The 71,502-nt window shown below is 34.0% G+C and overlaps 7 protein-coding genes, 2 long non-coding RNA genes, 1 other non-coding gene and 2 pseudogenes across 12 annotated transcripts in view; 10 read left to right on the top strand and 2 right to left on the bottom strand.

Annotated features, from left to right (window-relative positions):
• The window catches only part of PDLP6 (plasmodesmata-located protein 6), a 2,722-nt gene extending 1,085 nt beyond the window's left edge, over nt 1–1,637 (top strand). The window contains exons 2-3 of the mRNA XM_048120374.2: nt 1,162–1,272; nt 1,375–1,637. Coding sequence (XP_047976331.1) covers nt 1,162–1,272; nt 1,375–1,388 — 125 coding nt within the window. The 3' untranslated portion in view covers nt 1,389–1,637. The remainder of the gene's footprint in view (nt 1–1,161; nt 1,273–1,374) is intronic.
• Nucleotides 1,638–9,581: 7,944 nt separating this feature from the next.
• Nucleotides 9,582–13,147, top strand: LOC125219686 (uncharacterized). 3 transcript variants are annotated; one of them, XR_016130283.1, is made up of 8 exons: nt 9,582–9,858; nt 11,026–11,100; nt 11,415–11,601; nt 11,686–11,864; nt 12,116–12,205; nt 12,408–12,513; nt 12,685–12,993; nt 13,118–13,147. It is a non-coding gene; the product is annotated as an uncharacterized LOC125219686 (long non-coding RNA). The 3 variants fall into 3 exon arrangements; XR_016130284.1 differs by having other exon boundaries at nt 9,582–9,843; nt 12,685–13,147; XR_007176184.2 differs by having other exon boundaries at nt 12,685–13,147.
• Nucleotides 13,148–14,598: 1,451 nt separating this feature from the next.
• LOC125185735 (U6 spliceosomal RNA) lies at nt 14,599–14,704 on the top strand. The gene has a single exon (XR_007170237.1). It is a non-coding gene; the product is annotated as a U6 spliceosomal RNA (small nuclear RNA).
• Nucleotides 14,705–22,252: 7,548 nt separating this feature from the next.
• LOC148934343 (uncharacterized) lies at nt 22,253–23,077 on the top strand (annotated as a pseudogene).
• Nucleotides 23,078–23,248: 171 nt separating this feature from the next.
• On the top strand, nt 23,249–24,345 carry LOC148934342 (uncharacterized; annotated as a pseudogene).
• Nucleotides 24,346–24,484: 139 nt separating this feature from the next.
• Nucleotides 24,485–26,820, top strand: LOC125222979 (uncharacterized). Its single transcript, XR_016137301.1, has 2 exons — nt 24,485–26,482; nt 26,606–26,820. It is a non-coding gene; the product is annotated as an uncharacterized LOC125222979 (long non-coding RNA).
• A 3,891-nt stretch (nt 26,821–30,711) lies between these two features.
• On the top strand, nt 30,712–36,568 carry PUX2 (plant UBX domain-containing protein 2). The gene is made up of 3 exons (XM_048126328.2): nt 30,712–31,942; nt 34,575–34,853; nt 36,062–36,568. Exons 1-3 carry the CDS (start codon nt 31,082–31,084, stop codon nt 36,317–36,319), a joined length of 1,398 nt encoding a protein of 465 aa, XP_047982285.1. The 5' UTR covers nt 30,712–31,081; the 3' UTR covers nt 36,320–36,568.
• Nucleotides 36,569–45,791: 9,223 nt separating this feature from the next.
• Nucleotides 45,792–48,788, top strand: LOC125222559 (protein TIFY 7). Its single transcript, XM_048125239.2, has 7 exons — nt 45,792–45,992; nt 46,665–46,726; nt 47,081–47,169; nt 47,332–47,422; nt 47,515–47,839; nt 48,000–48,057; nt 48,436–48,788. Exons 1-7 carry the CDS (start codon nt 45,908–45,910, stop codon nt 48,566–48,568), a joined length of 843 nt encoding a protein of 280 aa, XP_047981196.1. The 5' UTR covers nt 45,792–45,907; the 3' UTR covers nt 48,569–48,788.
• Nucleotides 48,789–61,590: 12,802 nt separating this feature from the next.
• On the top strand, nt 61,591–64,900 carry LOC125222936 (O-Glycosyl hydrolases family 17 protein). Its single transcript, XM_048125837.2, has 4 exons — nt 61,591–61,877; nt 63,017–64,270; nt 64,412–64,439; nt 64,515–64,900. Exons 1-4 carry the CDS (start codon nt 61,814–61,816, stop codon nt 64,675–64,677), a joined length of 1,509 nt encoding a protein of 502 aa, XP_047981794.1. The 5' UTR covers nt 61,591–61,813; the 3' UTR covers nt 64,678–64,900.
• On the bottom strand, nt 64,808–65,989 carry MEE11 (RNI-like superfamily protein). The gene is made up of 2 exons (XM_048125838.2): nt 65,643–65,989; nt 64,808–65,464 (listed from the first exon to the last, which is right to left on the bottom strand). The coding sequence occupies exons 1-2, from the start codon at nt 65,955–65,957 to the stop codon at nt 64,892–64,894; spliced, it is 888 nt and encodes a 295-aa protein (XP_047981795.1). The 5' UTR covers nt 65,958–65,989; the 3' UTR covers nt 64,808–64,891.
• Nucleotides 65,990–66,111: 122 nt separating this feature from the next.
• LOC125222939 (uncharacterized) lies at nt 66,112–67,685 on the bottom strand. Its single transcript, XM_048125839.2, has 2 exons — nt 67,276–67,685; nt 66,112–66,437 (listed from the first exon to the last, which is right to left on the bottom strand). The coding sequence occupies exons 1-2, from the start codon at nt 67,672–67,674 to the stop codon at nt 66,282–66,284; spliced, it is 555 nt and encodes a 184-aa protein (XP_047981796.2). The 5' UTR covers nt 67,675–67,685; the 3' UTR covers nt 66,112–66,281.
• A 3,071-nt stretch (nt 67,686–70,756) lies between these two features.
• The window catches only part of LOC125220252 (21 kDa protein-like), a 3,430-nt gene continuing 2,684 nt past the window's right edge, over nt 70,757–71,502 (top strand). The window contains exon 1 of the mRNA XM_048122410.1: nt 70,757–70,769. Within this exon, the coding sequence (XP_047978367.1) occupies nt 70,757–70,769 (13 nt within the window). The remainder of the gene's footprint in view (nt 70,770–71,502) is intronic.

Raw genomic sequence — 71,502 nt, 5'->3', positions numbered from 1 at the left:
TAGACCAATATTTTTGATCAAAAAGCTTAAATATAATTTCTTATGATCATGCCGTGAGCAACACATAATTAAATAACAAGAAAAGGAAAAAGTTGAAGCAAAGGTTCAATTTCTTCTTCTTCTTTTTTTTTTTGCTTTGGGGTGCGGTGATATGTTGAATAAGGCCGGGAATTCTAAAGAATCTCTCCCACACCATGCTTATTCTAGAAAAAAGTAAACTTTAAACTTTTTTGATGAGGAATACATATGATTTTAGTACTATAGTTTAGTTTTATAGTGTTCGCTAATACATGCACGCAAAACACAGAGTATATTGGATAGCAAGGAAGTTCCTAATTCTTAATCCTATGTATACCTTTATTTTGGCTAATTTGTGAAGTATTATTTTTATTACTATTTGTGAAGGATGACATATAGGAGCTTTGACTTGTTTATTTGTAGTTATATAGATTAGATTAATAGATATTGATGGATAGGGAGAGATATGCATACATAGGCTTAGAGTATAACCACCAATTAATTAACACTACGGATTAAAAAGTAGGGCTATTAATATGTTATTTAAAGGGGCCGGGTGATAAAGTCTGCCCACGTAGTACTTCTACAATACACACAATAATTCTTAAATTATGTCTCACACACACCAAAAAAAAAAAGGTAGCAAATCATTATCATTATAAACAAATCCCTGAATATGTGCGTGAATAGACAATTAGAATATAATTTTTACACATTACTTTAGTATCTAGATGCCCAACAGTACTGCCTTTTTTGTGTATAAAAATTCAAAAAAGGCCAGTATGAAGCAAATAATTATTTCTTTAATTCTTTTCTAATGGTTAATTGATGTCCTACTTCTTATAATTCCTTTTGAAAAAAATATTTGACTGAATTAAAATAGTGGGCATGGGATACTTATTTATGTAGGTACGCACATTAATGTATCGATATGAAAGCATTGATAATATTAAAAAAATTTCATGATCTTTTAATCATATCCCACGAACTAAGAGAATCCATTGGGTATTCTTAATCATTATTTGAGATTCTAAAATTTGTTTATTATGTTCATTTGGCACTTTGAATCCCTTTGAGGATATGACATTATTTTGATGAATTACTTTTCATGAAAAACTTAGAATTTATTGTCTATTATTCTAGAAAATGACGATGAAGTGGAGAAAACACTAGCCATTTTCATTGGACTTGTAGCTGGTGTAGCAATCCTCGTGGTTTTCCTCTCTTTCTTGAGTAAAGCTTTAGATAACAAAGGTAACTAATCTCCCTCAAAAATTTAATTAATCGTAATTAATTGCATTTGTAGATAGTGAATTAAATAATGCAAATATTTGACATTAATTTCTTCAATTGCAGGTGGTGGCAAATAAGCAAATTGCGTTGAGAAAGTGAAGGAAGTATCTAACTATCCCTTTTGATACATGCCTCTATCTTCTTGTAGTTTCATGAATAAAATTCGTTACACTTTTGTAAAAAAAAGGTGTTGATTCTGCAACGACGATCGAGATCATTTCATTCGATACCTTAGGCTAGCCATTTTGATTTAATTGTTACCGTATAGAATGTATTTTTGTTTTTATGGTCAATTATTCAATTCCATTTCTGGATTATCTTTTCAATCATTCTAACGAGGAACAATTCACCTATTTTAATTTCTCCAATTCTATTTCTAAATTAATGTAAATGACAATATATACTATTAACCTAGAAATTTTATCTTTAAATGTTTTGTCAATAGAAGTACTTGGTGTGTTTGATTATTGGTTGGAACCCACCTTAATTTTCTAGTCAAAATGACAATATAGTTTATTTAGGAGTATTTCACAAGTGAAGTGACCATAAAACAACTTAAGTTTAACTGTTAGTTAAAGTTTGTATACGAACTTATACACATATCAATATCGACTAGTAGATATAAAGAGATCAGAACAAATAATTAAATACCAAATCTCATTATGCTGTTACATAATTTGACTAGAACAGAAGATAAAATGTCACGAAAAAAGACTAGTGTCAATGTCACAAAGCACTAACAACAATGATGGAGACAATATTCCCTAAACTTTATGTATCAAATTGAAATGCAAGACTAGTTTAATATAACGTAAAAGCTAGAAACAAATAAAATTTGGATGTTAATAAGTGGAGGGAAAGATTCTCTTTCATCAATTATATGACTCTCATTTTATATTGGTTTGTTGGTTTGATTAGGTAGAATATTATAATCACTATTAAGCCCTTTATGTCATTTCATTAGTACACCATTAATCCTTATCCTAGTTTGGTTCTGGATTCATTACTTACGTTTGGTGCTATTAACATCAGGCTGTTCAACTTTAATCTTACAATTTAACAATGGGAAACGAGGAAATCTCAACTATATATGTACTTGTATGAATGGAAATATAGTTTATGAAAGTGATGCATATTATTTAGTCTTCCTTTTACTTATTGTTTTTGGTCTTTCAAATATTCATAACATGTATCATTTGTTAAACATCTCTTTTATGCAAAGTGATTGATTTATATATACAGAAATACAAATTTAACCAAAAACATTCACTTTTTGAAAAACGGGTCCATAATAAAGTTATGATTACATTATTTCTTAACAAAATCAAGCAAATTCCTAAACAAAACCCACACAAAATGTCAAAAGTTAGCAGTCGATTACCTTGTGACTGGTCGGCCTTGTTCTTCTTGAATGGTCTTCCTAACTTCAGCATTGTGTTGAATGTGACGTAGAAATGAAAGCTACCAGCACACACAAATTCAATCACGGATATTTTGGTACGTTTTATAGTAGTGGAGTCATTTTCCTTTTTAGTAAAAGTCTACACATTTCTTCTCACATACTTTATTTCCTAAGTTATTCTTCTTCTACTTAACTCACTTAACACAATTTTTCTTAAATTGTATGTCGAAAAGAAACGCCTCCACTATTGTGGAATGAAGGGAGTACAAAGCAACCAACTATATTCCATTTTTTATGCAAACTTTAATTGCATTTTCTTTTTTAATCCTTTTCCTTTACTCCTACCTATATTAAATAACACATGTTGGGGATGTAATCAAATGCAAACTCGAAATAATATACAAATTCTGAACTATGATCAGGACCATTAGAAAATGTCAACAAATGATAAAATCATAACAACAGAAAATGTCAACACAATGTCAACGGTTGACATTGTGTTCATATTTTTTGTTGCTATTATTGTTATCTGTTGACATACTCTACGTTCGATCCAGATCGTAGTTTGAAGATTGTACAATATTTAGCGTTTGCATTTTATCACTATCCCCATATTATGCGACATTTGAATTATTATTCGGACTAGTGATTATTATGTCAATTTAAAGTATAAATTTTAAATAAATTAAAATTTAGAAATCAAATTATTCAAATGCCAGTAATAAGAAATTCGCGAAATTAAGCCGAGTCCAACTGGGAACTACGATGACGGAAAATTATTTTAAGGCCCAAAATGTCGGCCCATTTAAAATCGAATCAGGCTCTAGGTTTTGCACTTGTAATAACTGTATATAAGTCCCAAGTCACAACCCTCGTCTCCTTCTTTCAACCAACCATCTTATTTATTCTTCAAATGCTTTTTTTTTGGTTTCCTTTGTAAACACATTTTATGATAAATTTATGTGTTAGATACTAAATCTCTGAAGAGTTCTATCCAGTCTTTGTACTTGAGTTCTATCCATGTACTGCTTTTTTCAAAAAAATTCATTTTTATTTCATCTAAGGGATCCATTTACCGTTTATTTCGAAATCTTTTTATTTTTATTTCATCTAAGGGTTTACCTTGTTGTTCTTTTATTTTCGAAATCATTTCATTTTTAATTTATACATTTGTTGTTCTATCTAATTTTATTACTTCACTGTTTATTCCAGATAAAACATCATCTTTTAATTTTTCTATACTGTTCTTTTTAAATTATTTTTTTGCGAAAGATAATATGGAGACAAGATTTATGTTGACCTAACCTAATTTTCGATTTTGTTTGTCTTATTTATATTTTTAATAGCTTTATTGCATTTGATTTTTTAGAATTGTTTTTCTAAGTTTACCGCCAATAGTAATCAGGCCCAAATTCGGCCCAATTAATATTGATGATATTTCCTTCCCTTTTTTCGTTCTTGCGTTGATCCTATATTTCTATAGTTTTCGTACTCTGGTAGTATCTCCATATTTTTTGTCTATATTTCCTATTATTATTACTATTACTATTACTATTATTATATATTATTATTATTATTATTATTATTATTATTGTTATTATTATCATTATTATTATTATCATTATTATTTATTTTATAATTATTTGCACCTTTTCTCTCTCCCGCGGTTTTCAAATGTAGCGTGAACTTTTTGCTGAAGTCCGGTTGAACAGAGAATTTGGGTATAAATACAATCTCATTCATAATGGTAACTTTATCCGAATTTCAATTTTTTCTCTTCAATGGAAATCGAAAAAAATTTCGAAGATCCAATCGATTTTGACATGAATGAGATGGAGCTTCTCACCGGCTTTCCTAAGCCGTTCGTTATCAAGAGCTCTGTAACAGGAATTGAATACACAGCTGAATTTGATCCTCGCCGCGCCGAAAGAAAGGATGCGAAGACTACAATACTGTCTTCAGCGTTGGTTTTCCAACTCGATTGTGACGAGTTCATGCGCGATCATGCTAATTTTGTAAACAATCGAGTAATTTTCGAGGTCGCCGCTGCTGGAATTCTCAATGCTCGGTTTCTGCCTCTCGATCCGCCGCCTTCTCCACAGAATGCCGTGCCTCCGCCGCCTCCGAAGAATGCCGCGCTTTCTCCGCCGCCGCCGCGCTGATCAGCTACTTCGGTTAGTTAGACTATCTTCTTCGTCTCTAATCATTCGAACTAATTCTGCTCATTTTCAATCTGATTCCATTGTTGAAATGTAAAAAATCGGTTATAAACTGTTTAGAATCTTATTAGGCTATTTTGAACTGCCTCAGCTCTTCTATATTGCTCTGATATTTCTACTCTTCATACTTATCTACTATTGTGGCTTTGAATTGTTAATATTTTGTCTAAAACGCATTGGATCTATCTTGTCTGTATATTTTGATTTACAATATTTGGAGATCCCCTGTTTTATGTGCATCTCACACCTCTGCTATTTAGTCTGCTGTGGTAGCATTGAATCGAGTGTAGTTAAAGTTTGCTTAATTAGTATCAATTGTTAATATTTTGTATCAATTGTTGTTTTACGTATTGGATCTATCTTGTCTGTATGTTTTGATTTACAATATTTGGAGATCCCCTGTTTTATGTTCATCTCACACCTCTTCTAGTCTGCTGTGGTTGCATTGAATCGAGTGTAGTTAAAGGTTTGCTTAATTAGTCACATACTAATATGTTTTGTGCTAATTTTTTATGTTGTTGGTAAGATTTCACCATACTCAGTATTAGACCTCTATATATTGTGCTTAATTTTTGTTTCTTATCCATCTTATAATTTTATTGTAATGTATGCTCAGTATAGTTTGGTTATATAGTTGAGCTTAATTTAGTCTAAATTTTTGTTATTATTCACAAAACTCCTTTTTTAAATTGTATTTTTGGTATTGGTAAATTAAGGATTTTAAGTAGAACTAAAATGCTATGTAGTAGGATTTTTGAAGCTTGCTTACTTAGTGTGTCCAGATAATTAGTTGCATTTTGTATAATGGGGGATTTCTACTTACATTCATTTTCTTTCATTCATGAATTTTACTTATACTATATAATTCTTTCTAACATTATTGAAAAATTATAAATTTTACTTCGATCAAATTATGACTTCATTAGCTTTATCCCTCAATAAGTGAATTTATTTAAGAATATTCTTCTCTCTGTGTGTGTTTTGTATGTCATTTATGAATTCATTAGCTTAATTATATTTGCCCACCAATAAGAGAATTTAGTACCTGAGCAATTTGTGTTTTTTGTATGTCAATATAATTATCAATTTTTATGTTTTGTAAATATATTATCCTATTAACAGTGAAATGATATTTTTATTATTGCATGAATGATTTTATCATAATAATTGATATGTTTATTTTTTAATTAAAATTAGTTAATTATTTTTATAATTATTTTAAGAATATTCTTCCGTAGTTAGATGTGCTTAATTTTTTTCTTATCTATCTTGTATTAGGTAAAAAAAAATTGTTTACATACAATCAATTTCTGTTGTTTTTATTGCAAAACTCACCTTATAGTGTACTATTATATAGATGTATTGCAGACTTGCAGTGGGTATAAATAACGTATAAAACCGGCCAATCGTCATTTCGCAATTTTATGGAGTATTATATTACAAATATGATGTAATTTTTTCCACATACTGTGTAATGTTTTTCTTTGTATAGATTCTCAATATAATTGATAATTTAGACTTGAATTAAAAGTTAGATAATTTCCACCCATATAAACAATTTTTTTTTGAAAAGGAGAATCATAGAATAATGACATTAGTCCATATTAGATACAGTTAGCTAGATACAACTTCAATTTCTTATTAATAGTAATATATTTTCCCTCTTTATAATTATAGATGCTCATATGTTTAAGTAACTTAATGTCTTCATTCGTAATAAAACGATGAATGTTCATATTACATTAAAATTAGTTTAAGTATTTAATTTTGGTATACAATCTATTCTTTAAATAAATTTTAGTAAGTTATAATTTGTTTTATAATTATGTAATTTTGGAATATGTCATCTTAGTAAGTTTAACTTATGGTAATATGACTTTAACGTTTTAATATTATATACAATTATTATATTTAAAGTTTGTGATATGGTAATTGATAAACTGAAAGACTAGTGGCAATAACTAAAGAATGAATATTGGAGAAATAAACCATTTAAACAAGATTGAATCACACCTTAACAGAGAAAATCTCCCCTAGGGAGTAGCAAGTAGCAAGTTTCTACGATAACAAAATCTCTTCGAAAAAATGTCTCTCAAACCAAAACAGAGATATTGTTGACACTTGTAGTGCAGATCGGCTCTTGTATTGTAAGATTGTATCACTCCATATTTCGGTTCAATTGTAATAACTGAATTTTGAAATATATCTATAATGAATTACTAATATTATGAATAACTGAAATATAAATTATATAATAAAAGTGAAATTTCTAAGTTAAAATATTCATTAAAAAATCTAAGACTGATAACATACAATTTAAAATCTAAAATATTTATCTAAAATGCAATAACTATATAAGTCATATTTAATATTTTTATGTATTTTATCTAAAGTGCAGTTAAAAAAACATTAAAATTATCTATTTATAAGTTAATAAGCATAATCAGAGTCAGTAAACAAACTAAAATTCGAGTTTCTAACTTAAATTCCTTATAATTAGTAAGAACGTGATGGAATTGAATTTTCTTCTAATGAGAATGCAGCTTAATAGTAATTTTACAACTGAGTTTGTTGGCAAATTTCTAATATTTTACTATCCATTAAATAAGTAATATATAAATATTCTTTCCTCCTCTAATGAATTAGTTTAAACTAATTAATGACGGAGAGCTATCCTTCTTTAATTAATGACGGAAATAGTGACACTATGAGTTTCCCAATATAATAACATTTTATTTTTACAACAGTGATGGATTCCGTCAGTAAATTATTTATTTTATTTTATTTTAGTTTATTTTTTGAAAATTTTGTTTTAGTGGGTATTTATTTCGTCAATAATATATTTGGAATTTATTTTTATTTCAATTTAGAGACAGATCTATGTCCGACACTAAACTTGTTGTATTTTTAGTTTTTGTGACAGATTATTTGGTCGTTAAAAATATTTGGAATTTATTTTAATTTCAATTTAGAGACTGATATAAGTCTGACACTAAGTTTATAGGCTTTATTAATTGAGTGATGATAAACAACCAAATTTTGTACAACCAAAATAAGGTTATATTAATAATTTGATATATTTATTATATATTAAAATAATAAATATAGTAAGTGGACAAGTTAAAAAGATTTATTAGCCTTTAACCTTATTTTTTATTTTTTACATTTGAATTTTCTTATGTTGGTTTTAAAATTTGAATTAAAGTGTGTCCTAAACTACTAATTACATTTATGGTTCCAAAAAAGTAAAAAAATTATATACAAATCATAAATATATGACCACAATATTATGCACTTTCCATGTACTCCTACTATATATGCATTCATATATTTTAATTAAATATATAAATAAATTAGTTTTTGGTCGTACACAATTTGGTCACTTAGATTTGTTGTTATTAATATTAAAAACTAATGTTTTTAATAATTGTATGTTATTAATATTAAAAATCTAAGACTGATAACATACAATTCAAGTTCGTAACACATGACCTTTTGTTATTCATGATTTACTTTGTACATGTAATATTATTTTTATAATGGTCAGTTTCATTTTTATTCTAGGGAGTCATATATTTTTTGGGTTTTGAATGTAGCCAATTTATTTAACATATTTTCTCACTATGTACAAATAAAATAAATAAGAAGGGGGCATCCCCCGATCCAGTGGTTGTTCTCCAGGCCAATGGCAACATACCTTGACCATGTTAGAAGTTATTCATTCACAAAAAAGTTAACTTTCATTCACAACTTTTGTTCAAAAAAATAACATTGATTAAGGCCTCTTCCTTAACGGGCTATTATGTACCTTGATTTAACTCCCTCACATGACGTCGACCGGAGTGTGATGGCCGCCAATGCAACGGACTCGCCTTTTTTTCTTCAACAATAACTTTTGTGTTTTAAATTGTACTTTAGTTTTGCATAAACAATAATTTAGTACTCCCTCCGTTTTGCTATAGTTGAGGCGGAACTTTTGAGCACGAAGTTTTAGACATGAATGTTGGGTGTGTAAAATAAATAGATAAAAAAGTAAGAGAGAGTAAAAGGTAGAGAGAATAAAGTATAAAGTGAAAAAAGTAGATAGAATAAAGTAAGAGAGAGAAAAGTAAGAAAGAGAAAAAAGTTACCAAATATGGAAATGACTCAACTATGAAGAAACTTCCCGAAATTGTAAAATGACTCAACTATGGTGAAACGGAGGGAGTACCAACTTTTATTCTCATGAATAATACTCCCTCCGTTTCACTATAGTTGAGTTATTTTACCATTTCGGAAAGTTTCTTCATAGTTGAGTCATTTCCTTATATGGTAACTTTTTTTATCTTTTTTACTTTATTCACTTTATATTTTATTCTCTCTACCTTCTCATCCCTCTTACTTTTTCATCTATTTATTTAACATACTCAATATTCATTTCTAAAACTTCGTGTCGAAAAGTTTCATCTCAACTATGGCAAAACGGAGGGAGTACTAACTTATATTTAAAAAAATTAGAGTAATAAATTTTATTCAAAAGAAAAATAATTCTATATAATAATATTATTCTTAATTTTGTTTAATTGATTTCAATTAAAAATATTCTAATCTGTGCATCCACATGTGTAAAACTAGTTAATATTATAAACCGACTTCAAAATTGAGAACTCCCTTCTTCCTCCATCGTCAAAAATGTTAAACCCTAGTTTTCAAAAATGATTTCCACTCAGCAATGCTGCGTCGGAGACGCCACCACCTCCACTTCTTTCTCCCTCCAGCACGGCAGCGCCTCGTGCTCGACCAACGCTGAGCTCCCCGCCGACAAGCATCTCGTGGTGAGGCGAAGCTTGTGTCGGAACGTCGCGAAGAAGCCTCGATTACTCTCTCTCTCTCTCTCTCTATTATTTTCTCACTCGCCGCTTTCTCTTATTGGTGATTCCAACTCAGGTGCTTAGTATATACATTTTCATTTTTCAATTTAATGCTTACTAGTTTGTTTCTGTGTGCTCTGGATTTTATTTTGGATTAGGGCTTTTACTGTTTGTGCGTCTGTGATATTCTGGGAAGCTTTGGGTATTCTCAATGGGGTAATTAAACAATTATGATATGAGAGAGTGCTTGTACTCACCATTTTCATTATTCTGTTTTGTTGTTGTGCAATGGTGTTATAAAAAATTAGAAAATCCCTCATACAACTTTGTTTCTTCTAAGTCCATTTCATTTAGGCACTGCCAAATTGTTGTTTTCTGTGTTCAATTAAACAAAACTCAGGAGATTAGGGATGCTGTCATGTGGTTTATAGTAAGTCCATTTCATTTACACACTCCTTTTTGCCGGTATAGTTAGAACTTAGAATTCTGATTTCCTGTTACCAGACACTGTTACCATATTTTCCTGCTACAGTTTGAACTTAGTAAACTAACCTACGGCTCCAAACAGCGAAGCCATCAACTCCACTGCTCCTATCAGTGTAGAACCCTTCGGCCCATCTCTCCGACCTGTTTAGCGAGTCACCCACACTTGATATTGTGTAAGCAACCCTTCTCTGCGGGAAGTCTTCATCAGCCAACAACGACATTGCCGCATTCCCACTTATTAGCCTGTAGCTCACCTGGTTCCTGATCTTCGTCTTGATGTTGGGATTCGTGATGTAAATGTCCACCGGCTTCAATCCTACTCCAAACCTGCCTTTTCCTTCTCTTTTCACAGTTTCCTTAACAGCTACCAAGTAACTCTTCCTAGGCGATTTCTCCGCTGCCTTTGTTCGTTTTCTTTGTAGCTCCGACTTAACTAGTGAGTTAGCTTCACCATCAACGTGTATGACTAGATAATATGTTATGAATTGATCATGGGTTGTTTCCTACCAAGTTTTCTGCTACCAAGTTGCCGTACATATCCCTGCTTATTTCCTCACTATTTCTGTATTTTGTAGCCTCACATTCCTGCAGTGAAGTTTCATCTCCAGTAAATGGCATTATGCTAGAATGTTGCAACACTTTCTCTTATGTTATCAATCCTTCTTTATGTTAAATCATTTTTTGATTTGTTTTCAAAAACTTAAATTGCAAAACAGTCTAGGAATACTAAATGATCTTGTATTGAAATACCTTGCAGGCACTATCTAATGCTTGTAGATCTGGCCATCCTGGTATTTGCGAAATTCTCCAGAAAATTGGTGGAACTGTACAGGTACATTATTTCAGTAGCTCCTTGCCAGGATTTGGTGCTAATAGAGAAATTCAAATTGACCTTTACTTAATTGTACTTCTTTGATTTTCCAGCAGTTCTTGTGAACATAGTGAGCTGTTATCTTAATAGTCCTTCCCACGTTATGAGATGAAAATCTAGGTAGTCGTTGTGTTAATTGACCCCACTAAAATTTGCATAGTAAATAAAACAGTCTCACTCTGGTTCAACAGTAGATAGAAAGACTTGCTGTGTGAGAACACAACTTAGTGCATTGTAGTTCCATGAAGTATCTGACTTCAACTTGCTTGTTACAGAATTTGATTGATTCTCAAAGTCCATGTTTGGAGATTGATTCAGCTACGTTTGACTTGAATGGAAATACTCTTATTGGTGAAGTAATTTCTCTTACCTTATAGTCGATTCAACCTCCTGAGCTACGAAGAGCTGCGAGAGCTCTAGCACCAGATCAAGCTCTAGCTAAATAAAGTCTGAGCTCGAAAAGTAAAACTGAATACTATTTCTCTTCCACATCACTTATAATTATAAATATCCATCTTATTGACCAATTATTTGTTCTTATTTTAGTTTCAGCTTATTCAAGGGAAAGTGGAGAATCTCAAGAGGATAGTACATACATTATTATATATTATATATATATATAAACACACACACACACACACACATCTTAGAGATAACTATTGTTGGAAATGTTATGATTATAGGAAGTGCTGATGGAGAAGGAGAATCAAGAAATGTACTGCTGGGTAAATGATATAATAAAAATACTAAATCACCGATTCAATTTCTTTTGATTTCATATAAATGTCTAATTTTAAGGATTGCTAGGTTGCTACTTTATAGTTAGGTACACATAGTCAGCAAGCATCCTTAATACACTGAAAGAGAAATGTCAGATGCATTTTTTGCTAGTTATGATCAAATTCTTTCATCTAAAATGCGAAAAGAATACCATGACGATAGACTGACTAAGTTTGTTTCTTAATTTTTGAAACAGTTTTAGTTGTTGTGCGCTGCAACTGCAAGAGATCAATCACAAGCTCGTTGTTCCGTCGACTTAATTGCTTATATGGTATTTATTCATAAGGTAAACTGTTGGGTTGATGTTACTTGTGTTAATTGCATTTGTGAAATTAGGAGTTGATACCTAGAATTCCCAGAACTTCTTCTTGGTTATATTTGTGTTTCATTGATCATGTAATGACTAATGATTGTAAATTGTTCCAGTGGCTATATTTGCTATAGAAATTTCAGTCAACATCTTCCAGTTTTCATTTCTTTTGTTCCAGTGAACAATTCCTATAATCTTATGAACGAGGACTTTGGGATCCATCATCGTTCAGCACACCTATGATCTCCTACATGCTGATCATCTTTTTCTCAAGACTTGAAGAGGTACTTCTAATCCATCCTCTCAGTTTGTACTTTTTATAACATGCATTTTTACATAACTATAAATGTTAAAACCTCACTTTCTTCTTGTGTTTAACTGAGAAGAGTTGTTATTGAGGAAATTTCGTATATGTACTTGTTAACTGATACTATAAATTGCTCTAATGGTATCAGGTGGCTCGGAAAAATTAAATTGGAAACTTGCTTCTAGTTTCATACTCCCTCCGTTCCATAGTAATAGAGTCATTTTGCCATTTTGGTACGGTCCATAGTAATAGAGTCGTTTCCATTTTTAGTAAAAGTCAACACATTTTTCCACACCTACTTTACTCTCTCTTACTTTTTTCTCTCTTCATCTCTCTACCTTTTTCATTTTCCACTTTACTCTTCCTTTACTTAACTCACCTAACACAATTTTTCTTAATCTCCGTGCCGAAAAGAAACGCCTCCATTACTATGGAACGGAGGGAGTATATGGCTGAGGTACGTGTCAAACTTATTGTTCACCTCGTACATGTATATATTTCAATAGCTACTGTACCTCGTCAAGCATATGTATCATGTCAATCACTTTTGATTGCTAAGTTTCTTAAATTTGGCCTTTCAGTTAGCAATTATAATATGATTTTTTCTCAAAGATGGAAAATGATTTGCAATGATGCAAGAGATGGTGAAGCAACTCATGATGCCCTCAAGTCAAGCCACACCTTTAGATTAATGTTTTTATTTTGTAGATTTTATGTTTATTAGTTATATGTTTGAGGTTTATTTCAATATTAAGATCAGATAAAATAATAAATAAAATAAAATAAAATCCAAAAGCTAAATTAGTGACGGAAAATGACGTAACCAGTGAGTAAAAGGCAGCACAGAATTAGTGACGGATAAGCCGTCAGTAATTAATGATGGCCTAATCAGTCACTGATGCGGGCTTATGACCACAACCACCAGTAGGTTTTGTGACATCATATTTCGTCTGTATTGATGTTGGTAAATTTAACGACGCCCAAATCTGTCACTAAAATTTTTTATCGTCAAGCTTTTTAATTACAGCTTGTATCTGTGTGTATTGTCACTAACACTGTTTAGTGTCAGAAATTTGATGATTAGCGACGGATTATTCTGTCGTTAAATGGCGAAGTTTTTGTAGTGATTTAGTTGCTCAATAATTTTTATAAAAAACACTATATTACCTAATCTGGTAATCGAAGGACTATATTTAACTTCATTGAAATAAAATGAGCAATGACACAAGTTCGTGGGATTGGGTGGTTCGTTTGCGGGATTGGCCTGTCAAGCAACCAAGTTCCGCCCAAACTAGGGTTTGGGAGAAGAAAGTGAACTAACAATATGAATAAAAGTTCGTGGGATTGGGTGATTCGTTTGCGAGATTGGCCCGTCGAGCAACCAAGTTCTGCCCAAACTAGGGGTTGGGAGAAGAAAGTGAACTTGCGATAAAATAAAGAGCAATATGCGTAAAAGTAAAGAAGATAAAAGACAAATAATTGTTATTCCATTGATTGATTTCAAAAGATAACAATGACTCATATTAGAGTTTTCAATTGGGCTAGCTCGGCCCATGCCCACCAATATTGAGGCCCAGCCTAGTCCATTGGGCCTGGGCTTGGCTGAGCTTTGTTAAAAATTTTTGTTTATATATTCTAAAGAGATGCTAAATATATTTTATGCAAAAATTGTAATTAAATATCATTCAAACTAAATCTTAACTTAAATAATGTGTTTAAGTTCATTTACTCACTTTGTATTAACATCAATTTTCATGTTCTTTGTTCTATTAAAAAATAAGTGCATAACCATAAGAGGAACCAGTATAGTTTGTTTTATTAGTAGATAATGACATATAAGTTAATGTTGCATTTTTAAAACTACAATTATATGAACTAACTAATAAATTGAAATAATTCAATAATTATTCATGAAATATTAAGGTTTGAATATGTAATATTCTTAAAGACAAACTTCAGAACCGTCTTTTATACATATTGGATAAAAATTTAGATATAATCAAGATTTAATGTTGCATTCATGATTTGGTTGGAAACTTGTGTAGATATTAAACTATCATTGTTCTGAGTCCATTCAGAGACATCCAACAATTGGAACAATATAGAAAAGATTAACATGTCTCATGCACAAGACGAAATGCATATAAATTGAGAAATATACTATGATTAGTGATTAATCGCCTAATTACATTAAAAAAAACCAATTATATCAGGTTGATCTTTGATGGGCTCGGGCTTGGGATGGGCTTCAGATTGTCCTGGGCCTAGGCCGGACTGAGTTTACAAAATGGCCCAATTGGAGCCCATGTCAACTAATGAGCCCAGCCCAGGCGCGCTTCGTTTCACTAGTGGGCCAGACTTGGGCCAAGCCAATCGGGCCTAGTTGACAACTCTAGCTCATATTTATATTTATAATACTAATAACTAACTTAATGATAATAAAACTAATATATTGAAAAGATATACAAATCCCTAATTTATCCAACTAAATAGTGCTCGTATCAAGCAATATCATATTCACTCTAGAAATATAGTGTCATAGGGATTGGAATTGAAAGTGTGAACATGAAGATGTGGAGGCATTATCGTGTGCGCAAATTGAAATTGGGAGACATAGGATTTTAGGCATTTTTCTCACAACGATTAGCGTTATGTTAACATTTTCCGTTGACGTTATTTGTCAACATCAAATCTTGAAATCTAACGATCCACATTATGTTGACATTTTCTGTTGACGTTATTTGTTAACATCTAATCTTGAAATCTAACGGTACATAGAAATGCTTACGGAGCAATCACACAAAAACCAAGTGCCTATCTAACCACTTTCGTAAGAATTTTAATTTCATAGTACAACCCAAAGTCCCATGCTTAAGGATGCAAAACTTCTACTAATTTTTATGGAATCGGTACGTTTAGAATCAAAATTGTAAAGAATTCCTAATTGAGCGTGCAATATATAATGCCCAGATATTATGAATTTATGATTTATTTTTTAATAGGAGGTTATCTTACTATCAAATTTCAAAAGTAGAATATGACGTAGAAATCGTTTGAATAGCATAAATTAATCATTCTACATATAAATATCCAATGGAATAGAAATTTAAAATAACTAAGATTTATTAAAATAAACAACAAACATTACACAAATATATGAAAGTAGAGGAATCTACGCCTAATAAAAATTTAAGGACTTAACATTGAAAAACTTCCTGCTTTTGAGCGTAACAAAGCTTGAAGTATAACTAGCAACATTCGGCAAATTAGGATAGAACAATAGTTGTTTAAAAGGGCTATATGTCACATAAGTTCCCGTGGTTTTGGAATAGATGAATAGTTGAGCTGCACCATAAAACAACAAGTCTCCATTTGCTAAAACTTCAATCAGAAACACAGTGTAGGAGATATCCGAAGATAACCGAAAGCTAAATTCATATTCTTTTACCCAAGAATTTGCATCTCCATAGTTGTTCATCATCCAAACAGCAACAACAAAATCTTTTGACGACATCATATCACATAAACATAGCCGACCCTTCAAAATATATATCCGATAATATCCATGAAACCATCTCTTAAATCCTTCTTCACTAGGTGGCGGAGGAATAGAAAAACTCTTAAAAAGCTCTGTTTCAAGATCAAAACAATAAATCCAGAAATTCTTTTTATTATCATATACCAACCAGTGGAGATTTCCGTTTAAAAATAAAGCATAATCAAGAAGCTCGGGGAGGCGAGATGTTCTTGAATGCAATCTAGTGACGGGAGCAAACTGTGTCAGCGTGATGCTTCTCCATAAGTCTCCTCCTTCTAGAGTATATATATGACATGACAGAGAGTTGCTATCAACATATAAAACCTTATATTGTTTACCTAACTTGCTCACTCCAAATCCAAATAAATATTTTACTGCAGGCAGAGGAGGAAGCTCAATATACTCCCGAGTGATTGGATTGCAAATAAAGAGAATATTATGATTATTTTTTAATTCATCCCACACTAAAACCAAACCATCAGTTGAATCAATTACAACACGATGATGTTCAGGATTTGAATATTGATTGTGAGGGAGAGGCAAACCGAATTGAAAAAGTGGCTGGAAGGCCTCATCGCACACTGCACACCCCATGCCTTGATGACCGAAAACCATCACCTGTTCCGGAGAATACAAGGTTGCAAATATATCCCCTTTTATCAAATTGTGCAATAATTTACAGACACAACTGCACATTATAATGCTTTTACACGGAAGCATTGTCAGAATCTCCAAGATAACCTCTTGCGGCAGATTACTCAACAAATCTTCCTTCATCATTTTTTGATCAAGTGATGAAGGACAGAACGCAATCAATACTCTTCAAAAACCACACCCTACAATTTGCTATTTTATGAAAGACGGAAACTTACTTCTGCATTTAAAATACGGCTCAACTTACAGACTAAAAATAAATCCAAACCCTATCTTTGATACGGAAACAAAATATTAGTAATATATTATCTCATAGGGAAATTAGATGAAATTTGGCAAAATAATCTTGACACGGAAACAAAATTTACCTCATAAGGATAAAGATGAAATTTGGCGAAATAATTTTGACATGGAAACAAAATGATTTATGCCTTGGAGAAAAAATCTTTCGTATTATTGCTTTTATTTAGTTTTCATTTCCTTTACAAAAATAAAATTTCAAATATATAAGGTAAAATAATTAACTAAAACTGAAAATTGAAATCGATTAGTTTCAAAATTAACTAAAATTGAACAAAATAACTAATTGAATCTTGATATTTGATGATATTTTACCTAAAAAATTAATTAAAATAATTTTAAAAGTTATATCATTCCCATGATTTTAGCTAGGATTCATTGTTAAAACATTATCTACGTCCAGAATAACATAAAATATGAGCATGGAAAAAAATTGATAATCATAAATGACGAATATAAACTATGGGTATCATGGAATAGAGACATATATTAGGTCAGAAAATAATGAAAATCATCTATTGTTTAGAATATATTTTTATTAGTAATATTTTACTCTCTTGGTCCTCCTTAAATATTATTTTTGTCATTTCGGTCTATTTCCCGTTAAGAGTTTATTTTCACTTTTATAATGATAAATTTACTCTATATTTAACTAACTCATTTCACTCACATTTTATTATAAAAATAATAATTGTATATTAAAATTAGACTCGTAGTCTACTAACTTTATCAACCAACTTTTCTTTGTTTTTCTTAATATTCGTGTTAGAAAGAAAATGAACACTTTTGTACTACCATGCAAAAGCGTGAATCCTAGATGTAACGTTTTGCAATGTCACCTAAACTTAAAATAAGTTCAAAGGGGATACGAGGAATAGAGTATAATGAAATACAGTTACAGTATAACAATTAAGAAAGGCAGTAAAATGTTCTGATTGATGAACAATGTTGCTATTTAGGTACCTGCTTGCAGAGATCTTCATTGATGCCAAATTATCGATAGATAATAAAGAATGATGCTAAATGACTATAATTTTGTTAGCTAGACATTTAAAAATATTTACTAAGACTCGCTGCACCAAACATGTCCGAAGGTATTTTCAAGAAAGTTCGAACTTAAAAGGAAATAATAGATGTGCTTTAAATTATTTCACTTAATTGACTAATAATTGGATAGTGATAAAATGCAAACTCATATATTGTATAAACTTCAAACTTTCAATACAGTGTCAATACAATCGTCAACACAATGTCAATATAGTGTAAACTTTCAAGATTTTGATGTCAACATAATGCTAATACAATGTCAACACGGTGTCAACCGTTGACACTGTGTTGATATTTTCTATTGTTATTATTTTATAATCTATTGATATTTTTTAACGATCCAGATCATAATTTGAAGGTTGTATAATATTTTGCATTTGATTACATTCCCTAGCAATTTGTTTATTTGTGGTGCTGGTATTTATAATAGCTCAAAAGCTCCTTGGCTTCACTAAGTTTATTTAAAATAATTTATAAGTTTTAAAATGTGTCAGGATATAATTGTGAAGGCTCTTTGGCTCAATTTTCCATTTTATGCGCATGCTCGACACAATTTATTTTCTTAATACTAATTTAACATTACAATATTAAGATGTGATAATATATCTAAAATGAAAACAAAAATACAAAATAGTAATTACTTATTTAATTTAGGTTATAATGTTAAAACAGCAAAATAATAACCATATTATTTAATACAATAATTCTAAGTTTTTGGAATTTGAGTAACTATACACTTTAACACAATTCATTATTCATTAAATATGACTAAGAAAAACAAAACTAATTATGATAATTCATTAAATCGAAAAAATAATATGATGAAATTAGTTCATATAATACAGAATAATTATTTAATCTAAGTTATAACAATAAAACAATAAAATATTAACCATACACTTTAATACGATTACAAAAAAGCAGTAGATACTAAGTTTTGGAATACGATGACCATACACTTTAATACAATTCATTATTCATTATATATGATTAACAGCAATATAACTAATTAAGACAGTTCATTAAATAAAAAATTAATATGATGAAATTAGTTACTATTAATACAGTATGATTTTTCAAATTAACTTATTTTGGGAGAAAAATTGACCAAATAAAAAATAAAAAGAAAAAATAATTCATTTCAGCTAGGGAATTATATTATCTAATAAGTAATGGATCCCACTATATGTCGAATTATATGAGATATTTTAGAAAAAAAAGGTACTAAAGACTGTTATTGACAATAAAATTAATTCTAACATTTTATAATGGACCATAATAAAAAGCCTATAGCTCAAAACTTAAACGGGCGTGGCAAATAAGAATTCTATCGGCCCATTTAACATAACAGCATCCACACATCCATGCTCTTGCCAAAAGAGCATGGATATGGACCTTGATCCATTTTTATTAATTTTTTATTTTATATTTTTCGGCAATAGCACAACATCCACATTCATGCTTTTCCAAAATGACATGCTCAAGGGTCCCACCATTCTATTATTCAATTTAAATAAAAACATTTTCATAATATTAAAATACATTAAAAATACCCAAAATACTATTACAAATTACTAAAAAAATTAAAAATTACATAATGAAAATCCTAAAAATTAAAAATTACATAATTAAATTCATAAAATTAAAAAAAACCCCACTAATCGTTGCCGAATTTCGCCCAAATGTGTTTGATTAGGTCTTCTTGTAGCTCTATGTGGGCTTTGGTATCGCGCATTGTGTGTCTTGTTTCGATCCTCTCGCGCACCGTCGTATGCACACCTCGGCGTGGGGAGACCTTGTGGTTGAGCTTCCGGCTTCATCCTCGTCGTAAGAGTTAGCCGCACTCGGCCCTTCGTCAGCTATAATCATGTTGTGCAAGATAATACACGGGTATATGATGTCGGCAATATTTTTTGTGTACCACAGCCGAGCCGGAGTCTTCATAATGTTGAATCGGACTTGAAGGACCCCAAAAGCTCTTTCGACGTCTTTCCGAGCAGACTCTTGATGCTGCGAATAAAGAACCCATTTCGGGTCTTGCGGATTGGATTGCTGAGCGTCTTCACGATAGTCGACCACCTTGGATAGATACCATTGGCGAGATAGTAACCCATATGGTATGAATTTCTATTGACGGTGAAGTTGATCATCGGTGCCATACCATTCAAAACATCATTGAGGAGTGGTGAAGAATAAAGCACGTTCAAGTCGTTGTTGGATCCGGAAATACCGAAATATGCAAGCCAAATCCATAGGTGGTAGCCGGCGACCGCTTCAAGGATAAACGTTAGGCCGCCGCCTTTGTGGCCGCTTAAGCGTTGCCTGTTGGGATTGGTATACTGAAAAACATATTTCGAGCATGTTGCACGGATAGAATTGCTTGTATACAATATATTCTACAATCCACTTTTAACCAAAGGCGAGAAGAAGTAATTTTATCGTATTGATGTTTGCTTGTGCATTTATAAGATGTTTCTCAAACATTTAAATGTATAAAAAGCAAATAAGTCTAATTCTTCTACATATTAGACTGGTCGTGAACGACGTTCACAAAAGGTTACGCAGTCGGTCCTTTGTAGAAGAGAAATAGAATTTCACAACCTAGATAGGCTTTGGCTACCTATCGTGAAAGGTTGCAGTGCCAGTCCGCATGTTTCCTTACCTTAGGAAATAAACGACGCTGGTGTGGTATAACACTGAAGGATCTAACAGTTGAGATAAGTCTTTCTTGCTATTTATAGAAAGACGAGGTCTCGGTGATTGTTATTTCTTAATCATTGTTGACATAGCATTGAGCATACGATATTGATTATGCATTGCTTGGATTTATCAAATGGTGTGGATTTTTCGCAATCCAAGAATTCTGATATCTTGGGTAGTGGTGATCAAAGTCTAGTATTGTTATTGCAATGAATCGTGTGCTGGGTGAGTTCAGTTTGATAATATCCTCAAGAGGTGTTCGAAAAAGATTTTCTTATTCAGAAACCCGACCAGTTGGAATTTATTCCAGAATAATAAATAAAGATTTTAAACTAGACAACTCTTGGAAAAAAATATTAATTAATTAAAGTCAAATAGAACGCTATAAATTAGTTAATGGATATTTATATCTTAAACACAAGAAATAATAAATTAAAGAGGTAAAGCTCGGATTACTCGTAATTTGGGATTGGACGGGCAGTCAATATTATTATACTATAGTGGATGATAATAATATTCTATTGGACTTGTATTAAATCGAGGCACAATTTAATTAGTAAAAGTCTAACAATTTAATTAGTAAAAGTCCAATAAGTTTGGCCCAAGTCCAACCTCTATGGATCCCTAATATGGCCCATCATAACTCTATATAAAGGAGACTAAATAGAAGACTAATTAATTGATATTTATCATTAATTAAGCAAAAATTTCGTGCTCCCTCTCTCCCGTGGAGACGAAAAATTTCATTCCCTTCTGGTGGGAATTCTGACTTCTGTAGTCCTTTTCGATTTTGACAAGCTTTGCTCACCCAAAGGTCATTATCTGAGTTCGGGATAGAGATAAGAAGATTCCTGGTTGAGTACGAAGATCTTCATGTGGAGAAGGCGCAAGCAATCGTCTTCTTCGGAGAATCTGTTCGGTAATTCTAAACCGTAGGAATTCATGAATTAGGGTTTTTATTCCTTGTTTGTGAATTATATGTGTTCTAGAATGCAATTGATTGTTTAACATGTGATCAATTAATCCCATAATCGGTCAAATAGATCTGTAGATCTGATTTATTTGTGTATGCATGACTTCCGCTGTGCAAGGGGTACCAATCCCCAGCAATTGGTATCAGAGCCAATTTTTGCTCTGATTATGTGGATTAATTTCATGCTATGTAAATTGCATGATTGTGTGTGTTTTCGTTGCTTGTTATATGTTTTATAATTTGCATAGTTCGAAAAACCCTAATAACACAAAGAACGACGATGGCGTTGGGAGAAGAATTTGATACGTGAAGAGTGATTTTGATAAGCGCATAGATGGAAGTAGATAAGTGGTGCATGGATGCATGCACCACATGGGATTTAGAGGATCAAATAGCCATGCGCGCGCAGCATGTGAGCCGTGAAGTTAGTTAGTTTTGTTGTTATTCTGTACATGCAGCAAATATATAAGCTGCTATTTCATTGTATTTCATTATTCGTGATTAATGCAAGATATTTCTCCCCCATCTCTCTCGTCTAGTAGTTCGTTGCAAATAGGTGGGATCTCGGTCACCGTTCCTATTATTGGAGACCCCGGTCTTGCACCAAGTGGTATTAGTCCTCACGATCTGGTGCCTGATATGGTGGAAACTCGTTCTAGCGACTCTCGTCGCCTTGAGGAATTGTTCACTGCGGCGATGGCCGATTTCTCTTCTAAGGTGGCCGATGCTGATCGCCGCCAGGAGGAATTGGATCGGCTGCGTGAGCAGACAGATAGTGTGCAGGATCTCACGCTGAAGGAGCTACGCGAGGAGTTTCTCGCCCTCCAGGTGCAGCAGAACGAGATTATGTCTCGTTTTGTCGTGAATGCGGGTAATCCGGCGGGTGCCATGGCTGGAGCAGCTCCGATTCGCCAGCAATACTTCGCTACGCGGCAATCGAAGGTGGGATTTCCCGTCTTCAATGGGAAAGATCTAGCGGGCTGGCTTCTCCGCTGTGATCATTTCTTCGCGGTGGATCTCACACCGGAGGATGCTAAGGTTCGTTTGGCCATAATCAACCTTGAGGGTCGCGCTCTGCAATGGTTCAAAAACTGGGTTCGCTATCAGGATCAGGCACTGGCTACGCCTTGGCCTCTGTTTCTTCAAGCCTTGGAGAGTCGATTTGATGATTAATTGCTCGGCGAGCCGATGACTGAGTTGCTTGCTCTCAAGCAAACAGGTTCGTTCACTGATTACCATGACCATTTTGAATTGCTCTTGGGTCGTGTCTCACTATCGAAGTCTTATGCTATTATCCACTTCATCAATGGTTTGAAACCATTTGTTTAAAAGGCTGTTAGGATGTTTATGCCTAAAACATTAGTCCACGCATACGCTTTAGCTAGTTTGCAGGAGCTATCTAGCTCAAGGAGGGAGGGGTTCTAACAAGGCCCTAAGCGCAATTGTGTTAATGAATCTAGATCTAGCAACACAGGTACTCCACTCTTACCGACACCTATTATGCTGGCTGTTAAAACTAGGAGATACTTAACTCCAGAGGAAATGGCTGATAAACGTGCTAGAGGATTGTGTTATGGTTGTGATGAGAAGTTTGATAGGGGCCATGTGTGTAATAAGAAGTTACTCTATTTGTTGGAGATAGATGATGGAGTCAGGAAACAGAGGGGACAGAGGAAATTAATGAAGAGGAGGCTGTTGAGGATGATAATCCTCTTATCTCTATTCATGCTATTAATGGGTCTTCCTATAGAGGTTTTAAAACTATGAGAATCACTGGCAGAGTGGGCAAAAAGGCTCTTCACATACTTATTGATTCAGGAAGCACTCATAACTTCCTAGATCTTCAGTTAGCCAAGCGGCTAGGCCTTCATTTGACACCAGTAAAACCAGTGATGGTGGGTGTAGCGGATGGAAACAGGATGGAGTGTGACTCCATGTGCAAAGGGTTAAAATGGGTGTTGAGAAACACCACCTTTGTCACGGATGTATTACTCTTATCCCTTGAAAACTGTGATATGGTGTTGGGAGTTCAGTGGCTGGAAACCTTGGGAGTTATACAATGGGACTTCAAACAGCTAGTTATGGAGTTTACACTGCAGGGAAAACGACATGTTCTAAGAGGAAGCCAATCAAACCAAATAATACATACTGTTTTTGAGAAGGAAATGGAGAAACTGATCTCCAGTTGTCAAGGAGCAGAACTATGTTGCATCAGAGTAACTGAGGAAGTGCACCCTGCCCTGCTGACTATGGAAGGAAGGGAGAAAGATCAGGCTATTCCTTCTGCAATACAAGAATTTCTGCAGGGTTAGGAGTTGGTCTTTGATGAACCTACTGAGCTGCCACCAATGAGGTCTCATAATCATCAAATTGTCTTGACTCATGGGGCTTCACCAGTTAATTCTAGACCCTATAGGCACACTACTCTTCAGAAGAATATTATTGAAAAGGTAGTGGCTGATCTTTTGAAGCAAGGATTCATCCAACCAAGCACTAGCCCTTTCTCTTCTCCTGTGGTGTTGGTAAGGAAGAAAGATGGGTCGTGGAGAATGTGTATTTACTACAGGAGGCTCAAAGGCCCAAGGTGGAGATTGTAATATATGATGGCCCTTATCTGGAGAAGCCCAATTGCCAACTTAATTGTAACTGGGCCCAATATCCAGTGGCCCAGTTAGGTTGTGTTTGGCCCGGGTGGTTTGGGTTGAGTGAATACTTTAATATTCTATACCCTAGACTCTTTCTCTCACTTGTGATACTCTTCTCTCTGCAGCTTCTCTGGCGTTTTCTAGGGTTTTCTCCCTGAGAGTTTCTCTGTGCTCCGGCTTGAGATCTTCTTCCTCCATCTTCATCCTATGTGTGTAAGCACTGGTGTGTGTGTGTGTGTGAGGGGTGTTGGAAACCTCTGGTTTTTGGTCTGTGGTTCTTGACCGTGTGAGGTTTCTTGTGTTGGCTAGAGTTTGTGTATAGAGCGATCTTGAGTATCCGAAGAGAGATCTTGAGTGATTCTTCAGTAAGGCTGCTGGATTTAGGGTTTCCGAGATACAGTGTTGGTGGATTGCGGTCTACTTGTTACCCCCTCACTCTTGTGGCAAATTGAGCTGTGATTTGGGGATTTTGTGGGCTCGGTGTTAATAGACCTGTGCGGTTGTACCTGGTGCAACTTGAGCCTACTGTTTTTCAAGATCCTCTTTCACCTTGTTCTTTTTCTTTGTCTATCTTTTAGGCTTTAATTGTTTCCTTGAACCGTTTTTTTATGTTTCAGGAAGATCTAATCTAATCAAGCAGTAGCTTAGATCATGTATTTCCTTGTAACTGATATGTTTAGTGAGGGTTGATCTCCTCACAAAGTGTGTAGACTTCGGTCGTTCAACCTTAGCCTTCGGCTGGTCGATCCCTAACAATCACCGTTCCATAGCACAGCAGCCCCTGCTCTGTTCCCACCACAGCAGGGGATTCTGATAGTATTGTTTCGAATGTTATGTTTTCCTTTATTTGATGATAGTCTACATTTCCTTTCAAATGCTTTTTATAGATTTCATTTCGTTCCAAACGCTCATGATAGTTTGTATTTCATTCCAAATAGTGATTTTAGACTTAGTTTCATTCCTAATATCTTCTAGATCCCGACATCATTTTTAATTAGCTTTTATTATCTGCATTTTGAATCTCATATTTTCCTTTAGTTGTTGATAGTCTTCATTTCGTTCCAAATGTTGATGTTTGAATTCATTTTGGTTCAAACGTTGATGATAGACTGCATTTAATTCCAAACGTTGATTTTAGATTTCGCTTCGTTCCTAATATCTGTTTGGATCTAGGCATCATTTTAATTAGGTTTTTGATTATTTGCTGGTGATGTTGTGCAACAGAACAGTCAGTTATACATATTTGCTGGATTTGGAAATCATTTTTAATTGAAGCAGGATATAGTAATCATTTTTAGTTAGACTTTATTTAGTTCCTAATATTGTATGGTGTGGAACAGAACATAACAGTCTGAATCGGGTTTTGTTAGTTAAGTTTAAGTCATGATTTTAAACCTAATTAAACTTAAAGTTGAAAATCAATATTTAAAATCTCTTCAAAAGTATTTGCTACTGGTAGTGATTGATTTAGAAGTGATATCTGTACAACAAGATTTAAATTGAAGCTAGTTAGGTCTAAATTTGGTATCGCTAGAGAAGTTAAAAATAACCATTTAAAATCTATTTAAAATCATTTAAAACCTGATTAAAACTCTGAAATATGTTTGCTACTAATAGGTTTGGATTTAGAAGTGTTATCCCTCCTTAAAATGGTTTAAACTGTAGCTGGTGAGGTCTAAATCCGATTCTGCTAGTGTTGTCTAAATTACCATTTGGGTTTAAAATTGGTTTTGCTAGAGAAGTTGAAATCAACATTTAAAATCTATTTATAATCATTTAAAACCTGATTAAAACTCTGAAACATGCTTTGCTATTGGTAGTGCTGGATTTAGAAGTGTTATCTCTCCTTAACATGGTTAAAACTGAAGCTAGTGAGGTCTAAATCTGGTTTTGCTAGTCATGTCTAAATCACCTCATGTATAAATTTCTCCCAAAACTGATATATATTTGATAGATTTAGAAGTGATATCAATGCATAAATGAAGGTAGTGAGGTTTGCATATTATCAATCTCCATCACTATTCTTTTTTCTTGGCAGGTACATGCTATGTGGACTACGCACTTAAGGGTGATCAACTTGTGCTTTTAGGTATATGCTCTATTTGGTGATGATAATAGTGGGGTTGCTTAATATACTTAGATCATATATACTGTATATTATGTTTACTAAGTATTACTATCTGTCTTACTTACTCTTCTCTTCTCCGTGCAGGCCCATATCCTAGCACAACACTTGTGTTTCTGAAGGAAGATGAAGTCCTTCTGTAACGCCCCACTTTTCGAACCATAAAATTTTTGCATTAAATGCTTTTAATGTCGTGAAGTATGTGGATTACATGATGAGTGAAATTATTAAATGATTTTCTATGGTGACCTAATTTTGGTTGGAATAAGAATTTGGATTGACTGAGTCAATTCCGTTGGATATGTGACGTGGATGTTGAATAATCAATTCCGTTGATCTGGTTGTTTGAATAATTGATGCGGGGCGAAATTTATTGTGGTGAATTACATTTCCTAAGGGTGAGTGAGATTGAATAGGTTCATCAATAATTATTCCACCCATCTTCTTGTAATTTTTGACCACTATTATTATTGGAGAGGAATTCTATTTTTCTTGAATTTAATTAATTTCATGGGATATTTATCCAAACTAAATCCAAAAACCAATTATTCTTTATTTCTCCATGAGAAAATCGATCCCCATGTTATTTCCGAAGAGATTTCGAAAATCTCCTATTTAAGGGAGAAGGGAATTATTTTATTTGATTAATTGATCCCTTATTCATTCCCTCCCATGAATAAATACAAATATTCTAACAAATCTTACTATATCCAGGTGAATCTTGTCTTACCCTATTTTAATTAAGATTTGAAATTTGATTCCTTGTGAGGGAGCATAAAATCGTCTACTTCCATATTTTTATTTGGGAAATTATTATTTTTAGTCTGCTCCGTGATATTTCTTGCTCCGTGAAAATTTAAATAAATCAAACACAAAATTAATAGGCAGAAAATCGCCTACTCCTTATTTCTCCCCAAAAATCACGCCAATTCCTCCCCCATATCTTCCCAAATCTTTATTTATTTAATTGTGGGATTATATTCTTGAACTCTATAAATAAGAGAGAAAAACCCTAACCTTAGCCAAACTACACGCCTCCCGCACTCCCACACGCCACTTTTCTCTCTTCCACTCTTCTTCAACTTGTTTTCTATTTTATTCAAGATCTCTTCATTCTTTGCAAAGAATTGAAGTTGAAACTCAAGAATCGTTGAAGAATCAAGGCTATTACTTTGTTCTACTGTTCGTTCTATCAAGAAAAGGTATTTTAGATCTATCTTTTCCCATCTAACCGATTAATCGGTGTTCTTGAACCCTAATGCATATAGATCGAGTGAAAGGGGGGAAAACAATTGATGAAAGGGAAGCATGTGTTGTGTGTCGGCGTGTATGTGTGTGTGTGTGTCGATGTGTGTGTATGATGTGTGTTGTGCGAAGAACATCATGCGTGACCATGTTTTGATGGTAGATCTGACATTGAAGTATGAATAAACCGATATGATGAACATGCCTTGATTTTGACTATTGATATAAAACAAATCAGTGGAAAAAGGAAACGTTTGGGGGCATGCGTGATTTTGAGTTCGATGATTGAGACTGATTCGTGATACATATTATCTAAAGGTGATAACTCGCGCACGAAGCGTGATAGCAAAGGGAAGAAAGTACTTGAAATTTGAGCAGTCGAGGTGGACTCTCTTTTAAATAAGGACAATGTCCTAAATATTTTATGAAGTGAAACTGTGTTTATTGTGATGTGATTTGGATTTTAACGTGCCTATCTGATGTGGCTTTTGTCATTACTATTTATATCGAATTCGGATCCTCGTAGGACCGCAAACCCTACTTGGATTAGTGTACACCTATGGTTGACCGTGTGTCAGCGTATGGGTTGGCCGGGCTAGTGACTTGGTTTGCGGTCGCATTCCATGTCATGTATGTGAAAGATATGATAAACGTCTATGGGAAAATGACTGATCAGCCGACTTTTGAAACAGAAACTATTTTGAGTATCTAAGGCCCTTCTAAAAGCTAAACCCCGATGATGACTTGTTGATGGCATGATAAATAATATTTTTGATAAACTGTTTTCGGCATAAGTCCACTGAGTATTTCAAAATACTCAGCCCTGCATGTGTTTTCCCTATGTGCAGGTTGAGCTGGCGACGAGCGGTTGGTAGTTTTTGAGCAATTTAATTAAAATACTATGGTTGTCTTGAAACTCCGAGTATCGTTGTGTCTTCACACATGACTTCACTCTTCTCTTGGATGCTTCTGCTAAACATGTTTTACTTATCGTTGGTTGATCTTGAAACTATATTAATTTTCGTTTAGAATCTAGAGGCATGATATGTTTTGGATTCCATTGAACCCTTGTCGTTTTGATCATTTATGATGACAGTTGTTATCCATTAGATTTAACTGCCAAGGCGTTGCTCTGACTTTTTCTTGTTGTTAACCGTTCATTTAATACGTTGGTCAAATCCTTTAATGAAACCCTAGTCCTTGTCTTTGTTGCACTCAAGCCCTTTTTAGGTCGCGATCGCCCGCATTTAATGACCCTAGAAGGGCGGTCGTGACACCTTCCATGTGGCACGACCGTAACTCGGTTTGAGCTGAGTTACAAGCTGCACCCGATATATGCTGCTGATAAGGTGGAGCAGCTCTGGGAGTGTTGGATTTAGATTTGGGTGATGAGCTAGCTTAGCAGGATAAACTGTCGAGTGAGTAGTAAAACTCCTGCGATTTTGCTATGGCACATAATTGTGTGTGATACTTTTAGCATACAGTTTTGTTTGGTTGATATCTGAATATCTTATTAGGTTTGTTGATTTCGGTGTGGCACAGAATGTATGATTAGGTTTGTTGATTTTCATTTCTAGATTCTTAGTTGATTCTGAGTTGAATTTTGGATTGTTGATTCGGAGTTGGATTTCTAGACTTGAGCTTTCAATTTTAATCCAACTTTTGTTGATTCTGGTTTTTTTTATTATGAATTGCATTGCTAGACTTGTACTCCCTCCGTCCATAAAAAAATAGAGCATATTTACCATTTTCGGCCGTCCAAAAAAAATAGAGCACAATCATTTATGGAAAGTTTTTAACAAATAATAATCCTACACATCATTGCACTAACACTATTTCTCACTTACTTTTTCTACTTCTCTCTTACTTTTTTCCCTTCTCTCTTACTTTACCAATTCTACATTAAAACTCGTGTCATACACCAATTGCTCTATTTTTTGTGACGGAGGGAGTATACGATTATGTTTGGTTGACTTGATTCTGATTTTCAAATTAGGCCTCGAATAACTTAATGTTGTTCAATTAATCTATGTCACACCCTAGTTATTGATCTACCCTAATTACTAATGTATAGTTGATCTTTATTAATTTTGATAAGTAGTTTATTCTATACTACCCTAAATAATTATCGAAATTTGTATTGTTATATTCCCTCTAGGCGTTTTAGCTAAGTTTTCAGTGTAACATAACTTGTTGTACATTAGGGAGTGTATTTTTTTGGCATTTACCATTTCTTTGCACTTCGATCAATTTACAAACAAATATGACAACACAGAGTTAATCTAAAAGCATAAAAAAAATTGAGCTGTATTAAATTCTCTAAAACTCTCATTTTTCTGAATCTTAAGATTGAGTAAATGCACAAAACAGTTTGGATGGGTTAATTTCAAAAGGCTAAAAGAACAAAAAAAAGAAACAAGCTATTTAATGTTAATTTCAAAAGGTTGAGGTCATCTAACTACTCCAAACACACAATTATCTAATGTGTTATTAAGCATCACAGTGACACAGTCCCATTGTAGAGAAATTAGGTGATCTCAGGCAATCATAGTTGCAAACGTTGACAGAACCGAGGTTTGTATTCCTACGTAACATATAAACCTATTGACTAGGAAACCAAATAAAAAATGCTTAGAACTGTATACTTGCCAAGGAAGAAAGATAATCTTATCTCTTGGTGAGATTAATTTGACACCTAAATAAAGTTGAATATTGTTAAATAGAAGTTAAATTAATTTAATTAGAAAGCGCCCATTTTCTATGTTCGATCAAGCTTTTGTTTTGTCATTTTTATTTTCTCAAATACTTTTCTTTTTAGAGAATAATTTTTTATAAAAAAAAAAGATAATAATTATAAAATTTTAGAAAATACTCTAAACTTCACTATCAATACCTCAATAATTTTTTTTATACTTCTCTCCTACGTTATAAATAAAAAAACGGTTTTGTTGGTTGTTAACGCGCCAACAGATAATTATTTCACACTATCATTTTAACCCCAATACTTCACATATTTTGTTTTCAACACCCCAACATTTCTTCATTCAACTCTCATCGCAAACTTCCATAGAAATCGAATTCTCAGCCTGATTTTTGTATCTATCGCTCGTGGATTGTGTTTTGTCAACGCATCAATTCTGTTGAATTTATTCAAATCCCTCCCTCCTCCCCCACAAAACCTTTTACAGGATTTCATCAATTTGTGCTGAATCGAAATATCCCCCAAAACCTACTACGATTCATACACACGAACTCGTAGTAGCATTAATCGCATTGTTCTCACGATTTTCAGTGATCGTTGATTGAATACGAAGCAGAATGGATGAAGTTAAAGATAAAATGAAGGGGCTGATGAAGAAAGTCAACAACCCCTTCACATCATCATCATCGGGCAAATTCAAGGGCCAAGGCAGAGTTTTGGGATCTTCCACTACGTCGTCACCGTCTCCGCCGCCGCCGCCGCCTCCATCTCAATCAGTGTTTTCTTCATCATCACTGTCTAATTCAAAGCCCTCTAATCCAAAGGTAAACACTATCTCCGAACATAAATCGGAGAACAGAGAGCCCGGGCCACGGATGAACCCTAAGGCACACGAGAAGCCGGAAAACGGCTTCGATCCGTTTGACTCATTGGTCACGACGGGGAAGAGGAACCCAAATGGCTATTCTTTGAGAGTTTTCGAGTGTCCGGTTTGCGGTGGAGGGTACGCCTCCGAAGAAGAGGTTTCCTCCCACGTCGAGTCCTGTTTGAGCAGAGCAGAATCGGGGAGTAGCGATAAGGAAGCCGATGGTGTTCGTGATCAGCTGCAGAGTTGTGTAAGCGCGTACACGTCGGGGAAGCCGAGCGATGGTTCGGTGGAGGTGTTGATAAGGCTTTTGAGGAATGTGGTGAAAGAGCCGGAGAATGCTAAGTTCAGGAGGATTAGAATGGGGAATCCAAAGATAAAGGAGGCGATCGCTGATGTCCCTGGAGGTGTGGAGTTGCTGGAGTGCATTGGTTTTGAATTGAAGGAGGAAGGTAGTGAAATGTGGTTTGTGATGGAAGAGCCTTCTAAGGAGCAGCTTGGTTTGGTTAAAAATGCTGTATTGTTGCTGGAGCCGAAGAAGGTAGAAGAGTTACCATCTAAGGCTCCAGTTAAGTTGGATAAACCTATTGAGAGGAAGCCAGTTGATAGACAGGTATAGTCCTTGCTAGGTGTTTGACTCCCTGTTTGATTGACTGTCTCATTGAACTATTTTTGGTGCTTTAGAACTATCATATCTTGGTCTTGTGATTCATCTGTCAAGTTTGTTTTGCTATCAAATGAGCCTATAGGTTACGTTTAGGTCTTAAAGAATTAGTTACAGCATATCAGAGGTACTGCTATGGAGGAAAATTTTATGAATAGTGGAAATCTATAGGCCTGCCTCCCCTAATTTCATGAAGTTACTGAATGTAGATAACTTTTAACAGGCCAGTTGGAAATTAGATGTTTCGATATTTGAAGTTGATAGCTACCATTGTGCAGCTCAAACTCCTGATTCAGAATGTCAAGATTGAAGAGTGTTGTTAGAAAATTAGTTGGACTTCTTTTGGTCAGACTAACTGAAAACTTTTGGTTCTTATTCTGATGAAATTCTTTTAAAACCTTATATTATAAGAGCAGGAGCTACCTGAAAGGGAGAATTTGTAATTGGTTAGGAATGGATTAAGGGCATGTAGATTGTATAAAATATCTCAGGTAGTGTGCTCTTTCCGTAAAATTAGATGATTATATGTTTGTTTATATAAATATAAAATAGTTATCACTTATGAATGACACATGTCATTAGTAGCTGCCTATTAGGTTCGATTGCTTTTCTGTTTGATATGGTAATTGGTCATAGCAGCTTCCATGCAGTTTCCTGTTACCCAATTGCATAAATATTATTTAGAGTGGAAAGTCTGATCGGATTTGTAAGTTTGTAGTTTGTTAAATTGTGTGAGACTTTAGGCTACTTACTACAGGTCCCAATTTATGACTCTGCTTTAGAGACTACCTCTGTTTCCTCCAATGGACATACTAAGCATATGTTATCTGGTTCTGATATTCTATCTTTAAGTTTTAACATGGACTCATGGAGTAACACTAGATATTTGTATTACTACTAAGCTCAAAGAGAAGTAAAACAGCTGTAAACCGTCTTCTGGTTGGTGAATTTGTATTCTCTGATTTAGTGGACACATGCATAAATGAATGTGAAGGGCATTTGAAAGTAAGTTTTATTTCGCCTTGCATGCTATATTTCTCGCTGACAATATGTCCTTCGCAATAAAAACAACAATTCGGCAGCTGAACTTGTTTGGCTAACTCTCATAAGCATCCAGAGATTCCAGATAAAGATAGTGGTTAATCACCCAAGTGGCACTGCAACTTTAAAGTACTGTAAAATGTATCTTATTTCTGAATTTTTAGAAAGACCTCAAATAACTTTTTTTTTTCTAGGAGAGACATAATCTACAGTGAAGAAAGTCAATCAATTATGTTAAACTTTCACACTTGTATTCCCTTTTCAAATTATAGTCTAGTGATTTCATGATTTGATTCTTGTGAATCCCCAATTAAAAAATCATTGATGTTGATTACATGTGATGCTTTGTTTTTCATCCTGCTGGAAATTTGGTCTAATATCAGAAAAGAGGGGTATCAATTAGAAATGACCACAAGATAGGATGCCTAGTTGGTACGGCATTTAAGTCTTATCCTCCGGGTTTGTGAAACCTCATGATTTAATGCAGACATTTGATAATGAGATTATGGGCTCATAAGAATTACGTTTGCAGTAAGCTTGACAAAAAGCTAGTAGAAGATATTATCTGAAAGTACCAAAGAATCTCATATGGATGCATGATATATTGGGTAGTCGGGCAATTCCTTGTCATTTATCGGCTGGGTCACTACCAATTGAGGAAGTGGTATTTGGTGCATTCTTGAATTTGGTAGAGAATGTTGAACCCATAAAGTCTAATGCCATACATTAAATATAGAAACTAGATTTCAATTTCTTTCTTGAAACATTTTGTATGCTTTGGGATGGGATTACATGATTTGGTGCCAGTTGGACTGAAGTCACTGAACTGAACTATTGTGTCCTGTAAACTCTTTGATGAAGTGTTTCATAATGAATGTTATACCCTGTTCAATGATAGATATGCCATATATTCTGATTATGTGGTTTGACAGTGCCATAAAATGCCTTAAAATATCCATCTACTATTTTATGTTTTATCTCACCTATGTTAGGATGGAGACTAGGAACCTTGAGCTATTCTTAACATATTGCTATATGTCTGCATAAACCAAAGGAATGTGATAATCAAAGACGCATAAGTCCACATAAGTATGTATCTGACAACTTTGTAGTTAGAATGTGATAATCAAAGACACATGTGGAAGAGAAAGGATTTCGTTGTGTACACACACACACACACACACACACATATAGGGTTGTTTTATATACCAAACTAGTAGTTGTCAGATACATACTTAGTATATATATATATATATATATATATATATATATATATATGAGAGTTAGTAGTTGGACATAAGTAAGGTGATGTGCTATTTCAGTTAAAGATAGGTAACTCCTTTACTGATATAACTTCTCTGTCCTACACAAGTTGATCACCTTATAATTTCTGCTCCAGTTTTCTTCCTTGCAGCACTTTGAGTCGAGTTCACCTAGGAGCAGTTCATGGCTTCATGATTCTTCCACTATCTGTTCTTTTTCGGGCTCTTTACTTCCCTGAGAATGAATTCTAATCACTTTTCCTCATTCTTGAAATCAGATCCGGGTATTCTTTTCCGTCCCCGAGAATGTAGCAGCACGGATTGAGCTACCTGATTCTTTCTACAACCTTTCAGCTGAAGAAGTGAAAAGGGAAGCAGAGTCAAGGAGAAAAAAGTTAGAGGAATCTAAGCTTCTCATTCCTAAATCATACAGAGAAAAGCAGGCCAAAGCTGCAAGAAGGCAGTATAATAAAACGGTCATTAGAATACAGTTTCCTGATGGAGTGGTACTTCAAGCTATATTTTCTCCATGGGAGCAAACTGGTGCTCTATACGAGGTTAGTCCTTTCATATATTTCCTATAGACTTAGAAACTATTGAATAAGTAAACCCATTTTATGTTATTGTTAGTACCCTGGGAATGAACTTTTGTTGTCTTACAAGCATATCCTTGATGATAGACAATACCGACTTCATGTCTTGTAAATACTAGATAACTTTTGTTTCATACCCTGGATTGCCAAATGCTAATACTTTTGACACTGAACTTTTACCTCGATACATAAGGTTCCACATATTTCAGTAGACTACAAGCTTTTATGTTAGTTGCATTATGTTTTTTCTTTTACTTTTCTTTTTATACATAAGTTGTAGTTTGGCTGTATTTACAACTAGTATTTAAAATTCAACTGAGCATTTGGGGTTGTCTCTTTTGTCCTTGGGATATTGTTTTACTTTTTAAATGATTAGCAATATTGGATAAGTCGCTTAGATTGTTACCTGTGCATGGTGAAGTTTCCCCCCTCTCAGATAAGAGATGTCTGGTTTTTAACCACTATGCTTAAAATAAATGACTCTTTTGTTTTTGGAGCTTATGAAATCCCTGTACCTTCTAATTTTGATATGAACCTTGAAGCTTATAAGCACGCATGAGTACGCTGAATCTTCGATGATCTCTTAAAAGCTTACAATTTCTTATTCGTTTAAATTTAAAGCAATGCATGGCACGATAAAAGTGTAAAAGCAATCTCAACAGGTATCTTACGCCTAGCTGTGAAATTTTGATATGTTTTGTAAAATTAACCAACCATCCCAAAATAATTTCCAAAATTGAAGTTCTAGGCCTCAATATCTGTTACAGAATGTGTCTTCGTTTACATTGTTTCATTCAATAAGTTGCAAAAGATCTCAAGTTTGTTTGGTTTCCATTGAAAGCAACTTGTAAAACAGATGGTGGGTGTATCAAATGGGTATTCTCATTTTTAAGGGAAGAGTTTCTACTCTCCCCTCGCATCTTTTTGACCATTTCCTCTCTAAAATCCTCGTACCAGACAGTTTTGTACATGTGTACCTTTTCAGTATAGTCAATGTCCTGATTTTTTTGATATACTCGATCAACTGATTTCTCTGTTGAATATATTGAACCAATTCTGTTCAGAAAAATATGCCAAAAAAGTGTGATATGCTAAAACATTTTATTCTGGCTGAGTAAAAGATAATAAGCACACAAAATATTACTGAGTTGAAACTCTTTTTCTTATGTTAGTTGGTGAGCAATGCACTGAAAGACCCAAGCTTAGAGTTTGAGCTGCTACATCCAGTTTTAGTGAAGCGACGGGTGATCCCACATTATCCAGCGGCAGGAGAGAGAGGAATCACATTGGAAGAAGAGGATTTGGTCCCTGCAGCACTTATTAAGTTCAGACCTATTGAAACAGGTGATACTGTTTTTACCGGTCTCTCCAACGAACTCCTTCAGATCAGCGAACCCTTTGTCTCTGCTTCTGCAGTTCCTGCTTCATAACGCGTACCCTCAATTATCGCAATACTAATTCTTCTGGAGAAAGTGGGAACCTATAGTATGTGTAGTCGATGTACCGTGGAAAATCAAGAGTCGACTATATGTTTGTGTCTCTGTATTTCATTTCTCATGCAACACAATTTGCCATTTTATTTCGATTTTCATCCAGATTTATGCTTGTGAAATACTGTATAAGTTGTGGATAGAACGACGAAGTTTATAGAAACAATTTTATTTCTATTTTTACTTTAATTTTTTGTGTTGGAACACAGGTAGTAGTATAAATATAGGAGTTGATATTCTTGCTCGAAGAGTTTGAGGATGGTTCGTTGATGGTTATTTAAGTACTAACCGTAGTAGCAACCCTTTATTTCCGATGGAGTTTCCTTGAAGTTGTAAGTTGTAGCTAACATAACTAGAAAATCAACTGAAAAGCAATTCTTTAGGTTAAATTGCATATTTCCTTTAGAATGAAAAATAAAGTATTCTTAAATTGTAACGTGGATGTGTTTAATAAATTAAACTCGTTTTTAACTTAAGTAACGGATTGACTACAGTTGAGTTTGACAATATCCAACAACTAAGTTCCTTCAAACCCAATGTTGAAAATGGCAAATTCATTTGGATTTAGAAACCTCCTTCTCATGTGGATTTAGAAACCTCCATTGAAGGAGGATGAAGTAACTGCTAAAATTGGGAAAAACTTTCGATAGAGAGACTGGAGAAGAAAAAAGAAAAATTTCATTATGGACTACATTTTGAAAGAAGTTGACTACAATTTACAATAATATGCCTTATATATAGGCTAGATTAATGCTAAACTAACTAATTAAAAGCTACTAATTACATTTTAATTTTTCTATTTCAACACCCAATAAAGTTTAAATGAATTTAATTGTGACCTTAACCTTGTCTAATGAATCAAACTCGTATTTGACTCAAAAATAATTAAACTTGAGTGAATTAGTCTGCGATCACAGCGATGACATACGTGTATTCTGGGCCTAATATGATTCTTATTCTTACTAGGATTATAGCTCGTTACGATGACATACGTGTATTCTGGGCCTAATATGATTCTTATTCTTACTAGGATTATAGCTCGTTATATAGTTGTTATTTCATTATAGGTTGTACTATCTCAAAAAGATAATGAAATTTCTAATTTGATATCGTCCCAAATATAGATACACGCGGTAGCGAATTGATTAAACAATGTACTATAATTATGACTTTATCTCATTTATACTGCGTTTATATGGAACTCCTACTAGTTAACATTATTTCTAATATTTTCCTTTTCATTTTCCGGAGAGAGATGGGATTTTTTCTGCACCGCTCAAATATTGTGGCGTTCATAACTCTTTCTAGAAAATATCTTCATGTTTAAAATGTGCTGAAAATGATTCTATTTAACAATTTCTAAACCCTAAAAAGTATAGCATATGCGAAAACATATACTACTAGTATATATTTGACGTATGAGCCCACCAAGAGTCTCCGTTTAACGTATTTATTTGATTTTATGTACAAGTATACAGTATAGGTGAAAAAATATTTGGAAATGATAAAATCTGGAATTTGAACTTTAAAATTTTTTAGTTATAAAATTAGTAAATTACTAACTTCAGCTACTATATACGACTTCGGGAAGGAATTTCTTAAGAGTTATTCTCGGTATAAAATACATAGGGAAGTATAGAGTTTGTATCTTAATTATATTTGTGTTGTCTTTGAATGGATAGCATCTACTAGTATATTATTAGGAAAGTAAGAATATGCATTAATGCATGTAATGTTTATTAGTATACAAAATTAAGTCAATACTAAGACATTTCAGAAATAGTTATTGTTACAAATACTCCCTCTATTCCACAGTAATAGAGTCATTTTGCCATTTTGGTACGTTCTATACTAATAAAGTCATTTCCTTTTTTAAGTAAAAGTCAACACATTTTTCCACACTTACTTTACTCTCTCTTACTTTATTCTCTCTTCATCTCTCTACCTTTTTCATTTTCCACTTTACTCTCCCTTTACTTAACCTACCTAACACAATTTTTTCTTAATCTTCGTGCCGAAAAGACATGCCTCCATTACTATGGAACGGAGGGAGTATAACACAAGGAAATTACGAAAATGAGGAAAAACAATAAAAAATATTACAAGTACGCCTGGAAATGCTGCCAAGCTAGTCCGGTGTAGTATTATTTGTAGAAATAAAGTTTTCTTATTTTCCTCTTGCATATCTAAGAGCATACCCACTTTTATTCATTTTTACTCTATACTTTTTCGCAAGAGCACAACACTCACATCCGTACTCTCCCGCAAGAGCACGCTCAAGGGTTCCACCATTCTTTTATTCAATTTAATTAAAAACATTTTCACAATATTAAAATGCATTAAAAATATCCAAAATACTATTACAAATTACTAAATATTTTAAATTTACATAATTAAAATCCTAAAAATTAAAAATTACATGATTAAATTCATAAAATTAAAAAAACCCAATACTCGTGGCCGAATTTCGCCAAATGTGCAGGATTAGGTCTTCTTGTAGCTCAAGTTGGGTTTGGTATAGCGCATTATGTGTCTTCTTTCGATCCTCTCGCGCATTGTCGCATGCACACCTCGGCGTGGGGGGAGACATTGCGGTTGAGCTTCCGGCTTCATCCTCGTCGGAAAAGTTAGCCGTCCTCAGTCCTTCGTCAGCTATAATCATGTTGTGCAAGATAATACACGTGTACATGATGTCGGCAATATTCTTTGTGTACCACAGCCGAGACGGGGTCTTCACAATGTTGAATTAAAATTGAAGGACCCCAAAAGCTCTTTCGACGTCTTTCCGAGCAGCCTCTTGACGTTGCACATAAAGAACTCGTTTCGGGTCTTGCGGCAAGTTGAGCGTCTTCACGAAAGTCAACCACCTTGGGTAGATACCATCGGTGAGATAATACCCCACGTGGTATGGATTTCCATTGACGGTGAAGTCGATCACCGGTGCTACACCATTCAAAAGATCATTGAAGAGGGGTGAAGAATAGAGCACGTTCAAGTCGTTGTTGGATCCGGCCACACCGAAATATGCATGCCAAATCCACAGGCGGTAGTCGGCGACCGCTTCAAGGATAAGCGTTGGGCCGCCGCCTTTGTGGCTGCTTAAGTGTTGCCCCCTCCAAGCATTCGGGCAATTCTTCCACCTCCAATGCATACAGTCAATGCTGCCAAGCATACCGAGAAATCCGTGGGAAGTTTCATGAAGATGAAGCAACCGCTGACAATTTTCGGTGGTGGGTGCCCGAAGGAATTTCTCACCGAAAGCAGAACGAATGCCGGCGCAAAATTTTTTGAGGCATAGGATTCCAGTTGACTCACGCACATGCAAATACTCATCGAACATATCAGCCGTTTGCCCGGTAGCAAGTTCTCGGAGGGCACAAGTACACTTCTGCAATGCAGAGAGACTTTGCCGACCGATTGCGTATTTACGTGATTGGAAGTATTCAACACGAGCGGACAATGTGTTGACAATACTCACGAACAAGCGTTTTGACATGCAAAAAAGGCGTTGTAAGTAATCTGCCGGAAACCTCGGCTCGTCGGAAAAATAGTCGTCAACGAGCCTTTCGTGGGTTCCCTCCCATCACGAGGGATGTAGCGGCGATTTAATCTCGTTGGTCGATGAGGAGGGGCGGGGGCAGCGGTGGCGACATAGGCTTCATAGGCGACACAATATTGTTGATAGTATTCTTGTTTTTCGCGCTCCGCTTCCGCAATAATATCGTTCATATCCATTTTTGAATTAAGAGAATGTTTGAGTAAGAGAGAAAGATGTAGGTGAGTTGCATGGAAAAATATGAGAGAAGTATGAGTGAGACATAATTTGATGTGAAAAATGGATGATGAATGTGTGTATTTATAAATGATTGTGGGATTAAATTTTTTTAAAATAAATAAAAAAAAAGGTAATTAAAAAGCTTTATGTTTGGGAATCCGAAATTTGTTTTTTTGGGATTATTTTCGATTAAAAAAATAAATTTCCAACGAAAATGTCGTTAGCAAATCAGGAGGTGCCACGTCGCCCTGCTCTTCGGCACGGCGGTGCTCTTGCTATCGAGCAAGGTCGTGCCGTCGGCAAGAGCATAGTGGCGAGCAGGGATGTCGCCGCGTCGACGGCACGGCGGGTGCTCTTGTGCAAGAGCACCGCTACGGATGCTCTAATGTTTAGTATCTTTATCATTTTATGCGTCATAATTGTCGGACAACCTTACAAGAGAAAGAACATGGAGGATGGGCTAATTGATAACTCTTAAAATAAATAAAAATAATTTCAAAATTGGATGTTTAGTGTGTTTGTTGTGACAGGACTTAACCTTCTCAAGCGTTTAGCATCCCAATCATTCTCTCATTCACTCTCTCTTCTTCGATCATCGTCTCCGTCCTTTCTTTTGTGAGTTCTGAAAGGTGATATATCTAGCGGAAGCAACCTCTTTAGTTTCCTTGTGAAGTCCGACACTAGATTGACTCTTTGTGAGTCCGATCTGCTAAGTCAGAGGAGATCTCGTTGATTCCTTGGGAGATTTGAGCTTATGTGAGTTTGACTGTGGTTTCCAATCGATCATGTGTTGAGTATATCTCTTTGTGTGTTGTAATCGATGACACTAGGGTTTTTGGGTTTGAGCACTTCTGAGTTACTCACCTCGGGGTTGTCGTTAGTGCAGAGCTTTTGTCCTAGCAGCAAGGAACTTAAACATTATTGTATGAGTTGCCGAGTTCGAGCCATCTTGACATCATTTGTAATTTCCTCCTTTATATAAGATTTAAAAAAAAAAAAAAAAACCTTGTGGTTGTAGTTACTGGAAGAGGTCCTTGGCCGATGTAGTTTTTGTGCAACCTGAGCCAACTTATCTTCGATATTTCCAACTTTGTTCAAGTTTTCATATTTCTTGTACAAATTCTTTTGGAGAATAGTGATAAAATGCAAACTTATATATTGTACAAATTCAAAATTTCTCAACACAGCTTTAACAGAATTTCAATACAATATCAACACAGTGTAAAATTTCAAGATTTTAATGTCAACACAGTATCAACACACTATCAACACAGCATCAATCATTGACTACCATTGAAATTCTGTTGACATTTTCCTGTTGATGTTTTTTTGTGATCTGTTGATATTTTTCAATGATCCAGATCATAGTTTTGAGTTTGTACAATATTTAGAGTTTTCATTTGATCACATTCCTTCTTTAGGATTTGTTGTTCTTGTGATACTAATACTTTTACTATAGAGTGTCTCTGATCATTCTTTTGGATTTATTGTCCTTTGTATCTAGATCTATTATATTGAGAGAATGATCCTCTCTAAATTCAAATACAAAATAGATCTTGATAATTGGTAAATTCGCAGTGACATGATCCTGCACCTTTGAATTGTTTGAAATTTCTCAATTGTCCACAATTTTTAATGTTTCTTAGCTGTTGATGATCTTATCTAATATACTCCATCCGTCCCACATTTGGAGTCACTTATTGTTATGGCTCGGATTTTAAGAAAGAGTTGAAGTGTGTAATAAATGAAGTGAGATGGTGGAGTTGGTTGAAGGTGGGTCCCTTTTGACTTTTGATTTTTGTTTTTATTTATTTTAATATAGATAATGACATTTTTATGTAATTTTGATGTAGAATGGGGTAAAATTATATGATCAAATATGGAAAATTCTAAAAGTGACTCTTAAATTGGGACGAACTTTTATGGTAAAAAGTGACTCTTAATCTGGGACGGAGAGAGTACTACATTTTACGTGATTGACTTAACATTGTTAATTATACTCTACATCATTGCATAAGTTCATAAATTAAATGTTGTTTCTCGCTATTATCTTTTTAAGTTTTAAAATCCACCACCAAGTTTGAGAATAAATAGTAGAAAAAGCAATTATATGAACATTATTGATGTGCCATATTTCCAACCAAAAAGGTCAAACTTAGGCTTTTGGCATGATAGATTTAAATCACAACTGCAATTCTTAAATCAAAGTCAATCTGTCATTTAATTAGGAAGATAGAGTTTAATTGACTTTATATATACCTACTACGTATTTTATGGCCTTGCACCCTAATTTATAGTATTAGTATAAGATCTTTTAAGGATTAGAATGTTTCCCTCATGTTTGGTAAAGTTGAAGAAAAAGACATATATAACACCCCTTTTCCTCTGCATCTACATTTTTCCTAAAATTTTATCCCAAATTTAACTGTCACATTTCTGTTCTTGTGCTTTTCTTTTTGGAGGTTTGATCTACTGTGCTTTATTAGTATCAGGGTTATATATGCATATTAATGTTACACAATGAATATTTACTTTTTTTTTAGTAAAAAAAGAATAATCTAAAGCTATATATGCATTGTTCACGTGCAAATAGTAAGAATGTTGTGAATTAATTCGGCTGTCGGCCTCACATATTTATCTCACTTTCTACCTAACATTTTTTAATGCGCGATTCATTTATATCCCCAAATTTGTCAAACAAAATAATAAGTAGCTATCATTTTTTTTTCCGTAAATAAATAAGTTAAATATTGAAACTTTTATTCCGTCACCCAAAACTCGAAACTTCTTTAACTTTTGAGGTTGCTTTCTCTGTTGTTAAAATTATAGTGGGAAAGAGAGATACGAAAATCTCTTTTCTTTACATTTCACCTCCCATTTTCTATGTTTGTCTCATAAAAATAAGTCATTTGGTATTAACATATTCTCCCAGTCTCAAAATATTAGATCTTTATTCATTTTTGGGGTGTCCCACATATTTGAGCTATTTCTATTTATGGTAAAAATTTGTTTTACTCCTAACTCCACTTACACTACTAAATAACATCTCCTAAATTCCTGTGCTCAAAAGAAATGACTCTAATATCTTGATAAAATAAGATAAAAGGAGAAAAAATAGTTGAACAATTGTGTATTGTATAGTGAGACCCATAAATAATAAAGTAAAAGAGAAGGAGATAAATGATGTCATAAATGGATATGAACTATTTATATGGGAAAGAAAAAAAAATAGTATGACCTATTTCTATGAGACGGATGAAATAAACTTACTCCCTCTGTTCCATAGTAGAGAGTTATTTTGTCATTTTGGTATGTTCCATAGTAGTGGAGTCATTTTTCTTTTTAGTAAGAGTGAACTACATAAATGGTACATGATCTTTCACCTTCGCACGCAAATGGTACCTGATCTTTATTTTATATCGTTTTTGGTACCCAGTGACAAAAATAACCCACCTACCAAACTTGTGATTATTTTGTTATGCAAGATATTTTTGGAAATTTCCATTAAATAGTATACCAAACATGTGATTATTTTTTTCTTCATTTCTTTTTTCTTTTTTTCTTTTTTAGTTTCTCCTTCTTTCTTTTTTCTCCATTTTCTTCTTCTTTTTTTTAATATTTTATCTTTCTTTCTTCTTTCTTTTTCTCATTAATTTATGTTTTCTCTTTTCTCTTCTCTTCTTTTCCTTTTCTCTTCTTTTTCTTCATTCTTTTTAGTGTTTTATACATACATCTAATTGCATTCATAATATAAATCAAGAACAAAACACTTAATTAAATTAATTATTTAAAATATTTAAATCAACTAAATATTTTGTATTGAATTGTTTTATACTCATTTTATGGATGAAACACCTAACTAAAAATATTCAACTCTTAATATCATTATAAATATAATTCACAATTTGAAATTTTTATTAAGATTATATTGAATAGTTATTAGTATAATGTAAAATAACAACAACAACAATAATAATAATAATAATTATTGTTATTGTATAATATTGTGTGATTCATAATTTAAGTAATTATATTATTATTATTTATTTATTACAACTAGTTTTTAGTATTATTACAATAATTAGATATAACTATAACTAGACTTATAATTAAATATATTTGAATGACATTAAAAAATAAATAAATTATTAATTTATAACATCAAATAATAATTGTAATATTGATCAATAATAATAGTATAAAGAGTGAGAAGAATGAGTGAAGAAATTAATATATCACTATTGGTACTTAGTTTTGTATGCCCAAAATAACCATAATGATACAAATGGAAATATGTATTTGTTTAGAGAGCATTTTGGGGTCAAAATTGCATTAGGTACCAAAAATGTGATTTATAGGTACCAAAAACGATATAAAATAAAGATCAGGTACCATTTATGTGCGAAAGTGAAAAATCAGGTACCGTTTATGTAGTTCACTCTTTTAGTAAAAATCAACACATTTCTACTCACTTATTTTTCCCTCTCTTACTTTCTTCTCTCTACTTTTACTCACTCATAACTTTATTATCTTTTTATTTAATACATTACACATCTTTTTCTTAATTTTTATTCCGAATAAAAATCTCTCCACTACTATAGAATATTGTGAGTATACCATATTTATTGATGTGATAATATGATTTTTTAAGTGAAAATGTGAAATAAGAAAGTGTTTTTTTATTTAAAAGAAATACATAGTGCTAAAATTGACGAGCAACTGAATAGTACTCCTAGGACACAGTTCAAACCAGAAATAATAATAAAAGCAATAAAATCACAATAGCAACATAAATAAATGCTCTATCAGATGAACACAAGAAAACAAAATCAAAAGAATAATTATAAAGAATTTAAAAGAGTCATATCTTGCGTCGATAACAAATGAAAGAGAATTTGCGAGCGAAGAGGATTTAGTCAAATTTACTAGAAACTATTATTAATTCCCTTAAAAAAACATCTAAAAATCTCGAAATATTATTTTTGTAATTTGCATATAGTTAGATTTTCTAGCCAAAAATCCAAGTAAAAAGAAAGTTGGCACACTACTTCACTTCCATAATTTATTTTCTATTTTGAACAATACTGAATTAACTCCACTAATTTTTATTTTTATTTTTTGATTTAACCACAGGTGTACCGAACCCATCTTTTTTGCGAAATCCGACTAATCCTGCTCGACCGGGTTTACGAATTAAGGCCGAAAGTCTCCCAGCGGGTGACGGGGTTTGAACCCATGACCTCATGGTCACCACAGCTCCGCGCTGCCAACTGCGCTGCGACCCGTTGATAACTCCACTAATTTTCAATAGTGGCAAACTGAGTTAAGAGATTAAATCGTGAAGACATGTGGCTAACATACCGTGTGGTCCAACCTAATGACATCGATTATCGCATGTGATCTTTTACCGGCCAACCCCTGCGCCGGTAAGTAACGGTTCATCCATTATTATTTTTCTACCAGAATTTTTGGTAAATTCAGTCTCAATTTAAAATTGTTTTATCAATATCTAAAGATAAATTTTCACATATTTTTTATAATTTTATGAATTCCGATTTTCATGCATAAGGTAAAAGTCTATGTCAACGAGTCAGCAATCAACACAACTAGAAAATCTTCTGTGGTTCCATTTACTACAGTTACAACTTTGAACCATTTGCTTTTCCTTTTAAAAGGGCTTTTTCTGCATATGTAAATAATTTCAACAATTCTCTTCATTTCTTATACCTCTTTGTCGCTTCAAATTCTGAGATATGGAGAGAGATTTCATGGGGTTGAACCCTAACAAAGATGCCACTGTTAAGGAAGAGGTTGTTGAAGGCGTCGTCGAAGAATCTGGTCATTTCTCTCTCCTGTTTATGCTCTAACAAAATTCCGTTTATTTCACGCTCAAATTCATGAGAATTTTAGACGTTTTGTTTGATTTCTTTGCCCCAGCTGTACGCGGTGTACTTGTTTGAGCGTTTGTTCCAAATTTCTGAAGGTTTTATGTGTTTTTAGGCGTTTTTGTTTTTCCCTAATTTGAAGATGTGTATAAGAAATATTGTTGGTGTTTCTGTGTTTGTAAACATGTTAATAAGAGTTTTTGTTAGCTTTGTTGAACACAATCATAGTATCACTTTTAATTCATATCTTCTTCTTAGAAATGCTGTCTTGATCTGTTAAAGAAACGGAATGATACTGGCTGTCTCTAATTTGCTTGAGATCTGAACCAGCAGCTGAGTTGACCAAATTTCATTTCAGCTACTAATCTTTCCATTTTAGAAAACATAAGAAAGGGGAGGAGAGTGAATCTTCTTATGCTTTTAATAGTTGTTCCGATCTGTCCAATTGTGTTATGAGTTCAATAGTTCAATTTACGTTGAAAACTTTGATCTCTGTTATACATACGACTCAAATACCTTCAAACATGGCTGTAACTAAAAGTTAAAGACTGGATGACTTAGACTTGGAGAGATGATTTCTAACATGCTGTTTTTTTTGCAAAAAAATAAAAACAAAAATGGTCAGGATTTGCAAGGAGCTCTGGGCCTGCAAACAAGGCGTCTGGCCTCCCTCAGTTTATGTCAAAGGTAAAATCTGATCTTCTTGCATCTCTTGGAGATATATTTGAGTCATATTTGACTCTGGTCTGATCATGTTTGGGTCATGTATTGACATTGTTCCATCCTTTTATTACACCACGTCGCATAATTATTAATCCTCATGGAGTTATCTCCCTTTTGATATTTCAGTATCTAGATAGCAAATATTGTGCTTGGGAAACACCTGCATTTATTGAACTGGTTAATGCAACAAAGAGAGAATAAACTTTATGTATGGAAATTTGAGTGTTTAAATTAACATCTGATCCACGGCGTGAAGAGCAAATAAGTTATCTATTGTAAAAACTGCCTTTATAGATTAACATCTGATTTATGCTGCAGAATGGGCAGCCTGCATATTCTATGAGTCCATTTTCCATGAAGCCACAGTTTCTTGGTGGAAGTACTCATGCTGGAGTAACTGAACAATGGTGAGCTGCAATCTTGACTCATACTTCATTCGCATCATCTATTGTAATCTTCTTATGTTATTAGTTGAACATCCGTAAGACATTTAATAAGCAATGATGTGTCGTGGTGTAAATGTGCCTGTCTAAACAACTTCTTGTTCTCTGTTATCTTTTTTTTTGTAGGAACAATTCTAAGGCTTCTAATGCTCCTGCTCAGATGACTATTTTTTATGGTGGAAAAGTGTGTGTCTTTGATGACATTTCCCCTGAGAAGGTTCCTCATTCTCTGCACGACATCGCTTTTGTTCTGTTTATTTCTGTGATGCTGTGCACTAATTGATTTCCCTCACTGGGTATATTATCCAGGCTCAAGCAATCATGCTTTTGGCTGGAAATGTGTATGCCCAATCTATGATGGCTCAATCAAAACTTCACATGCAAGCACCTGCATCCAAAGTTCCAGCAGTAGATCAACCATTGGTTAACCAATCCATGAGCACTCCACCATGTTCTGGACTCCCAAGCCCTATGTCTGTTTCTTCTCACCCCATTGGTCATTGTGGTGTTCCGGGTACTAACAATGATGACATCAAGGTCTCTAAGACCGCTGGCATGTCACCTGCCCATGCTAATAATACTGAACCTTCTAGAGTGATGTCATCTGTTGCTGCATCTGCTATAATGTCATCAGGTATGTTATCGTCTTCAGTTGAACCTGAAGTTTACTATTTGTTGCACCAATTGCTCAATAATTCACTTTACATTACCAAGTCGTCTCTATCATCTTTGTGTCATCATAATTCATATGGAGAAGTGTTAAGTACATGAATTAAAATGTTCTTTTTTCACAGCTGTTCCACAAGCAAGGAAAGCATCACTGGCTAGGTTTCTGGAGAAGCGCAAGGAGAGGTAACTTTGTTGATTCTCTTTTCCTAAAGAAAAAATCAAACATATACCCTAAATCAATGCACATGGCTAGCGTCATACTATATCATAGGGAGTATTTCTTACGGGGAAAGACAATAAATGTATTACTATTCCTTTTTTCCCATCCTTTCTATTTAAGGCTTTTGCTTTCTTTGGAACATTTTTTCTTAATAAGTTTAGTCACATTCATGTACCAGCACTAAATATCCCTTTTGCAGTAGGATAATTTTTTGTGCAAATTAGACTTCTTATGCACATTAGAGACTGGTTTCTTCTATTTTTCCTTTTTCTCTTCTTGGATTGGCTATAGTTGAGTATTGAGTGACGAACATTAAGTTGGTGGTTGCATTTTTCTTGAAGGGTGATGAGTGCAGCAGCACCATACAACCAGGGCAAGAAGACGGCGGATTGTAAAACGCCAGAGTCGAATGATTTTGGATTCTCAGCTACGTCTACCTTCTCTAGTTCGGTCGCTGTCAGCAAGGATGACTGAGTGTAATATATGTGAGATCTTCTCTTATGTAGCTAATAAACCCTGAAGTTTGTACTAATAGCTTGCATTCTGGTTGTGGATCTATAACGTTTATGAATTTGGCTATATATATGTTGTATAATTCCCTAAGTTGTTGTAATATTATTTCTAAAAAATGCAACTCTTGGTAGGCAAACTACCTTATTTGTATCTAATGCCAACTCTAGATGATCTAGAACTATATCATGGCTCAGTGTTTGGTGTTTGAGATCCACATTTGAACTATTAGGTTGAATTATTGCGAATACATTCCGTTTATGTTTTTTACTACTATTAAACTGTGGCTGATAAAACTCACATAATATATGCTTGGATATTTTTGAAGTTGAGTGAGTGAGGCATGACAGCTCATTGGTTATTTATAAATCCACATTTTGCATGTGACAACAATCAATAAATGGTGGTCGTTGAGTGGAAAGTGAGTGGACAGTGATGGATGTGGCTAGCTTAAACTTTTTTTTTCTCTCTACACATTTCTCCTCAATGTCCTCATATAGGGTAGGGATGCATGGTTAACAGTAATCAGATCGGAAATGGCAGTTATGATTTCCGATCTGGAACCTATGTCTTATTGGTTTCATCGGTCCAGTTCCAATATTTTTGAACCAGGAATGACTGTTAGTAGCCGACTTTGGCAAAAAAATGTGAACAACTGGGGAAATTTTGAAAAATTATGGAAAGGTGTCGAAAATCGATAAAAACTCGAGTTAGTTATGGACTGTTTCGGCGTCGCTCGGATTTGCAACTGGCAGCACACCCCTATGGTACTTAACTCAAATAATTTTAATATGAATGAAAGTACAGAAATTTTATTTTTTGCTATAAGAACTTGATCAGTCATGTCTAGATTTAAGAGTAGTACTATAATTTTTGTATGAATACTACCCAATCAGAGGATAATCCATTACTATTCAGCTGTTAGATAATCTAACAAAAGATTGACATTGCGACTATATTTTAGGGGTGGATCCCTGCTGTGGTTGGAACACAGCAGGAGGTGCTGTGCTGTGGAACGGTGCCGTTTTAATTCAATTAGAACATCTCCTGCCTTTTCTATTTAAGCTAACACTTGCCATGGAACGATGACGTTTCTGCCTCACTTTTACAAACTTTGCTCTATCTAACTTTAACACCCGATGCACTAACTACACATACAGATTCAGACTACTAATAATGATTTTATTTAAATGGCGACTAATTAGGAGCTTAAGATAAATTTTATAATTTCATATTCAGTTGCATCAGATTCACTTAAATATTACTCCCTCCGTCTCTAAAGAATATGTATTTTGGAGTTGACACGAATTTTAATACAAAATTGATAAATTAATAGAGATGGAGAGAAAAAGTAATTAAAGTATTGTTAGTGGAGAATGAGTACTACCTCATTAGAGTGAAAAGAATTTTTCGAAATTGGAAAGTGCATATTCCATGTAGGACGGATTAAAAAGAAAAACATACATATTTTTGTAGGACGGAGGAAGTAGCAGCTATTAACATAATGTTAAATTAATTTAATATCAATAAATTATTAGTATTTGAAATTATAGTTAGAGACTTGGAGCTTATCGGTTGCAACTGGGAGTTATCAATTCTAGTTATACTTCATAAAAACTAAACATTTATCACATTCGGAAAGTTACTTTAAATATATTAATCTCAATTATAATATATTAATATTACACTAAATAATTTAAAAAATACTCCGGTAACTGAAAGTCCCTTTGTACTACTTATTTTTAAATTGTTTTAGTACTATTACTATAATATAATTGAGATTTAATAATTTAAAGAATAATTGTCATTTATATTAGTATAATTTTAAATTTGTTGACTTCTTCTTGTTGATCTCATAACTTTTAAAGTGAAATATAAAATTATAATTTATAAAAATTTAAAATTATGATAAGACAGCATTACGTAGTGTTTTGATAAAATGTCATTTTATTTATTTAAAGTGTTAATTAAAGTATGTTGATATATAAAAATGATATGAATTTATTGCTATATCATATTTTTGGTTTTGTCGAACTAGTTTTAATTTTGACCATCATGGGACAATTGAAAATTATAAAATGTTATATTGAGTTTCAAAGTTATGGAAATGGCTAAAATTAAATGACAAAATAATTAATAACAATAAAATTTGAATATAAAATGACTTTTAAAAATTTGATAAATTTTTACTCTAAAACAAATTAGACATGAAATTGATAACTCCCTATTGCAAACTGCAATCAATAGCCGCTAATTATAATTTTAAGTAATACTCTATTGATATTACATTAATATATAATAATACTTCTCCTAGTTAACATAATTTAAATGATAAAATTTTTATCACCAAAAATTAATATTCAACCAATTATCACTATTACTTATATAAATAAATTCACCATTCAACCAAATTGGAGTATTAAATAATTCTAACTTCATCAAAAGTAGTTTGGACGGTAGAACTAGTAGTGCAATGTTTACTTAAATCAATTATCAAATAAAACATTGATATTGCAAACTACATTATCAGCTAGTGTCATCTTAATTAGAAAAGACATGAGATGTTCTAATTGAATCAAACGGCACCGTTCCACAACACAGCACCCCCTGGAAACCACAGGAAGGGATTCACTCCCCTTTATTTGTAACACAATCAATCCAATCCAGTTATATAATGTTAGGTTTTCGTTTTATTATTACGAAAATTTTAACGGAACTAATAATATAACCTGAAGTCTTCCGATACTCTAGATCCATTTTGGTCCATTCAATGAAAATACTACTCCACTCGTCCCATTTTAGGAGTCTCATTTGAGTTCGTCACGGGTTTTAAAAAAATGTAAAGGAAAGTTAATGAAAAAAGATAGTGGAATGTGGGTCTTACTTTTATATATTAGTTTTATAATAAAATATGAGTGAAAAAATGTTAGTGGAATGCAGATCTATTACCATTTATGGAATATTCCAACCGGGACTCCTAAAGTGGGACACCCAAAAATGGTTAACCAGGACTCTTAAAGTGGGACGGGGGGAGTAGTTCACTTCTATTTTTAGCAACTTCATTCTCTCTAATGTTGTGGGCCCAATCTCTCTAAGAGCGGATCTACATTATGCATAGGTGGGACATTTGCCCCTCCGCATTTTACAACACATGTATATCTATTACTACCTCTTACTCCCTTCGTCCGCTGATAGGGGTCCCATTTCTTTCCGACATAGGTTTAAGAAATGTTAAGAAAAGTGGATGGAAAGTTAGTGGAATGTGTATTCCACTTGTATATATTAATTTTAAGTGAGAGAATGAGTTAGTGGAACGTGAGGTCTCCTTACCATTTATGGTACTTATGAATCGGGACTCCTATTCGTGGACGAACCAAATGAAAAAACGAGACTCTTATTTGAGGACAGAGTGAGTATAAATTTTATTTCTTCTAATCTATACATATATAAAGTCACAGTTTTGGCTGGGCCCACTTTTCCCTCCAACTTTAATAAAATTTGAATTTATCATACTACATAACTTTTTGACTCATATTTATCAAAATTTATTACATGCTCTCATTGTTTTGATACATGTTAAGCAATCTCAGGTTATCACAAGACGTTTGAAAGACATGTAAATGAATAGATTTTATGATCCAAAGGTTACACTAATAATCTAATGTGCAAAACCATTCTTAAAAATTAGAGTACTTTTTAGCTAAAAAGCCAAATCATCTGAAATGGTGTATAGTACCCTTGTACAAGGTGAATGACACTACTGTAAAACTAATTAACAACAGTGTGTAATAACCAATATATATTGCAGTGCATAAATTTGACTTATAGAAGAAGATTTGAACCTCTATAAATATTAGGATTAACAATTGGTAAAGTATTTTCTGTGTACCAACTTTCCTCTTTCTATAGTGTTTTTTCCTCTCAATTTTATGAGAAGTTATTCATATTCTTTCTTTTATTGTTTATTTGTTGTTCCTATCTATTTTTCATATAATGAACAAATCTTTTGACAACATCTTCGCGGCTGTGTGCAGAAATCTGGAAAAATGGAGAAACAGACAAAAGAAGAGGAGAATCAGTGACAATATTGAGAATGAGAATGAGAATAAGTTTAAGTTAGCAACACACTCCTACTTATTAGAGCCTTCAAATGGTATGTTAAAACAATAATCAAAATTCTTTTTTATAAGAAAGTAATTTCAAATTTAATCAATAGTCAATCACTCAATTCTAATTTTAGAACTAATTTTATTTTGAATTATTTTTTAAATATACATAAAATTATATATTCTGGTGTACAACTACATTTTTCTTCACAAATTTAAACTATTTAAAAATGAACTGATCAATCCCCGATTGAAAAATTCAGTGGTTACCGTATCTTGAAATAGCAAAAAATAAGATAAGGACGAAATCATATTTTGTAGTATATCGTGAACCAAGACAGATACAAAATTCCAGAGACAAATGAGTGAGCAACGGAAGAAAGAGTTAGCTTACATAGTGAGAATATTCATAGGGCCATCAATCAGCAGTCAAACATCACATTCCTGAATCACTCAAAGCACTTCATCTTCTTCTGGATTTCTATGGCCACATCTTTACAAATAAAACATGATTAAATATTCCAACTCTCATTTTCTATTTGGTGAGGAACGCAAATGTTTTGGACGGCTGAAATTAAGCATGGCAGAAGCATATTGCTCGACTAATCGGGAGAGGATCTGGGGTTTTCGACAGAATCACACAAATAAGGTAAAATGAGGAAAAGAACTGAGAAGAGGCTGCAGGATAAAGTGAGGGTTAACCATATTATTTATCTGATGTGTGTTGGGCTTGAATTAGGGTGTAGCCAAGCAATTTAAATGCAGAGCGCGCAAGCAGCCAAGTGATCAACCACAAATGAGGCGGAATGGCAGGAGGCCGGGAATTTTCACAACTTGCGATGTAGACACCCGTCTACATTGTAAATGCTTTCATTTTACTCTCTAATACTCATTCAACAAAATATAATTTTGATCGATCTTCGAAATTTATAAGTGGGAGTGGGCACATTAATTCACATATTGCAGACTTTTTATACTTTTAGAATTTAGATTCTATATAATATTTTTTTTCATTTTATCGGCATTACTTATTGTTAATCTTATAATGATAGATTTTGTGTTTAATTATATGCTGTAATTTTTTTTAGAATATTGAGACGTTTGAGTAGAGTCCTGTTAACTACAAATCCACCCTTAAAGATCGAACTAGAGACCAAATTAGGGTCACACATTTTTCTTAATCTTATGGTTATGATTAATTTATAATTAATTTAATATTTTATTAAATAAAAATGTTTTTTTTTTAGATTTTTTAATTTTTTTTTATTCGATAAAAACTTGCTGGAGTAAATAATGAACCATATTCACTACATAATGAACTAAATGAATGTATGCTATGAACTTATTACTTCTTTCAGTCGTGCTATTACTTCATTCCGTTAGTTTATTACTTCATGTATTCATGCTATTACTTCATTCTATTAGTTTATTACTTCATTCAGTCATGCTATTACTTCATTCCATTAGTTTATTACTCCCTCCGTCCCAGAGAAGATGTCAAACTTGAGAAATGGCACGGGATTTTAGGAGATGTTATTTTGTGTGTTAAGTGGTGAGAGAAAATATAATTTTATAATTGATGTGAGAAGGAACTTTTTCCAAAAAAGGAAATGCGACATCTTTTGTGGGACAAACAAAAAAGGAAAGTGTGACATCTTTTGTGGGACGGAGAGAGTACTTCATAATGTGTTATGACATAATTATCTTTCAGTTGGGTTTAGGGTTATTACTTCATTCCGTTAGTTTATTACTTCATTCAGTCATGTTATTACTTCATTCTGTTAGTTTATTACTTCATTCAGTCATGTTATTGTTATGAGCTTATTACTTCATTCAGTCGTGCTATTACTTCATTCCGTTAGTTTATTACTTTATTTATTCATGTTATTACTTCATTCTGTTAGTTTATTACTTCATTCCGTTAGTTTATTACTTCATTCAGTCATGTTATTACTTCATTCCATTAGTTTATTACTTCATAATGTGTTATGACATAATATCTTTCAGTTGGGTTTAGGGTTATTACTTCATTCCGTTAGTTTATCACTTCATTCAATCATGTTATTACTTCATTCTACTCCCTCCGTCCCGGCTAAGATGACACATTGCTTAGTCGGCACGAGATTTTAGGAGTTATTGGTTAAAGTGTTTAATTGGAGAGAGAAAAGGTGGGTGTAAGTATTAAAGTAGAGAGATAAAGAAAGATGAATATTTTCATAGGAGTGAGAAAAAGTAGTTGAGTGTATTAATTGGAGAGAGAAAGTTTCCAAAAAAGGAAATGTGTCATCTTAGTTGGGACAAACTAAAAAGGAAAAACGTGTCATCTTAAGCGGGACGGAGGGAGTATTAGTTTATTACTTCATTCAGTCATGTTATTACTTCATTCCGTTAGTTTATTACTAATTCAGTTATGTTATTACTTCATTTCATTAGTTTACTACTTCATTTCATTAGTTTATTACTCCATTTTATTATTTTATTACTTCATAATGTGTTATGACATAATTATCTTTCAATTGAAGTAAATTCAGTATATTATGAATGCGAAAAATTACTTCATAACATACATTCATTTAGTTCATTATGTAGTGAATATAGTTCATTATTTACTCCAGCAAGTTTTTATCGAATAAAAAAAAAAAATTCAAATTTAAAAAAAAAAAAAAAAAAAATTTAAATTTTTTTATAAAAAAACTATTAAAAAAAATAAATTAAAAACGTTTTTATTTAATAAAATATTAAACTAATTCTAAATTAATCATAATCATAAGATAAAGAAAAATGAGTAGCCCAAATTTGGTCTCTAGTTCGGTCTTTCAGAAGGGTTCGACATTGATCACAACTCCGTTTGAGTATATTATATAGATAGTATTTCCGCAAAAACTATTTTCGGGTCTTATTAAAGATTGTATATATATATATATATGATTGGGATATTTGAGTATGAATCTATTTTTATATTTATATAACTTTCTAATCATATATTGTAGTTAGTAAATGGATTGAATTTGATTTAATTTTTGTTGGTATTTTATGGTCTTGTGGGCTATCGTTTTAATTTATAAAGTCAATTTTATCGTTATCTTTAAGGCCTTGGGATATTTGCATTTGTTTAGTTTTGTGAATTATTGTTTCTCTTTTAATAGAATTTGGTTTTTAAGTTTGTACGTGTTATTTATTGATAATAGATATGTGTATTGCAAAATTAAAAGTATTTTTTAATATAATATTGCACATTATATTTAACAAAATTTCTTTCAAATCTTTCGGTGTAACGCAATAATATCTAATCTGACTATTTTATTTCAATTATCTGTTTTTACTCTTTTGATCTTTACTCTAATGTATTTTTTTATTTGTATATATTATTCTAATTAATTTATACTCTTTGATTATTAGTCATACATCTTTTATTTGTCATTTATTTTATATTTTTTTACTCCATTTAAATCATGAATTAAAATTGTACTCCCTCCATCTCTAAAGAGTATAAACTTTAGGTTCGACACGAGTTTTAATGCATTATTGATAAAGTAAGAGATAGATAAATAGAGAAGGTTTTTAAGTATTGTTAGTAGAGAATGTATCCCACCTCATTAGAGAGAAGAAAGTTTCTAAAATTGAAAGTTCATACTTTATGAGGACGGACGAAAAAAAATATATAAATTCTTCATTTATTGTGGGACAATATAACTACATTAATGTTTTAGTAATTAGTAATTCTTAATATTGCTTTAAGTTAATTTTCTATATATTCGTTAAAAATTGTACTCCTCATTTTTTGAAATTTTTATGTCCCGTGCTATGCACGGGGGTTAATACTAGTCTCTTACTAAATGCCCCTCTTCAAATTCTTAAAATTCTTTCATATATAAATTTGCCCACATCCCTATAAATTTCTGACTCCGTCCCTTAATTCTCCACTAACATATTCCAATTACTCCCTCTCTCCCACAATAAGAATCATATTTTGCAATTTTGGTTTATCTTATAATAAGAGTCACATTTCACTTTTACCATAAATGGTAAGTAGGTCTCACAATCCACTAACTCACTTCACTCGCGTTCTATTATAAATTCAATATAAAAAAGTGGACCTCATATTTCACCATTCCTTACATTTTTTAAAACTCGTGTCCGCACCAAGTATGACTCCTATTGTGGAACGAGGAAGTACTTTTTCCTTTTATACCTCTCTTACTTATAAATTATGCATTAAAACTCGTATCGTACTTAATGCTTCTATTTTTAAGGTACAAGGAGTAATATTTTTAATGTATCTCCATCTACGGTTAATTATCTTATTCCAATTTAATGTAGACATTAAGATATGTAAATGGAACTGTAAGAATAATTGAGTATGAGTTTTCCATATATATATATATATATATATATATATAGGGATGTGATCAGGTCCATAAGTGAAATTCTGTTAAAAATCAAAACAAATCTCAATCATTGGATCCTGTAATGTAACCGTTAGATTAATGCCATGTGTCACCTAATAATGTAGATCGTGTTTTCTAATAATGTAGCTCGGCTAATAATGTAGATTGTGCAGTCTAATAATGTAGCCTAGTTAATAATGTAACGCTTTTAGTGTAATAATGTATCTCGGGTATTATGATCACAACCATCTAATACGGTGAATCTATCAACATAGGGTATATTAGACACTTTCATAATACGGTGAATCATTTAATTATAGAATAATTGTGTAATCCCGATTTCGTCGTTCTCTCTCTTCCACTATTCACGTTATTAAACCATTTCAATTACTTCCCCTCATTCCAACTTTTCGTCTTTTCATAAAAAAATTGCTTGAATTTTGCAGTGTAATTGCGTTGATTCTTTGTTGATGTTGAATTTTGTGTTGAAGTTGTGTTGATTCTATGTTGATTCTAAAATCTGTGTTAATTTTATGAAGATTTTTTGTTGAATTTGTGTTGAATTGATCGTGTTGCTTTTTTGTTGAATTCTGAAATCTATGTTGATACTTTGCGCTGAAATTTCGTTGATTCTCTTGTTCTGCTGTTGGTGATTTTTCGTGTTGAAATTGCGTTGATTCTTTTGTTCTGCTGATATTAATATTTTGTTGAAATCGTATTGATTCTAAAACATGTGTTGATTTTTTGTAGATTTTTTGTTGAATTTGTATTGAATCGATCGTGTTGCTTTTTTGTTGAATTCTGAAATCTGTGTTGATTTTTTGCGCTGAAATTTGGTTCATTCTTTTGTTCTGCTGTTGGTGATTTTTTGCGTTGATTCTTTTGTTCTGTTGATTTGAATATGTTGTTGAAACCGTATTGATTCTATGTTGATTCTAAAACGTGTAGATTTTTTGTTGAATCGAAGATGAGAATATTTTCAGTTTTGGAAGTTGGGAGAGAAATTAGGAACGCAAGAACCGTTCAGAAACTTAGCTTACAAAAATACCCTCTGTTGATAAAATATATGCTCTTGTTGAGATGAAAATTCTACGCAATATTAACCACAAATCTGTTATAACTAATGGTTGAGATTAAAGTTTTCAGTTTGTATTAGATATGCGGTTTGCATTTGATCACATCCACATATATATATATATAATATTAATTTTATAATTAAAATACAATGAAAAATGTTAAGATCTATAAATATAATTATAAAAACTAAATAAAATAGTTATTTACGGTAATGAAAAATAATTATCTACAAAACAATTAGAGTAAAAGTTAATTTTATTCCTAAACATATGACCAAAATACAAATTTGGTCCAAAACATTCAATATCTGAAAAATAGGTCTATAACAAATGAAATCATTGTCGGAGTGGTCCTTTTTTGACAGTTCCGTAAAAAGTTAATGGTCATGCCACTGTACAATTAGAGTTGACTGTTAGTTTTTTTACGAAACCGTAAAAAAAAGACTACTTCGGACATATTAATTTGTTATGGACCTGTTTTTCAAAAAGTGAATGTTTTGAGCCAAATTCATATTTTTGTCATATATTTAGGATCAAAAGTGACCTTTACTCAAAAATTATTTTACCGAAATTTAGTTTGGTTTAATAACAATAATTCAGAGCACCGGATTGTTTTAAATGAGTACCACTAAATTATTAATTTAATCATTAATTAATTACCTCTACAAATTTAAGTATAGTACTACTTCATTCGTTTGTAGGGCATTCACAATAAGGGCCTTAAATTCGGAGCTCATCTCAGAGTCTCTCCGCTACGCATATCCCTCAGGTTGCCATCGTAAATACTATGAAATTTAGCGCACTCGAATACCAAGCGTTTCCAATTCTTGCGTAAATCGTCGGGCTTGTGTGTCGGGGCTCCTTTAGGCTTGACTTGTTCGTATCTTTACGTGATACGCCCCCAGAAACCGCCCTCGTCCTGATTACAACTGGGTCCTCAAAGATATCTGCCCAACAACGAGCAGGATCAATCGACTCCTCTATGGAGTAGGTACTCCTCGTTCACCCACCTTGAAACGTCGCCCCCACCTTCTCCTTCTTCTTCCCCTTACCCGCCTTCGCCTTCGGATGGCTCCATGTCGGACATCTCATACTCATCGGTGCTGAAGTTCAGGCCTTTTACGGGAACATGGGTTCTGGTTGAATAGTGGATTCGCCAGTCGCAGGAGTACCAAACACACTTGGGCACATCATTGGGCAGTAGACATCGTCGCCGGAACTCGATGTGTTCATCGGTCTTCCAACACCGACGCAACCAACTATTGGGGGCCGTTGAAAAAAGGGAGACATCCTTGGCACAGAATCTGGTCTCCCCCATCCCAAACTGGGATAATTAGTTTCCCACCCGAAGTTTGGGATAATTAGTTTCCCACCCGAACATGTTTCCCGCAGGAAATTGGCCACTCCCGGAAAATTGGTTCCCCGCAAGTAAGTTCGAAAACTGACCTCCTTGGCCGGCAAACTAGTTCCCATCGCCGAAATTAGTGGACTCATTGGAATTCATTTTGCTCGAGAAAAGTAAAAATTTGAAATTGGAGAGGGATGAATGTGTATTGATGTGGAATGAGATATATATAGTGGGTAGATGAGATGAATTAAATTAAAAAAAAGGATATCAGCGCCTCGATTGGCCCGAGCCCCAAATGGAGGCACATCGCAGGGCCGATGAGGGCGGATATGCGCATCGGCTAGGGCGATTCATCAGCGCGAGGACGGAGGCGTTGGGGATGAGAGATCAGCCCCCTCCCCACAATGCCGATCAACGCCGATAGGGTGGCTGATCGCTCGGCGGTGGCAATCAGCTACCATTGTGATTGCTCTTAAGGCACTCACAGTGGTGGCCTTAATCGGAGCCCATCTCAGAGCCTATCTCAATTTCCTTCTGTCACGTCATCATCCCATCTCAGAGTCTATCTCCCTACAGTGGCAACTCATCCCAGAGTCTATCTCATTTCGTCATCAACACTATTTTTATATATTTCACTTTTAGTTATTGGTGTAAATTAAAGAACCTAAATAATTTAAAAACAAATTTCATTTAAAACAAAATAAAACATCCAACATAGAAATAAAAACAAGATAAAGAAAATAAAAATAGAGAAAATAATGGAAGCACAAATCAGTGGAGGCAAACACTGAAAAAATTGATGGGAATTGGATTTAAATAGGGGATAAAAAGTGAATACAATAACATAAAAAAGAAAAATGCCAACAATGGTTGCCGAGATCTGTCCCGAAGCCTCGCAATGGGTGCCGATCTTATGGCCGATGGGGGGCGATGGCTGATCGGCGCAAGGGCGGAGGCGTTGGGGCTGGGTGATCAGCTCCTTCCCCACAATGGGGCCGATGATGGCCGATCGCTCGGTGCTCTTAGGAGTCCCAGTTGACAATTTTAGTCTGTCTATCACTAAGTGTCCGGTTTACTTTTATTATAAATAGTTGATTTATTTCACTTTCTATTAACTCATTTATCTCTTATTCCACTATTACTTTTCATTCACTTTTTTTTTTTTTTAATTTCTTAAAGCCAAATCCAAATGAGACTCTTAATGTGCAACAAACGAAAGTGCTTGTTAAAAATAAAGAAATATAAATGCCGAGGTCAAAAAAGAAAGAGAGAACATTTTTTTAAGTCTACGAACTTTGCCAAAGTATCATTTTAGGTCCGTAAACTTTAAAAGTATCATTTTAGGTCCAACTACGGGTTAATATCATTTGAGGTATTTCAATTTTTTTTGGACGAAAATGCCCTTAAGACATTCAAAGGTTAATTTGGACAATTCTTTCGCCAATCATCTTGCGTCAGAGATATAGAATCCAACAATTTTTAACGACAAATTTTTTATATTTAAATTCAATTTAGATGTTAATTGATCTTCATTTTGAAATTCATCTCCAAATGACAATCCAAATTAATAACTATCTAATTTCAAAACTAAACAAATTCACACATCACCTATAGTAAGTTATTAGTAAGTTATAAAAATGCAGTTTAGATTGAAAAAATAAAATAAAGTATCAAGTCTCAATTCACTATCATTAAATAATTAGTCATCTAATAATTGAAAAACTAACACATTTTTACGGCAAATTTTAATTATATTTAAATTCAATTTGGATGGTAACTGAATTAAATAGTAGTAAAAAAAATTGTTGGACTCTAGGTCTTTGACGCAAGATGAGTAGCGAAAGAATTGTCCAAATTGCCATTTGAAGGTCTTAAAGGGTATTTTCATCCGAAAAAAGTTCAAAATATCTCAAATGATATTAATTTATAGTTCACGGACCTAAAATAATATTTTCAAAAGTCCGAGGATCTAAAAAGATATTCCCTCGAAAAGAAATTTTTTATTCAAACAAATAAGTACAGTACGCAGTAGAAAATGAATGCTCCATAGTCTATACTCCATAATTTCTGACAAAGTCAAGACCAATTCGACACAGCTGTAAACATAAAAATGATTCTCTCTCTAACTCTCCTCACTCAATTACTAGTACAGTTGTAGCAATTGCAAACCCCTCTTACCCGCCTATTTTCTTTGCCTATTTCTTTGAGGTTTATGCTAAAATAGCGTGGGCACTTTGCTCTTGGTTTTCCAAGATTGAAGCTTTGCAGTTGAAACACAAACGTTTCACCAAATGGGGTTATTTTTTCTTGCTCTTTTCTTGATGGCAATTTCTGCAACTTTCGCTGATGAAGAAGGTAGCTAGCTTCTGTCACTTTTTATTTGAAAAGTTATTTATTGATGGATTTGTATTTGAGCTCATATATAGTTCCATTTATGATTTATCTATGTGATTAAGTACTGTTTAGATTTGGTGTATCTTGTTTCTTGAATGAAATGAAAATCCTTGATTAAATTTGTTTCAGACCACAACGGAAATTTTCTTTATTGCTAACCAGCTCATGTTACTTTTCCTTTGGACATGCACTGTAGTAGGAGTACCAAAGATTCTATGTGGTCATCTCGACCCCACACCAAATTCACATGATTTGATTTCACCGTGCATTTCTACACACACCCACATTGATATGTGAATACTCATGTTATTGTTGCTTTGGATTGTCCCATCTTAATGTTTAGCCATGTGATTAGGGATAACTTGAGATTTTGTAGTTTGTTTAATTAAATGGGGCCTTTCCACAACTGTCTGCCAGCTGCTTTCAGGTTTTGTTTTTAAGTTGGTGCATTATTAGGTAATAGTTGCAACATTCCTTTTGTAGATAATGTCTCTTGGATAGATCATCACCTCATGGTGTGTGACATGGAGAAATCAATTACTTTTAAGAAATCTAGTGTTTGGAACATTTAATATATCATGGAAAGGAAGCACCCCGGGTCGAACTAAAATGGTAGCTGTCGTTTAATGTTACGAGGTTCAAGTAAGAGCCGTGTTTTGGTAGAGATTAGGGATAGTGGTTGAGGGCTTGAGGCTGAGATTGATATACTGCATGATGCAAAAGCACCTGAATTTTAACCAATTACGAGCAAAACTGAGTTTCGAATTCGAAAATGTTGTGGTGTGATGAGTTTCTTCTTTTCGCAGTCAGGAACTCTGATTCTTTAGGCTGAAGTTAGCTTGATAGTTGGTTTTTCTTGCTGTAAGAGTCGAATCATGTCGTAGGCTTCTTGCATCCACAAGCCTATGACTTGGTTTAGGTATTCAACTTTTAACTGGTTTAGAAAGTTTAGAAAGATCATCTAAGCATGGTAATATATATCATCTATATTAGGATATTTGTAAGTTTTTAAGATCCAAGCAACTTCAGCAGTTATGACAAGATCCTGTGTTTATAAAGCAATCAGAAATCATCTTAATGTGTTGGTTCCTCATCTGCAGCTGCTTTCATCGGCGTAAACATAGGCACTGCCCTCTCCAACATGCCAGACCCGACCCAAGTGGTGGCACTTTTGAAGTCTCAGCAAATCCGACATGTCAGGCTATTTGATGCCGACAGAGCAATGCTACTAGCTCTTGCTAATACCGGTATACATGTTACTGTATCCGTGCCTAATGATCAACTGTTAGGCATCGGGCAGTCTAATACCACTGCGGCCAATTGGGTTTCTCGCAATATTCTTGCTTACGTCCCTGCCACCAACATAACTGCGATAGCAGTTGGCTCTGAAGTTCTAACCACACTTCCCAATGCTGCTCCAGTTCTCGTCTCCGCAATGAGTTTTATTCACTCTGCCCTCGTGGCTTCTAGTCTTGGCTCCCGCATTAAAGTTTCCACTCCACACTCGTCTTCCATAATCCTTGACCCGTTCCCACCCTCTCAAGCTTTCTTTAATCGCTCATGGGAACCCGTCATGGTGCCATTGCTCAAGTTTTTGCAATCTACAGACTCTGTTCTTATGCTAAATGTTTATCCTTATTATGACTACATGAAAGCCAATGGTGCCATATCTTTGGACTATGCTCTATTCCGGCCACTTCTTCCAACCAAGGAAGCCGTTGATCTCAACACGCTCCTTCACTACATCAATGTCTTTGATGCTGTTGTTGATGCAGCGTATTTTGCAACATCAAATCTGAACTTCACTAACATTCCCATTGTAGTGACTGAGTCAGGCTGGCCTTCCAAGGGTGACTCTTCCGAGCCAGATGCCACTGCAGACAACGCCAACACTTACAATAGTAACCTCATCAGGCACATTCTGAATAACACGGGAACCCCAAAACATCCTGGAATTGCTGTTAGTACTTACATTTATGAACTATACAATGAGGATCTTAGGCCGGGACCCATTTCAGAGAAGAACTGGGGGCTCTTTGATGGCAATGGGGTGCCGGTTTATATACTGCGCCTGACCGGCTCAGGGACTGTGTTGGCAAACGACACTACGAATCAAACTTATTGTGTTGCAAGGGAAGGCGCTGACAGGAAGATGTTACAGGCAGCATTGGATTGGGCATGTGGGCCAGGCAAAGTTGATTGCTCTCCTTTATTGCAGGGGCAGCCGTGCTACGAACCTGATACCGTTGCTGCCCATGCTTCGTATGCTTTTGATGTATACTATCACCGGATGGCAATGGGTGAGGGGACCTGTAACTTTAATGGCGTAGCTACCATCACCACAACGGACCCAAGTAAGTCCATCAGAACATTTAGTCTTGATAACATTTTTGCTACAGTAATAAAAAAATCCAAGATAATGTATATTTTAAGCCTATTCAGCTAATTATCTATGACTTGAGTATCTCACAACAGGTTGCTCTGTCATGTTGCAGGTCATGGTTCTTGCATTTTTTCGGGAAGGTACTGATTCATTACAACATATATAAAGGTTATTGCTCTTTCAAATTTTTCTTAGTAATTTATCTCTTCATGCAGTGCGGGAAGAAACAGCACCTTCACAAACACCACATCCATCGCTCCATCATCCAATACCACGGTTTCTGGTGGTCATTCACTCATTTTGTGCAGCAAAGATTCTTACGGAAACAATCTAGTAATGCTACTTGGTGTCTTGTTATGGAGTGTCGTATATTTGTAATTATATATCCAGCTTCATGTCTACGACTAAGTCGTACTTCAAACCCTAAGATAAGTCCAGCACCCGATTTTGTTCTCTGCAGAAGAGTTAGGGGTGAGAATATCCTTGTATGAGTAGCTGGGAGTAGTGGTAGATAAAATATTAGTAATTCATTCATTTGTGTAACAAAACATCAAGTTTGTGAATGATTCATGATTTGGGGTTTGTGTGGTTCTCAATTGAATTTTGAGTGACAAGTAGCACAGATAAATCCTGCTGAGTCTGAAAGTGTATGTTGCTGGTCAGCATGTAGGCTGCAGTAGGGCTTGTTGCAGAAATTGCATTTTGGGAGATTCAGCCAACACTCCAAGCACAGGGCATCTGCACAGGCAGCTGCCTCAGCTTCTTGATCAATGCCTTTCATGCACACGCCACACTCAATGCACCTCACGATGCACGAGCTGCACCCTCTGCATTCCCCGTGCCTCCGCTGCTGTTGCTGCTGTCTGCAGAGAAGTCGGGGGCAGTCGAAAACCATTCTCACGTCACCGCACTTTGGGCATATATCGACATCAATACCAGGATCGTCATCACTCTCTATCCTATGAAGGTGGTAGAAGGTCTTGTTTTTCTTCTGTTGTATCGTGTTATGGTCGATTAGACCGCGTAGTGTATGCAGGTCTTCTGGCCGGATGGCGTAGACGCCGCTGATCTTGAGGCTTCTCAGTCTGTGGTTGTCTTTTGTGAGAAGCTGCACTGCTCTCACCACACCTCCTGCTGATAAGCTTGTGCATCCTGGGACATGAAGCTGCCAATTTATGATAATTATGAAGGAATGAATGTCATCCAACCATTTCTTATCCATCATATATCCTCAAATACACACTTGGTTTTCATGTTGATTGGGAAAAAAGTTGGGAGCAACATTTACATGATGATGGTGAAGTAGATATGACATGACACAGAAAATGGATAAATATATATACCTTGGTGATGCTAGGATTATGGTGGATAACTGTCAAGAGGCCATTGTCTGTGATGTTGAGACAATTGATGAGAACAAGAGCTTGTAGCTGGCCTTTCGCCACGGAAGCAACTTCCAGGAGACGATCATCGGAGAGGCGGCGGTTGAGGGGGCGATCGACAACGATTTTCAGCCACGGAGGTGTGTCATTCTTTATGGCATCTCTGAATGATGTGCAAACTCGAGCCATGGTCAATAGCTCAAACAGAGGAAGATAAGACAAGGCAAAAAACATTGCTTCATTTGGTGATGATCCTTCTCCTTCGAGCTCTGCCATTGTCACTTTCTTTCTTCTTTGAGAAAATAAATAAATGGTGAAGTTGTTGAAATTAAGCTTAAATTTGTGCGAGATGAATTGTGACCACTTGTTTCTTATCATAAGATATTTATTTATATCTACTTATAGTGACAAAATAAGGAAATAGAGGTAGTTAAAAGTCAAATGCATTTAGCAACTTCCATTACCATGTTCAACAAACCATGAATCACACTACATTCAACCAAAACCAAGTCCTTTTTGTAATTTCTTCTCATCAATTTCCCTATTCTTTTTTCCTCCAAGAACCAACTACATTTTCTATCACTAACAAGAAATGGTTGATCATTGTTCCAAAGGCTCCACGGCGGTCTTGAAGAGAAGAACGTACACTTTATCAATGGAGAAATACAAGAACCCTCCGAGGGAATGTGTCACATATGAGCCGAAGCTGGTTCCAACAATGCAATGCCAAGCCGGGCCATATGTTGAGTCGAACTCCTACAAATACCACAAATGCTCGTCATATCTACTTCCCTACTAATAACCTCGATGCATATGAGTTATATCAAGTCTGATCCACATAAACAAGCTGCCAATGCAAGAAATCGTGCGAAAGGAGTTATCTATCTTGCTATATAGGGGAAATCTATCTGTCTATGAACTTTTCTATTATCTACATTCTGCTGAATCTTTTACCTTATGAAACAGTTCAATTCCATAAGCACGGAGTGGGAGTGTAGTACAAATACACAAGCTCAGAATTTGCTATGAATTGACCTCGTAAATTAGAAAATGCATAGAGAAATACTAGATCCTTCTTGTATCATGATTTCTTCAAATCAAGTATCTTCCTATATTACTACTGATTTTTCGTAGGAAGCATTTATCTTGCTTAATTGGGAACTTATTGCTATTGCTTTTAATGATATCATCATTGAATGTATTCTGTTACCATCACACATTACAAATATCACCACCTTCTATACATTTCCAAGTTCTCATTATTCAACATTGAACTCATTATCCAAGAATTAGTCTCTCTGGACAGTCAAAACAACTTTTACTGCAAATGATAGAAGTAACTTTTTCTGCAACTGAGGGAATGTTTCAAGCTTTTCCTAGAAAAAATGAATGGTGAAAAAATGCCATTCCACCTCCTAAACCTGATCACTACACATCATCATTCATAAGCCCAAGAAATTATTCTGAATTTTTTCACAAAATCAGAACTTTTTACGGAAAAATCCAATCTTTTTACATGGGAAAAAGTTACACAACCATTAAAAGTAGAAAACAGCAATTGTAAGTAAACAAGAAACTGATTAAAAAAAGGGACCTTTTTCAGGGAAAGAGCAAGACGTTTGCTGTCGAGCTTGACAGAAGCCATGGAATCAAGAATGTGTCTACAAGTGTCAAAGGCATGATTTTGCAGAGGAAGAGGCATATCCGAAGCCCTGACTCGCACATTCATGCGATCATGGCTCTGTTTCTGCTCAACCGCATTCTTCTTCTTCTGTATCAAACTGTTTAAGAACTTGCTTCTCCTCTCCAGCTCTTCTTCAGCTCCCTGCATCTCAATTTTCAACCTGATGATAATGATGTTTTCATCTATATTCTGCCAGTCAAAGCTTTTAGAGAGAGAGAGAGAGAGTATTGATTGATTGGAATTTGGTATAGTGTCCAAGAAAGAGAAAGTTGGAAGGAGGTGTCTTGTGTTTATGTAAGAAAGAGACATGTAAAGGAAATCGGTTGCTGCAATGTGCAAACAAGAACCTCGAATACAATGACATAATTTGGGTGTATATTAATTTTGGTGCTTTGTAGGAAGACAAGTGCTTCTAAAATTAAATTATTTATGGTTTCGTGTGCATAATGTTGCTGGAACACAAAAAGGGGGGATGAAGACTGGTCTCCATATTGGTGCTGCTGTGAAATCAGTTTTGTATAGATTGTTATTGGTAAAATATGTATGCTCCATCTAGTTTAGTTATTGTTATTTAAGGATAAAATTACTGGTCAAAAATAGATTGGACAACTGTATAATCTTAATTGTTTGTTAACATCGGGTGTTTTTAAAAAAAATTTCGTACGTACAAAAAAAGTAAAAAACTAATGTAATGAATTGAATCTTGGCGTGAATTGTTCCAGATAATATCTATCTCTCATTAAGTGATATGTTTTTTTTTAAATGTTTTTTTTAAATGTTAGTAACTTAGTATGAAGTAAGTTGTTTATTTTATTTTATTTTATAATAAAAATTAACATTTAAGTAACTAACTAAACATTATTTTCTTAAATTAAGAAGCAAAAAGATATGAATGTGCTAGATGAGGTGCGTTAAAATGACAACACCTCTTAAAGTAACACCATACCACCATTCCTAGTCAATCATTTGTACACGTGGACGAATGACAACCATAGAAAATGCTCAAAGGTAAATTTTCTCGGCCAGCAATATCTAATACGCTAGACAACAATCTATGCTGTCTAGCGTTTATACTATTGCTATGTAGCATTTATAATATTGTTGGATACATAGTGTCATATTGTCACTTTAAGAGGTGTTGTCATTTTAACACAAATCTATACTCGATAGAGATAATATTAAATTCAATACTGTCAAAATATATGGAGAAAATGGGCAGGTTATATATAAGCGAATGCCTTTTGACATAAATATAAAGAACATGGCTCATATAGGACCTACAACACATCAACTAGAAGAAAAGTAATTCTAAAAGTTGAGTAGAAGAAAATAGAATCAAATGCATAAGTGGAAAATTGGGAGACAAAAGCAATCGACAATCACGGGCAGATTACAGCTTAGCTGACGGGGCTTCGTCTTATTTGTCCATCTTTTTAAACTAGATTCCCTTTTTCTCTTGTTTTTTTTCACTCGGAAATTATATCTTGCAAAAGTGCGCATACAAAATAGAAATGTTGAATCGTCACGAAGTATCACTAAATTTAGTGCATTTTTTATAATTCATCTTGAGATGAAATTTATAAAAAAAAATACTATTTTTATTTAAAAAAATTTATTTTTGTTGGTTTCTGAATTACAAGATATAAAAACGGAGCATAATACAATCCAAAACAAGGAATACAGAAGATGAACTGAAACGAAATTATAAAGACAAATTCGAAACAGTAAACTGTAAATTAGGAAATAACCGAGTCGAAGAGGCCTCTTGCCGCAAGACGACATACGCCCCGGTAGTATTCTCAGATTGGCGTTTCGTCTCCAAAGATAAAACAGCTACGTCTCTAGTAAAGCAGCAGCGCTATCAACAGAGCTCCGGCGAACTGGATGGAGGAGAGGTCATAGCTTTCGACAGAAAAACAATGAGAGAGGGGGAGAGCTTATGATGCAGAATGTTTGTGTTTGATATTGAGTAGAATGCATGAAATGACTAGTCTATTTATAGGCTCAGTCCACTGCAGGCGGCCAACAACCATGATGGTTGTCATCATTGCAAGTCAGTAACTGCCGAGCGTTACAAGACGTTACAACCGTTACGGAGCTGGAGAGGCTGATCCTAGACGCGTCTAGGTTCGTTCACGATGTGGACTTCATCACGTGTCAGCCACATTGGCTTTATCGCGTCACACTGACGAGGTGTCATCCTGCTTGGCTCGCAGGCGTGGAAATGGTGATGGTCTAAAAAAGAACTAGACCAGCCTCGGGTTGAACCCAAGCACCGAGCTCCACGACCAGGCCCAAAGAACACCCAAAGACCAATTGCCAAGGACAAGATCACAAGCTCAGGCTCACGGTCGGCGGCGCGCGCGTGTGGGCTCTACAGCCCTCTTAATCCACTATAATTATTACATGTAATAATCATTCTTATTAGATACTCCCTCCGTTCCATAGTAGTAGAGACATTTCTTTTCGGCACGAAGATTAAGAAAAGTTATGTTAGGTAAGTTAAGTAAATAAAGATATAAAGTAGGAAATGAAAAATGTAGAGAGATGTAGAGATAATAAAGTAAGAGAGAGTAAAGTAGATGAGAAGAAATGTGTTGACTTTTACCAAAAAAGGAAATGACTCTACTACTATGGAACGTACCAAAATGACAAAATGACTCTACTACTATGGAATGGAGTGAGTACTTGATTAATAAGGTTGTAACTTCCATTGTGGGATAATTAACTCTCTTAATTAATATCTTAATTAGCTCATTTAATTAGTTTGCAATTTTGCACAACTTTAATCTATTATTTTCACTCACCGGAAATCAGATTTGAGAAAACGAATATACCACGGTCATCTACTCCGAACATAGATCGACGCAATATCATTTAATTTCACAAAATTAAATGTCTCATTAAAATTATAATTAATCAAAATCCTTTGATCGCGCATGGATTTCAACAATTTTCTAGATGAATTATTTAGCGTACAAAATGTAATTTTAAATCTTACTAATCTAAAGTGACAGTTTGATGAAAAGACAATTTTATCTTTTTTGGAGAGAAAATGTAAAGCTATTTTGTTTATCCTTTTAGTCATTTTGAAAAATGACAACAATTGGATAAAAAATTGGTCCAATTAAATGATAGCTTCCCAATCAAGATTTGGAACAATTATAAAATAGTGTTTTCTCAAAGAAGATTAAATGCTTAGATAAACAAATCACTAATTGAACCTGCATTTTAGTGTACTGATTTTCTGAGTTTTGATTTTTTATTGTAGTATAGCAAAGTGGCGACAGCTCCGGCAACGGGTGGGGGGGCGGTAAAGCTGAGGGACGAGGGGTGGTGGCGGCAAGGCAGCGGTTGGCCGCGAGAAAGTAAGGTATCCAGAGTGAAAAAGATGGGGAGGAAAGGTGAGAAGACAAAAAAGAAGAGGAGAGAGAAAGAAGAAGGACGACTGCGGCTACTAGGCTGCATCTCCAGATTCATCAAAAATCTAATCTTTACCTGCCGGAGATACTTATTACGAATTCAACCCACTGCTGCATTCACCGGTGACAAAAGACATGTCAGAAGCGTTGATTACAACCGAAGGGGAGAGTAAACTAGAAAAATAAAAGAGGGAGCATTATACAAGAGAAAATATTGGAGGCGGGGAGTGTGGCTAGGGTTACAGAACTGAAAACTCCTCCTAAATGAGGCTGGCATCTGTCATTCAAGAGAGAGAGGGAGAAAGATTGAGGCGCAACATTGTAATTGGGCTTTAATTTTATGATATGGAGTGGTTTGGATTTTATAAATTTCAGATAGTGGAGTAGTATAGAATTTTATATTTAATGTTTTTTTTAATTTAAATCAAATTGTATATTTGCAAGCAAAAAAGTTGCAACCATATTAAAAAGGGTATTACTTCAAGAATTTAAATTTTGACGCTATTAATCCAGCCTTTCTTCTCCCAATGCCATCGGTTCCTGCAAGGCTGCAATCTTGCAAGCAGTTTTAATATGCTGCAGTAATTACTTTACCTTTCCCACAAATATCATCATAGATCCTAAATACGTTTCTATACCCAAAAACATCAGGCGCTGCATCCCATATTAGTTTTACCTTGTCTTTTTTTTTTTTTTTCATTTTTGTATATGAAGA

This window comes from Salvia hispanica, chromosome 1 (assembly GCF_029641045.1).
Source record: "Salvia hispanica isolate PSC_SH4W2 chromosome 1, Shi_PSC_v1, whole genome shotgun sequence".
Lineage (NCBI taxonomy): Eukaryota > Viridiplantae > Streptophyta > Magnoliopsida > Lamiales > Lamiaceae > Salvia > Salvia hispanica.
Note: the sequence above shows the minus strand (reverse complement) of the source record. Positions and strands in the feature narration are given on the sequence as shown.

Coding starts and splice junctions, on each gene's coding strand:
- PUX2 (XM_048126328.2), top strand. CDS start 31,082: ATGGATGAAGTTAAAGATAAAATGAAGGGGCTGATGAAGAAAGTCAAC. Junction 31,943..34,574: donor GGAAGCCAGTTGATAGACAG/GTATAGTCCTTG, acceptor TCTTGAAATCAG/ATCCGGGTATTCTTTTCCGT. Junction 34,854..36,061: donor AAACTGGTGCTCTATACGAG/GTTAGTCCTTTC, acceptor TTCTTATGTTAG/TTGGTGAGCAATGCACTGAA.
- LOC125222559 (XM_048125239.2), top strand. CDS start 45,908: ATGGAGAGAGATTTCATGGGGTTGAACCCTAACAAAGATGCCACTGTT. Junction 46,727..47,080: donor TCCCTCAGTTTATGTCAAAG/GTAAAATCTGAT, acceptor TTTATGCTGCAG/AATGGGCAGCCTGCATATTC. Junction 47,840..47,999: donor ATCTGCTATAATGTCATCAG/GTATGTTATCGT, acceptor CTTTTTTCACAG/CTGTTCCACAAGCAAGGAAA.
- LOC125222936 (XM_048125837.2), top strand. CDS start 61,814: ATGGGGTTATTTTTTCTTGCTCTTTTCTTGATGGCAATTTCTGCAACT. Junction 61,878..63,016: donor AACTTTCGCTGATGAAGAAG/GTAGCTAGCTTC, acceptor CCTCATCTGCAG/CTGCTTTCATCGGCGTAAAC. Junction 64,271..64,411: donor CATCACCACAACGGACCCAA/GTAAGTCCATCA, acceptor GTCATGTTGCAG/GTCATGGTTCTTGCATTTTT.
- MEE11 (XM_048125838.2), bottom strand. CDS start 65,957: ATGGCAGAGCTCGAAGGAGAAGGATCATCACCAAATGAAGCAATGTTT. Junction 65,465..65,642: donor ATAATCCTAGCATCACCAAG/GTATATATATTT, acceptor ATAAATTGGCAG/CTTCATGTCCCAGGATGCAC.
- LOC125222939 (XM_048125839.2), bottom strand. CDS start 67,674: ATGTCTCTTTCTTACATAAACACAAGACACCTCCTTCCAACTTTCTCT. Junction 66,438..67,275: donor TTGCTCTTTCCCTGAAAAAG/GTCCCTTTTTTT, acceptor TGGTATTTGTAG/GAGTTCGACTCAACATATGG.